Source organism: Peromyscus eremicus, chromosome 1 (genome assembly GCF_949786415.1).
Source record: "Peromyscus eremicus chromosome 1, PerEre_H2_v1, whole genome shotgun sequence".
In the NCBI taxonomy this organism is placed as follows: domain Eukaryota; kingdom Metazoa; phylum Chordata; class Mammalia; order Rodentia; family Cricetidae; genus Peromyscus; species Peromyscus eremicus.
In genome coordinates, this window is record NC_081416.1 from 112,138,411 (window position 1) to 112,190,487 (window position 52,077).

Genomic DNA, 52,077 nt, shown 5'->3' on the forward strand with positions numbered 1-52,077 from the left:
AAGCATGGTGGGGACTTTCTAAGCAATTTTGTTGAGATGCCTGATAGCGGAACAAGTGAAAGAAAAAAAGTTGTTAATTAAACAGAAGAAGCTGGATTTCACCTGCAACTAAATGGGAAAGAATTAGAAAAGGACACATGTGACTACAAGTAATACACAACAAAAACTCCCCAGGGTAAAGGAGTCCTGTGTTAATCTCCTTTTGGCTCTAACAGAAGAAAAGCAAAAAAGGACTAAACCTCCTGAATGAGATCCTGTGAAAGCTTCCAGATCTCAGCGGGAGACAGTCTCCATGGAAACTTCCCTTTCCCTGCACCCACACACTGCTCCTTCTACCTGCAAAGGCTGTCCTGAATCTCAAGAGAATACTATGAAGGAGTCAACACTTCTTAAGTACTGAGATAAACCCTGGGGAGAAGCGAAGAAGCAGAGCAGACTGACATTCCAGCATCATCGGAAAGTGGTGGTTTTCTCTAGATCTCCTCAGCTCCAGCGTTCAGACAAAATGGTTTCCTCAGAACTGCACTTCCTTCTCTTTGTTCCCTTAATTCAGAGAACCGCCCAGCTTTTAATGTGATGTAGCACTGGGAAGGGATCCTCAGAGGGACATGTGTCACTTGACCATTCTCTTTCTTCTTCAGTTCGTGTAATAGTGCTCACTATTTAGTTCAAAACATCCAGTCAGTCCATTGCTAACTTCCAGAGTTTATGGGTGAAAGAATAAAATGGAGAGAGAAAAAAAGAGAGTTTGAGTATGTGTGTGTGTGTGTGTGTGTGTGTGTGTGTGTGTGTGTGTGTGTTTGAACTAGAAAACTTCCCATATTGAAGCAATTCACCAAAGTAACAAAGTAAGCTACATTTGTAATAGTCAGAAAATGTGTCAAGATAATTAAGGAAAAGTCAGAGGCAAGTATTTTAGTCTGATTATTTTTATAAAATAATAAACAGCAGTAGTCAGATATAAGCATTAATCTATGAGTTCTGAAGAAAAATCTCTTTGCAAAGTGAATTCTATGAATGTTGCTATCTACTTACTGTCCCTGAAAACAACAGCCTTGTGTTCACAATCCAGATGTTTCTTGATTTTATTCACAGGAGACAATTTAGTCTTGATATAATTTCCATTTGCAAATTCCACTCATTGTTAATTTTGTATCAATTAGAATAAAATACCTTCCTTTGACTTAAATCTACCTCATTGTAGGCTCTGTGCAAACTCCAAGGAAAAGTTAGTCATGTGCTTTCCAGAAGATCAAAGCTTAGGGTAAAGACTGAGAGCATTTGATGTAAGAAGGGGGAGTGGTCATATAGGTCTTAGTCAGGACATGTGATAGTCACTGAAGGAGTTGCTGAAAAAAGAAGTCTGTGTCTCTCGTTAACCCATTTAAGCAGATCGTGTACCATCTAAAGGGGAAAATGTTCCTGGCTATTTTGTGTTGCCTTCTGTGGAGTTTCCAGCTCTCTTCTGGCCACTTCCCTCGAGCCTGTGCCTCCTCGGAGAACTTGATGGCAAAAGAGTGCTGTCCTCCATGGACGGGCGATGGGAGTCCCTGCGGCCAGCTTTCAGGCAGAGGTTCCTGCCAGGACATCCTTCTGTCCAATGCACCGTCTGGACCTCAATTCCCCTTCAAAGGGGTGGATGATCGTGAGTCCTGGCCCTCTGTATTTTATAATAGAACCTGTCAGTGCTCTGGCAACTTCATGGGATTCAACTGTGGCAACTGTAAGTTTGGATTTGGGGGCCCCAACTGCACGGAGAAACGACTCTTAGTTAGAAGAAATATCTATGATTTGAGTGTGGCAGAAAAGAATAAGTTCTTTGCTTACCTAACTTTAGCGAAACATACTATCAGTCCAGTCTATGTCATCCCCACAGCCACATATGGTCAAATGAACAATGGGTCAACACCCATGTTTAATGATATCAACATCTATGACCTCTTTGTATGGATGCATTACTATGTGTCAAGAGACACCCTGCTTGGAGGTTCTGAAATCTGGAGGGATGTTGATTTTGCCCATGAAGCACCAGGTTTTCTGCCTTGGCACCGACTTTTCTTGCTACTGTGGGAACAAGAAATACAGGAGCTAACAGGGGATGAGAACTTCACCATTCCATACTGGGATTGGCGGGATGCAGAAAACTGTGACATTTGTACAGATGAGTACTTGGGAGGTCGCCACCCTGAAAACCCTAATCTACTCAGCCCAGCATCCTTCTTCTCCTCCTGGCAGGTAAGGTGCACTTCACATGCAGAGTCAGAGAGGAATGGTACCTCAGCAGCCACATCTTCATGCAGGTCTCTGTGAACACCTCTGCTGATGTCTCAGTGTAGAAAATGTGCCTAACTAAAAGATTCTTATGCTTCTTGACTTTTTATTTTTTTAGAACACTTCAAAATCACAATTAATGATTATTCATCTAATATCTAAGAGTTTAATTAGATTTCTAATCTGCTCTGAACAAAGAATGCTTGGTTCGCCACTGTATTGCTAGAACCAAGGATGGTATGTGGCATAAACAATATTTCAGAGTTATTTAGGAATGGATGAGTAACCAAATTATCTTAGTCCATGATTCTGAATAAAAAAATTTAATATTACCAATAAAACTAGTAGGATATACTACTTAAAAATAAAAATTCCTGGTTCTAACCTGAACCAATTAACTAGAATCTTCAAGGGATAGTGCTGGCATAATTTACTAAGTATCAATGATGACCTTTATTACATGAATGCTTGACAAACACTACTGGATACAAAATCTTCAGTTGTTTTAATTTAAAAAGAAACTAAAAGCTGTTGAGTATTTAGAATATGTGAATCTCTATTGAAAGTATTTATATACATTACCTGATTTAATATGAACCTACCCTCCTTTAAAGTCATAAGATATACATAATTTGTTAAAACTATATAACAGAACTGTTTGTAAATAGCAAAGATGGTATTTGTTCATGGGTACAATGGCTGTCTGACTAACCCCTTCATTTTCAGAGACAAGACTGACCTTTTGAAAGGATCCAGCTCTTCTAAGCTTTTTCATTAGGATGAAGAAGAAATTAGCCTTCTTCCTACTTTACAAATGTTAGAAATAGAGTTAAGAGATAGCTAGTTTGAGATTAGATTCTCATTTCTCCTATTGTTTTTCTTCACTCAGCATTAGAGGCAAAAGGTAAAAAGAAATGTTAAGGTGTTTTTCTTTAAATAAACATAAGTGTGAGAGATTTTCTTTTACTTATCTTCTAAAATTTCCTATTGCACCTATTCTGACTACCAATTCAAACACTATGAAAAGAACACTGCACAGGCTGCTTCACAATTGAGAATTTTGAAATACAATTTTCACTTTATCCCTGATGCTCACACACTTCCAAAATGGAGCCCCTTAAAGTGCCATTGTAAAAGACAGCTGCTAATTCCTGGTGTCAATGATGCCAACTGTTTACTAAACCTAATGAGTACTTTATATGGAGGGACTTAACTGGAAAATTTGATTGCTGTACATTTTCAACTATTCTACCATAATCAATGAGCTTCAAACTCCTCATCTAGCTTTATACTTCTCTGGTTACTGCTTTAAATCATGTCAGTCTTTGATGTGGGAGTCTTAGATATACAACACTTTGATTTACTACATAGCCTCACTTGATGCAGAAAGGCTGAAGGATCATCTAAATTATCAAAAATTGTAATATACACACTGAGTTCAGTAAGGAGATATAAATTAATATTTAATTACAAGAAGAGTCTACTTCTAGATGATACCCAGATTTAATGTTTCTAATCACATTTTGAGTATTGAATTCATCTTATGATTATGGGCAACTGTATAACTTTCTTAAAAACAAAACAAATAAAAATGTACAACCACATAGATTGATCTGGCTTAGTAAGCCATGAACTACAACTGCTACAATACTGTCTACAAACTTGTACTGCAATTATAGTTCTGTGGAGGAAAAGAGCTCTTTACATAGAATTAGAAAAGTGAAAGAATAAAATCACTGAAGAAAAAACAAGCAAAATTAAAAATAAAAAGAATTAGCAAAACAAAACAACAAAAAACTTAGCAAGCAAACAACATTTTAAAAAATGAAGTCTAATACATAAATAAATATTTGCTCTATCTCCCAAGCTGTGCACTGTCCAGGGACAAACAGTTGCAGACATGACAGATAAACTAATTCAAGTTGTCTGTTTTCTTCATTCATACAATCTCTCTTGTTAATGTACTTCGAAAATTAGAGTTTTTTTCTCATTGCCCCTTCCCATTAGGAGAAGGAAGGGGTAGAAGGCTTGTGGGAGGAATATGGTCAAAACACATTATTATATGCTTCGATGAAAATGTCTTTATGAATCCCCTGTTCAATGAATATGCACCAAAGAAAAAGAAATATCACTTCAAAAGAAAACTGAATAATGATTTAGAAGGGAAATCAAAGCAAATTAGGGTTGTTTGTGTCTGGAAAGATGGCTCAATTCCCAGCACCAGAATGGGAAGTTCCAACCATCTGTAACTTCGTTCCTAGGGCTCTGACATCCTTTTCTGGCTTCCCTAGGTACCTGGTCCATACATGATGCAAGACATACATGCATATAAGGCACCCATAGACATAAAATTTTAAATAAATAAATAAATGTTTATTTACATTGCTTTAATTCAATCACTGTCAGATTTACAATTATCTACAGTTTTTTTCATTGCTCTGTTTTTGCTTGAACATCGGTGATCTAACTACTTGCTGGAAACACCGAATCAATTGGTCTATTGTACAGCTCCAGTGTGTATTTTTTGTTTATTTGGAGAAGAGGTCCTACTGTATCCTTAGGCTGACCTGGAACTCACTCTACAGCCTAGTTGGCCCTCTAAAACACAGTAATGCTCCTGCCTCAGCCTCCCAAGGGTGCTTATACTTTTAAACCTCTTTATGTGGCTCTAATTTGCAGCCAGCACTATGATTCACAGATTTAATTAATATGGAGATTGTTTAGTTATCTCTTTACTTTCCTTTATGAAAACACAGTTTCTGTAATGAGCACACCATTAATTTGAATGCTTTTGTCTAAATTAAACATTCAAATTAAAAACTAGACTGTTTTGTGTTAGATGAGATCAAATAGCTTCCAAGTTAAAATGAGCTCATTAATACCTTCCAAATTAGCTAGGCTGATAGCCCATTTCATATGGGCTTCTACTCATTGCTTGACTTAAGATATCTTTTTACTTTACAAAAGGAGATGTTAGAGATTTGATAGTATTTACCCATTCCAACCTGAGAGATCTTTTGTAGTATCTCACAGAGTACTCACATTTTATAATAATAGACCCGAAACAGTAGGAGAATTTGTGTAAAAAAAAAAGAAAGAAAGAAAGAAAGAAAGAAAGAAAGAAAGAAAGAAAGAAAGACAGAAAGAAAAGAAAAGAAAGGAAAAAACACCCAAGGACAGAACCCAAGTGGCTATGTCTCCATTTCTATTAAAGTAAACCGTGTTGACTTATGTTTAAAGCAGATCTAATAACAAACTAATTTATGGATGTATAATTTGAGAGGTGGTTATATTTTCTTTCTGAAGTTCTCTTGCAGTTGACTAGGTTTGATCCTAATACCCATAGGATGGTTCACAACTATCTGTAACTCCATTCCCAACCCCAGGAGATCTGACATCTTCTGACACCAGACACACACACACACACCACGGACATGCATTAGGAAAAACACCCATACATATAAAAAGTAAAACTATTAAATTCCCATGCACCCAACCTGAGAAAGACAGACACTTCTATTTATTTCAGATAAAATTGATTTCCTTCCCTTTGTTACACACTTTCTGCAGATTTATCTTACATCTTCTCTAATATTTCAGAACATGTGAATGTTTTTTCAAGCCTATCTCTGTCTACTACTGTCAGATTCTCCAAAGTAGAAACTATTTATAAATATATTTTTAACCATATATAGGGACCATGATATACAGACAGAATTTCCTTCATAAATACATGATGAATTAAAGAAAAATGAAAATCAGAGAGAAATTTAATTCTTATTCTAGATGGATTTCTGAGATCTCAGCCCATATTTTACAGTACTGAATTCTCAGTGTGAAAGACATAAAATGCCAACAGACAGCACTTGCTTCACATCTAAGATAAGGCATTTTGTACAGTGTTTGTTGGTTTACCTGATTGTGAGTATTAGTGTGTGTGTGTGTGTGTGTGTGTGTGTATGTAAACGTGTACATAAAAATATATGGTATAGCTCATAATACATTTAAACATTATTTGAGATGAAAAAATTACCTCACAAGCTTTCTTTGACAGGAGATAATACACAAAGTCAAATAATTAAGGTTAATTTTCTTAGAAATAAGGTTTAATGTGCAATCAGTCTTTTCCTAGCTTGTTATTCATTAATTTGTATGATTATTCTCAAAAAAATCTTCAAATAGAAGCATATCTGTCTCCATTAAAATAGTCAGTAAGTTTTAGAAAAAGGAAGGTACTCAATGACATTTACGTATAAAATTCCTGTGCTCAACACCATTAGATATAATGTTATGCAAACAAGAGAAGCGAACCTAAGAAGAAAAGGTGTGTCAAAGAGAGCTGTCCCATGGATCACCATGGAGAGGAAAACAGCTCCTGATGATAGATGTGAGTGAACTGCAGCCAGGGAATCCACTCAGCAGGTGGAAAGCATATCACATGGAAGCCACAGGGGGAAGAAAAACAAAGTCACATTTCACCAGAAAGTCATGGGTTTAGGTAACCATGACAACAGCTCCGTGCAATAGCAGCTTCTCTTTTTCTTTATGAAAGATTTTGTGGAATGTCATATGGTTTAGTGTTTTCCTTTCTTTCTTTCTTTCTTTTTTTTTTTTCAGGAAAAACTCAAATACCATAATAAAATCTTTGCTGCCGAAGGCTTTTAAGAGCAGGTAGTTTATTGCTACTTCCTACAATTTAATAGAACACTATCATGTTTCATCTTCCATACTAATACACCTGTGTCTACTGTTTCCCTCTCTTTGCTTCTTTGAACTTGAATATTTGATTATACTGCCCTTAGCATATGCTACACATCATTGTGGTTGGAAGGAAAAAGAACCAAACTTTTACCAGATGAGCTGGGCTCAGTCCAACTTTTGCCATTTGCCAAACACTGCTAAACAAGCCATTTAGAATTCACAACCTTTAGAATTCACATTTTTCAACAAGAAAATAGTGTTATTATAATATATGCTTGTTTTCTATGCTAATGAGAGAACCAAATGGATTAGAAAGCAATGTATTATACTGTGAAAGCCATTGTCCTTTGACACACATAATCATAAATTTGTATAGACTTCTCTAACTTATCTACCGGACCCCTAGGAAGTTATTAAGATATTTTGGAGATATTGTTGTTCCTAAAAGATATGATAGATCAATATAACATCAATTTAAACAATTTAAAATAATTAGTTCATGTAAAATTACTTGCTAAGACTGCCATATTGTTCTAATTTCAATGCGTGGGAAATACTGTGTTTTAAATGATACACCGGGATCAGTTATTATAATAATGAACATTCAACACTCATATACTTAGTGATAAAAATAACGTAGATGTCTAATTAATAGAATAAATGGTTTTATTCTAAAAGTAATTCAATTTTTGGCATTATTAGTGGTGAGGTAATCTGGAGGTAGAACCCAGGCCTTATACATGCTAAGCAAGTACCCTAGGACTGAAGAGCATGACAGCCATAATTATTGGATCCTTTACACAGGTGCCAGAGAGTACTGCATCATGCCCTTTAAATATGCTAGACTACCTGATCCTGAATAAAGAGTCATTGCATTCTCCATTTAAAGATGAAAAGCCTTGACAAAGAGTCTGGGTGACCTGTCTGAAGCTATGGGCTTACTAGAATCAATATTAGACCCTATATTTCTGAGCACAATCTCCAGGACAGGTAACCACAATGCTAACAAATTCTCCATCCTTGTCCTTGCCTCTGAATCAAACATAAACAATTTGGAGTTAAGTTTTCTACATTATTTCTGTAACCATGCTATCTTTCCTCTGAATTACTAATGCCTCCATCACCCAGCCACTTAGTCACATAGCAGTTGGCATTCAGCAAAAATAGTTCCATCCAACCTCTCTAATTTAACTGAGTCTGCTGTAGGAGTCTTTTCTGCAAAAAGACCTTTTGGAAATATCCTGAGGATTATTAGTCAAAGAGGAATGAAATGACTTCCTCTGCGTCCCTGACGTGGTGTCTAGTCAATTGACATTGTAAAGACTTCCAAACTGCTACGTCCAGAGCAGAAGTTGGACTAGTTTTATGAAACCATTCAGGAGTCATTAATATGAAAAAAATAAATGAAGTAGACAAATCTTTAGAATCAACAATGCTGAATTTATAAATTTTCAAATATCTTCATGTGTAAAGAAATGGTTATTTTAAAGACACATATAGTTTAAAGATAATTTTATGCAATATTTAGCACATTTAACATTATCCCTGCCTTTGTCATAGAGTTTCAACATTCTGGATTTTGAATTTTTGGATTGGGATTCTCAAGCTGCATAAGCGAAGAGGCAGTGTGGCCTCAGCAGCAGGATGACATGGGATGAAAGCATGTGGGGAACACTAGCCAGGTTAAAGACAGGTTTTGGAGGGTTGAATTGAAAATAATGTTTGACAGATTCAACGTGAAAGAAAATAGAGGGTAACATACAAAAGGGAATCCATTGCTTCCTGGCTTTAACAGCAGGCTGGTTGGTGTGAAAGTACAGAGAAAGGAATGTTTTTTTTTTTTTAATGTAAATAATATATTTGCAGCGTATGAAAACAATGTTTGAATTTTAAGTATGAATATATTTAGAATATGAGAATTTTCATTAATGTACTTGATGGGTAAAGCCATCAAACTCACCTATACATATGGTCAAAGAATATAAATAGAAATATAGAATGTATAGAGCTGAGTTCTACATCAAGCACAGGTTTATGGCTATATTGGTTAGTTTTTGTTAACATTACACAGACTTTGACATACCTGAGAAGAGGGATCTCAATTAAGTACGTGCTTTCCAACAGATTAGCATGTCGGTTTCCTAACAGAGAACTTTTTTGATTCCTGGTTGATGTGGAAAGAGCCAAGTCACTCTGGGTAGTTCCATCTTTGGATGAGTAGGCCTGGGCTGTAGAAGAAGGATAATTGAGCAAGTCAGAGCAAGTCAAAGGAAGCAAGCCAGTAAGCACCATTCCTCCATTGTCTCTGCTACATTTCCTGCCTCCAGATTTCTATTATGGCCTTTCCCTATGATAAACTTTATCTTGTGATTCAAATAAACCCTTTCTGTCTAAGTTGGCTTTAGTCATTTTGTATCACAGCAACAAGATGCAAACCAGGACAATGAGCCATACACAGTGCTCAGAAATGGACCTACATTTTGAAGATTAATTAACTTGTAATTTTTACCTTGAAATTCTGAATAATTTTTGCTGTGAATTTGTGTTTCACAGTGAAGCCATAAAGACATGAAGCATACTACAGGAGCTCAACGTGATTTTACTCTCGTGGTATCCTATTTTCTCTGGGGAAATATCTTTACCTTTCTGGGATGTTAGATGTCATTCCCTACCCTGTAGCACCAGCTCCATCTAGTCCACAGTCTTTGGGGGCTACTGGCCGGAACATCAAGAGCCACCTACCATTATCATTCTGGTTGAGGAGAATTTGGGAAGAATGAAGCCCCTGAACATTTTGTTACAAGTTGGAACAGATGTGTTTGGGGGCTGACAGAATGATAACTAAATGAGCAGAAGATTAATTATCATAGGCTAGTTCTTACCAAAATTACTCCACGAACTCAAAGTGTGTCCTTCAAATTCATGTGCTGAAGCCATGCAACTAACTGTGTTTTCAGATAGGACTTTCAAAGAGGTAATTGAAGTTCAATGAAGGAAGAACCAAGACCACAATTTTAGGCATTTATCTTTATTGTAGCTGGCATTTACTAGCCTAATTTGTGTCCAGAAAGTTCCCAACTATATCTTGAACTATCGACAGTCGTAATTCATAAAATGGAGTCTTATTTCTTTTTTGTGACTTTGGGTGGCTTATCAGCACTGAATCTGGCTCCCTGAAGTATTCCAAAGCAACCCTTCAGTCCAGTCTTACTTTCTTCCCTCTAAGTACAATAATTAAACTTTCTTAATAATTTGTTTAATTTTATTTTATGTGCATTGGTATGAAGGTGTCAGATGCCCTGGAACTGGAGTTACAGACAACTGTGAGCTGCCATGTGGGTGCTGGGAATCGAACCTGGCTCCTCTGGAAGAGCAAACAGTGCTCTTAACCACTGAGCTATCTTTCCAGCCCACAATAATTAATCTTATAAGGATCCCCCTGCTCAAATAAACAAGTTTCATCTCACAGTGTTGTATCTTGATTGCCACAATCATATGCAAATTAGGTGACGAACTGGAACTTTGTTGTTCGTTTTAACATAGACGTGCTTTAAAATCATTGGCTGTTGAACTCCTGTGCGTGAGTTACAAATGCATAGAGAGGGAAAGAGGCAATGGCTCAGTGAGTAAAAAACTTGCAATACAAGCGTCAGAACTGGAGTTCAGATAACCAGCACCCTCTTAAATCCTGAGTGGGAGTAGTGGCTTCCTATTAGTATTGATTGCTTGCCAAATGGAAATGTGAAATTGCCAGAGAAATCTTACCAGCCAAACTAGCCAAATGAATGAGTGCTATTCCAGGGAAAGAGCACATCTTAATGTATGCCACAATGAAGAACTGAGGAAGACACTCAACATCAACCTGTGGCCTCCACAGGCATACACAAACATGTATATGTGCATGTGCACACACACACACACACACACACACACACACACACACATGCAAGCACACACTTGTGCACATGCCACATATGTATATGCACACACAAATATAAGTAAATGAACAAATAACCGCTCAATGTCCAGTAAAGATGGAGCTGAAAAGCTTGGTTTGTGATGGAAGCACTGTCTTTTTATCTTCAAACTGTTACTTATCTTCTCTATCCTCAGTTTACTTGTTAATATGGTAAGTATAACCATGTGACCTAAATGAAATAGTTCATGCTTCATGGCTCCTTAAAACATTTCCTATAAAAATGTGAAGAATTATGATTCTTTTAAAAATAATTGTCTGCCAGAGAGTAACATAGGAATTAAGAAAACTGATGTGCTTTGAAAGTTCCCTATGAGCAAGACTATGTTGTATATCAAGCCAGACATTAAAAATGGATGTTATGACAAAAACAAAAAGCGTGAAGTGGAATGATTAGCAGTATTTGCTATTACTGGCTATTTTTAGTAAATGTTTCTGTTGAGTGTTTACTATTTCTCATGTGATAGGATTTTGACTTCACATGGATCAGTAACTACCTTTCCTGTCATAACCCAAGACTAATATGATTAATATATAGTAGAGGTTTCACAAATTACTTGTATCTCAACTATTTACATAAAGTACTCATTTTGATCACAATTTAGTGTGAGAGACTTAGGAAACCAAAGTCATCGTGGTACATGCTAGATGTGGTACTACTATATGTAGGACTATTAACTCCACCATGGGTTTGACATTCCATCATTTGTCCTACAAACTCCACTGCATTCTTTGACATTTTCATCTAATTGTTAGGACGCTGCATGAAGGTAGTTATGAGTAATTTCAACATTCCTTCCTTCTCCACTTGCCTCATTTAACACAAAGTGTTTTCATAGATCATCTGTAGCCGATCAGAGGAGTATAATAACCGTCAGGCTTTATGTGACGGGACACCTGAGGGACCACTGACACGCAATCCTGGAAACCATGACAAAGCCAAAACCCCGAGGCTCCCATCTTCAGCAGATGTGGAATTTTGTCTGAGTTTGATCCAGTATGAGACTGGCTCCATGGATAGAACTGCCAATTTCAGCTTTAGAAACACAGTGGAAGGTAATATCCTTGTTTTCACTAATTATGATTTTTTCTCCTTTTTACTGTCTCTTCTCAGAGATTTTGGACTCATGTATATTTAGAATTTATAATTTTGTTAGTTGCGTAATGCTATGTTTTGCATATACTCATACTGACAGTAAACCTAGGCAGCTTAGAACATCATACCTAATATTCCAGCAGTTAAGTGATACAAAAGAAAGTTGTGTATTCTACCCACCTTGGGAAAAAGTGGGAACAATAGGCAATTTTCCACAAAAGAAATAGCTTTTATCTCAAGTTAATAAAAGAGATAGATTCTCTGAAGCAAAAAGTGAGTGAACATGACCCAAGAACATCGTATCAGGTTCCTCCAATACTGTTTTCTAACAGGGTAAGAGTTCTATGAAGCTTTACAGTAATAGAACAAAGAAAATAATGGGGAAACATCAGGTAGGCGACTTACAGAAGAACAGAGTTATCTAAGCTGTAGACACCAGATGTTATCTGACCCTATTCTTAGACTTTTCATGTTCAAAAGTGGGAGTCTGTATATTACAAACTATTTACCCAATGATCACAAAGACGTTAGGTTCCACACAAGAAAAGCATTAATGACTATTCGTGGGCTAAAGACTGCCCAAGATAGTTAGGTTCTGAACTTGCAACATTCCAACCTGTTCTGTCAACAAGACTTTGTAGTCCCATGGTCTTTTCAGGAATTCTCATTCACAGAGCCAATAGTGAATCAAATGAAGGTGTTTCAATAAAGGTATGCTAGTACAAAGCAAAATCATTTAATGACTGAAGCTGTTTGTACTGTGGAATTAGAGATACAGATCTATGGGAAGACAGTGTTTTCTCGTGATCTAAATGGGCTTCTTTCTCTTTAATTTAAAATACCTAGACACAGGCTGGAGAGATGGCTCAGAGGTTAAGAGCACTGCTTGCTCTTCCAAAGATCCTGAGTTCAATTCCCAGCAACCACATGGTGGCTCACAACCATCTGTAATGAGATCTGGTGCTCTCTTCTGGCCTGCAGAGATACATGCAGACAGAACACTGTATACATAATAAATAAATAAATAAATAAATATTTTTAAAAAATTTAAAGACATATTTATGGGGCTGGAGAGATGGCTCAGAGGTTAAGAACACTGACTGCTCTTCCAGAGGTCCTGAGTTCAATGCCCAGCACCCACATGGTGGCTCACAACCATCTGTAATGAGATCTGGCGCCCTCTTCTGTGTACATAATAAATAAATAAATCTTAAAAAATAAATAAAATACCTAGACACTAGGTTATCTGAGGCCATTTTGTTTTGTTAACTGTAATATAGACACAATTCATGTCAATTCAAGCCTGTTTCCTTATATCCCAACATCTGCACTTCACCAGAGGTGGTTTCTCACATCCTTTTTTACTCTCTGATTCAGCATATCTGTCCATCTGCTCACATCTTCCTTTCAATATCAGTTCATTATCGTGTGATCAGAACAGATGCTTTCATATGTGTATCACACTTCAGCTAGCACTAAGGAGACAAACCTATCAATAAACAGAGTTTAAGGGGCAACAAAAATTAAAGAACTCAAGTCACAGATTCCACACATGAGCAAGCAGGGCTAACCTCCAACAAAGATCACAGAAATTACCACCAGCTACCGCCTTCCAAAACTCCTTTGCAATCTACCATGTAGACAACCTTGACCTCCTCCATAGAGAGAATCTTATTAACCTTTCCCCTTGTCTTTAGTGTGTTGCATTCACCCTAACTTCTTTTGTTCTACTTTATGGAGAGAGTTTACTGTCTCTTTTGAAAGGTCAGCAAAATAGCAAGACTGATGATAACAAGAAAATAAAGGACCTGCTGGCAGTGCAGATCTTTACTTGGAGAAAATCTACAGGGGAGGTTCTCTTCCAAATCAAAACCTACAGTCCAGTAGCAAGTTGTAATATTTATAGGACAGAAGAGAAGAATGAGGTTAAAATGTTTACTTTTTGGCCCAAAGTTTGACATTTCTAGGAATAACCACTGAGTAGTCAGTGAAAGAATGTTAATCGATTGATAAACTTCCTGGATGGTCATTCCCTGGGTAGGGCAGGCAAGAAATGAGAGAATCAACTTACTTAGCTATGTATCTAGGAAAATTGTCACAGTTCAACCACGAACAATGCAGCCCTAGCTACCATTTCCCCTCTTCTTCTTGCATTCCAAGCCATAATCCTAAAACCTTATACCCATAAGTAATGTAGGAAAGGAAAGCCACATCTTAAAGATAAACTTTGGTGACTGCTGTTAAAAGTTGTTTAATGTTTATTCTCTTACAGCAGTAAAATGATACTCCAAAAAAACAGTTATTGCTGTGTGCATAGTATCTTGTCAGCCACTCTGTATAACGTTGTTTATAAGACATTTTATAAATATTTTCTGTGGATTACATCATTATGCTCAGTTAAAAGAGGGATGACAGGTTCGACAAAATTAAATGATAAGGCTATCCTTGGCCACCGAGTGAGTGGCAGCCCCAAACCTGCACTTAATTTGTTAAAGGACAACATTCAGAATGCAAATATGTTGTATTCTGATGACCCATATGATTCATGAGTTCCCTGAGGGTGGACAATATTGTGGTACATACAATATCAGTAGAGACAGTGGTTTGGAGGGATCCTCTGGAGGGTTCCAGGTTCTTGAATCTCTAAACAGGAAAGGGAGAGAGAAGCACAGTTTTTTTTTTGTTTGTTTGTTTGTTTTTAAGAAGAGAAAGACTTCTATCAGAAATGGTCCCAAGTAGAGCAAAGTCTTGGAAGCTCAACAGCAATGCTAGACAATGAAGAACAATTCATGGGTTTTCTGGCCCACTTGTAGAGCATTGGCTTTTTTGCAACATTGCTTTATTGGTTACATGTTGGCCTTGGGCAAAGGTGACCAGTCTTGCTCTTGGCCAACAGCCTTTTCTCCCTTCCTAATTTGTAACCTTTGGAAAAGGACTTACAGACCTCACTGTCTGCTCTAATCCTTTGTCTTGGAAAAGAAAATGGAAATATAAGCAGTCATAAAGAAAAGCAAAATCATGACATTTACAGAAAAAAAATGGATGAAATTAGAAATCATTAACTAAAATAAGTCAGACTCACCAAGATAACAATATCATTTTTCCTCATACACAGAGCATAAATTTAAAATCATGTATTTGTGTATATTTACAGATGTGTATATTTATAGTTGTAGATGTGCATGTGTAGGTCATGAAGCTGGAAAACGGGATCATGATGGAAAAGAAGAGTTATTAAGGTGTGATGATATTTTATTTGTGCTGAAATGTGATATTTTATTTGTATGTTAAAAAATAAAGTTTGCCTAGAGATCAGAGGTCATAGTGAGCCAAGAATAGCAGTCAAGCGGTGGTAGCACATGCCCTTAATCCAATCACATGGCAGGCAGAGTCTCTTCATGGTCAAAGACACAGGCAAACATGGTGACACAAGCCTTTAATCCCAGTACCAAGCATAGAGACCTGGAGGTCTGTATAGACAGGCAGTGACAAGAAAGTCATGTGGCTGAGTTTAGAGCCAATGAGAAGGCAGAACAGGAAGGCAATAAAAACACAGGTTAAATGGGAAGAGGCTCTCTCTTTGTGGAAGCTACTGCTGGTGGTAAGCTAAAGCTTGTCATGGCTAATGCTCTGATATCTTTGACTATTACCTCTGTATTTGGCTCTATGTTTCTTATTTAATAAGACTGTTTAAAAATTTGTCTGCACAAGTAATACAAGAAATACTGGGTTGACTAGAGGAAACAAAGGAAGCAGCTATAAGAGTGCAGTGAAGGCACAGAAAGAGACCAAAGCATTTATGATACATATATAAAGAGTCCATAATAAAACCATTACTTTGTATGCTCACTTAAAACTTCTGATTAAAAAAAATGGACAGTATCAATTTAGTTTTTTAATTTAGGAAGACAACTCCTGGTGCCATGACACCTCAGAGCTGTGGGCAGAAATGAAGGTACACAGTTTGGTACTTACTGTCTGAGGGGACTGCATGTTTCCCTGGACTGCCAGGATTAACAAAAGGTCTCCAAATGCTAACATTAGTAACATTGCAAAACAGACTGTGTCCTTGATGAAACTTGAGTACTTCGTGTTTTTTTATTTTTATTTTATTTTTGGTTTTTCATTTGTTTTGTTTTTTTGACAAAATTTTCAACCATCAGTAATATTTTTAATTTAATTATGTTAATTATTTATTGGATATAGTGTAGGCATAGAAATGGAGCAAAGGCATTTCATTTCTTTACAGCCTGAAGTAAAAGAAAAGTGAGGAGGCTGGGTCAGGTATCATAGATATACACAGAGAATAAGTGACTGTGAGATTGTCCAGCCCTATTGGTACATCTACAATGCAGCCCTACACAGACACAAGGAATATCATTAAAGAGACAGAACATAATAGCTAGTAGAGCAGAACACCTGCTGCTAGATGGTGTCTTCTAGACATGGCAGGGATGTTGTACCTGAGGTATCTCAACAATATGTTGACCTAAAAAATACATTGTTGTCTGATCCTAAGTGGTCATCCCTAAAAACATGTATATTCGAGAAACACTAATTGGACTCAGGAGATTGTGTGTGTGTGTGTGTGTGTGTGTGTGTGTGTGTGTGTGTGTGTGTAGAAATAATTATAGAAGAGGTCATTTATTCAAAAGTAAATTGGGGGGGTAGGAGAGTTGGGAGAGAATGGTGGAAATTTTGTAAATACAGTACTCATGTATGAAATTTTCAAAATTTTAAAATTTAAATTAGAAATATTTCTTATTAATTACCTTACTGGTGAGATGTAACTCAGAGGTCTCAGGATTTCAAGCGATAAACAGAAGCAGCAAAGAGGGGGCTCTAGAGGGTGATCTACTTCCTGATCTCAAACCCAGGGCTACCAATAGCTGTGCTATTTCCTTAGTTAATGAAATTAGATTCCAGCCACTCAGACTGGGGTTGTTTAGTTCACTGCCTGATCTGAGCTTCTTGCAGACTGAATTTTCAACATCTCATTAACATCTAGCCTTCCTGTGCTCTGCAACTTCCTTCCAAGGCTGTACCTCACTCTGGTGTTGTAGTAGGTTAAATCAAGTTCCCTGACTTGTGTTTGCTCCCTCTTCTAAGGTCTTAAGATAGTTTGGTTTTAAACATTATATTCCCTCTCAGGATAATACCTGGCCACTGCTCTTCAAGTCATATAGAGGGATAAAATGGGATTCCTCTCTGTTATTGACTTGTTCACCAGACGAATCATCATTTCATCAGAGCTGAATCTCCTGTACTGTAGTCAAGGCTTATGAAGGTCCTGGGCTTGTCCTGAGGGTGAGACTGTTTCTTTTCACCTGGATAACCTAGTTTATTTTTAGGATGAGGTTTCTCCTGCTGCTCTTTTGCCTAGGGATGTGCATTGATGAGCAGTGTTTCGTCAGATTTCCTTCTGGTATGTTACCCACCATGTTTCCAGGTGTACAGATTTCTAAAGAAAAGCTTCCATATTTTTGTCATTCAAATATAGTATATTTTTTATACTGACTCTTCTTATTTGGGTAATGAGACATGCTTTCAACAAAAAAAGCCATACATGTTTTATGAAAAGAAATAAATGTATTTGCATATTCAAAATAGAATCATAGAAAATGAATTACTTTCAAGAGATTTTCAATAGAAACTAGGAATAAGTATTGAATATAACATGGATGCTTTTCTCTTAAAATACAGTTAACAACTAGAGCATGATGAAGTAATCATACCCAAAAAATTTAAAAATAAAAAGCTTCCTTTAAATAGTAGTGCTATTGCTTAGTAAAGGTTCCTAATCAAGGGTTAACTGTCAGAAGTTGTCCTGTGACAAGAACCTTGAAAACTTCATCCAGATGCAGAACTCATCATTAGAGGGCCTTCCCTATACTCAGAGAAGAGTTTGAAAAGAAGGGCTTCAGGTTTTCATACCAATGAATATGATAACTATTAAGAAAAATATAACTTGAGCAGGAAATTTGTTGCCAATTTTAGTTTTTAGTGAAAATAATAGCTTCACATGAATAAGAGAATATAATAAAGATCAGAGATCTGATGCCTGGCATATAATCAACTCAAATTCCTACTCTGTCACAGCTAAAGTATCTGGTACAAAGCATCGAGCTTCTTTGAGTTTTTATTCTATAAACTGAAACCTCATTAAACAATATCCTCATTATAGACTTGCTATAAGGAATTAGTTCCATAAGAACATACAGAAACATTGTATACTACCTACTGTGTAGAAGGATAAAGTACAATAATAGCAGTATTTTTTATCATAGTATGGTTAAAAAAAGTAGAAATTGTTTAATGAGAGAAGAAATATATCTCAGTAGTAGAGTGCTTGCCTGTCATATGAGGTGCTAGACAATTTTAATTCCTCAAAATTTTATTTAACTCCTCAAAAAGTATGAAATACATTTAAGGATAAAATTCTGGCATAGTCATTTTAAAGACACAGAAAACGTGATATTTCACTATGATTCCAGAGCTTCAGTCTTCATTTGCACAGTTAGCGTGAAATTTAATCTACCCAAGTCACAGTGAGAGAATGTCTAATGTTATGCAGGCAGCTGAATCAGTCCTGGTGAGAGAGCCAACTGGTAGTCAGAACCTTGCAAATCTATCCACCTTTGTCTCCTGAGACTGGTGTTTCCCAAAGTGAGGATTAAGCATCAAATACATAATTTTCAGATTTCAGTAAAAGATGAAAATATGGATTACCATCTTAGTTGCTTTTCTATTGCAGTGAAGACAACATTACCAAAATAATTTAGCGAAGAGTTTACTGGGGCTTCCAATTAAAGAAGGTGGGTCCATAACCATCATAGCCAGGAGCATGGCAGCAGGCAGTTACACATGGTACTAGAATAGTAGGTGAGAGCTTACATTCATATCCACAAGCACAAGCCAGAGAGAGACAGACAGAGACACACAGAGAGATAGGGACAGAGACACAGACAGAGAGACAGAGACACACAGAAACTTAGAGTTAGCTGGGAATGCTATAAGCTTATGCAATCTTGAAGCTCATACCCAGTGATAGACCTCCTTCCAAAAATCCACACTTCTTAATCCTTTCCAAACAGTTCCATCAATTTAGGACTAAGCATTCAAATATATGAGCCTATGAGAAACATTCTCATTCAAACTAAATAAATCACCTTGTTCAAAAATTATTCATTAAATCAAGTATGGAAAGTTCTAGGAGGGAAGTACTCAGGTGTCTCTGTATGAAGCCATCTGTATCAAGGACACAGGATTTTAAATGCTAAAACAAGAATTACCTTGGGCAAAGTGCTGTGGAATGGTTGATTCCTCACCTTTATTTCAAAAATAATTAGCATTATCATCAATAAATTATGAGTTTTAATACAATATGTAAACTATGTTAAATGGACTAGGTACCATTAATTGAATCATAATTGAAGAGCAGGAAGGAGAAGGCAACATAAGTAAAACTTCATTAAGACATTGTGGGACTTTTTGTTTTGTTTTGTTTGTAATTGACTGCTGTAAAATCCAGTATGTCTGAGGCTCTTCAAACACAAAAATAATCTTAAAATAATCAATAATCTTATTGAAAATAGATTCTTCTCTCATACAATACATCCCAATCACAGTTCCCCTCCCTCCAATCCTTCAAGCTCTACCACCACCACCCCTCACCCCCAGATCCACTCCCCTTCCCTTTCCTCTTTAAAAAAGAGCAGGTCTCCAAGAGATGACAGCCAGACAGGACCAAATAAGATACAATAAGACCAAATGAAAGCCCTCATATCGAGGCTGGACAAGGCGACCCAATAAGAGGACAAGAGCCTTAAAAGCCAGCAAAAGAGTCAGAGATACAACAACTCCCATTGTCAGGAGTCTCACAAGAATACCAAGCTACACAACTGTAACATATATGCAGAGGACCTGGTGCATTCCTATGCAGGCCTGTGCTTGCTGTTTCAGTCTCTATGAGCTCTTGTGAGCCCTGCTTGGTTGATTTGGTGGGCCATGTTTTCCAGGTGTCCTCCATCACCTCTGACTTCCTATAGTCTTTCCTCCTCCTCTTCTGTGGTATTCCAAACAGAAAGCATTAAACTATTAAAATAATTTTCAGAAAACATTTTGAAAGAATACATTGTATATTACCTTTGCAGTATAAAATTGAATTATGGATATGCTGATAGTCTGATAACAAAGTGACTAGGCAATACAAAGTTATGTGAATATTGTGTATTGATAACATCCCCATATAGAAAATGAAAGTACACTGGATTTACAAAGTTACCAAGAAACTAGTCCGATGCTTATGGTAATAACTTAAAATTACGGTTGAGCAATTATACTGGATAACTTATTTGAACTTATAGAGATTACTATGGCTGACAATGTCCAGAATTAGAAGAAACCATCTCAAGCCTGACTATGCATTAAAGTCACCTGTAGCACTTGCTGCCACACTTGCCAAGCTCCATCCTTTTCTGACTATGTCTCTCTCAATGAGATCCAGAGCATCTGAATCTGACAGGCAATGCTGCTGGATCTGTGACTACTCTCTCGAAATCTAAAAATATCATGGATTTCACTTACATAATATTTACATGGTGAGAAACATTCCCCAATAACTATGCTATAATGAGTGGCCCCAGAATTTGTTTCCTGCAATTGCACAGTTGTCTGAAATCAAATAAAAATGTTTCTAGAGCAGAGGAAATGACTCATTGCAAAAGGTACTTACAGCACAAACATTAGAAACTAAGTTCAAATGCCCCAAATCCACAAAGTGCCAGAAGTTATATGTCTGTATTCTCAGGACTCCTATAAAGAGATGAGAGAACACTAGGAAGTTCATGGATCATCTGCCTTCCACACAGCAAGAAACAAAATACCCTGTCTCAAACAAGTTGTAGGGTGAGGCTCTGTAGCTGGAGTTTTCTCCAGTCCTGCCCAGTCCCACAGACCCCACAACTGCTTATAAAAAAAAAATCACTCAGAAGCTCATATTAATTAAACTGTTTGGCCATTAGCTCAGGCCTACCACTGTCTAGCTCTTACACTTAAACTCAGCCCATTTCTATTAACCTACACCTTGCCACGTGGCTTGTGGCTTACCAGTAACTTACATCTTGCTACTCATCTCGGTGGCTGGCAGCATCTCTCTGCCTCAGCCTTCCCTTTCCCAGGCTTCTCCTCTCTCTTTCTCCTGCTTATACTTCCTGCCTAGCTACTGGCTAATCAGTGTTTTATTTATCAATCAATCATCCACAGCAAGGCTCAACACATCAACTTGTCCTCTGACCTCTACTGAGGTGCCCATTCTCACACAACACACATATAATGATTTTTAAAAGTAGCTCTAAGAAACAAAAATGATAATTCCATTTATGGCTTTAAGATCACATCTTCTTTGAGCAAACTGGAAGTTAGATTACTTCCAAAATACCTACAGACTTACTTAAAAACTGTGTTTTCTGGGGCGGGGTGGTGGTGGCCCACGCCTTTAATCCCAGCACTCGGGAGACAGAGGCAGGCTGATCTCTGTGAGTTCATAGCAAGTTCCAGGAAAAGCTCAAAACTACACAGAGAAACCCTGTCTCGAAAAACCTAAATAAATAAATAAATAAATAAATAAATAAATAAATAAATAAACAACTAAATAAATATTTAAAAAACAGTGTTTTCTGATCTGCATTCCATATGCCTGCTGTAAATTGTGTTAATTATGATTCCTATAAAAGTACCTAGCCATTAAGCACAATCTCCCCAAATCATTGTGTCATCTGGAAATTGTGATGGTCATAATCCTCTACTAAGTCTCTCCTTAGGAGAATAAATTAGGGGTATCAAGAACGTGATGGGGAAACCTACAGGGACAACCAAAACCAAACTCATGGGAACTCACGAACTATAGACCAACATTATGCAGTCTCCATGGGACTGGACTAGGCCCTCTGCATAAGCAAGACAGTTGTATGGCTTGATCTGTTTAAAGGAACCTCAGGCAGCAGGATTAGGATCCATCCCTGATGTATGAGCTGGCTTTTTGGAGTCCATTACCTATGGTGCACAGTCCATTACCTTGCACAGCCTTGATGCAGGGGGAGGGGCTTGGACCTGCCTTTACTGAATGTACCAGGCTCTGTTGACTCCCCATAGGAGACCTTGCCTTACTGGAGGAGGGAATATGGAGTGGGTTTGGGGAAGAAGGTGGGAGGGGCAGGAGGAGGGAAGAGATGGGGATCTGTGATTGGCATGTAAAATGAATAAAAAAAATTTTAAGAAAAAAAAAGGAAGTCAGTCTAAGGGTCTAAGAGTCATTGAGCTCTTCACATGCACTAAAATGAATTTGATGTCTTGTTTTCTTTCTTCATTTCTATTTCCAAATCACTTTGAAATATTAGTATAATTCAAATATTAATTTCAGATTAAATTCAACCAAATAACATTAATATGATTTGTTCTAGTGAAAATTTAGTTACCTGTCTTTTCATACTTCAAAACTTAAGAGGCATAATAAAGTAAGTTCAACATCACCTGTGATCTTACATCATGGAAAGAAAGGTGTCTGGTTAAATAAGAAAACATATATGAAAATGCCTTTGCATTACCTTCCATATAGTAGCTAACTGATTTTCAAAAAAATATGGAGCAGCTACTTCTAAGAAAATATTTTACAGTGTAAGTTTGCAGTGAGATTTTAAAGGTAGAATTATTGTTGTTTCTCTTTTTTTAATGTCAAAATATAGAAGAGAAAAAGTTCATGTGAGGGAAATAATATGATCAGAGGTAAATATTTTGAAGCATAGTTTAGGTTTAGAGAACAAAGAACAATTTAGTCGAAATCAGTACATTTCAACCCTGATTGCACATTAGAATCACTTAGGGGCTTTTAAGACACTAAGAGACTGAGTTCAATTCTAAAACAATTAAATCCAAATCTCCAGGTATCAGAGATAAACATCAATGTCTAAAACAAACAAATAAGCCAACCCTCTCCAGAGGAGAACTGGGGGAGAAATAAAAGAGGAAAGGAGATGGGTTGACAAATTGAAACTCCCCATTGTCATTCATCTAAAACGGCCCCTAAATTTCCCATAGGAACAACACACATGAACTTAAAGGCATACCTCTCAATATGTTGAGCTATTGGTGCTGCCCTTTGTAAAGAGTGTTGAGCCATTTTGGCAACTAGGGTTGCTACCATGTTCCCTACTGGCTTGCTGGATGTTCTCTGTCCATGGGGGGAATCCCAGAACAAGCAAATGCAATACCATTCTCACATCTTGTACTTTCCCTAATGCAACTGACTTTGAAAGTGACAAGTTTATAAACTCAGTCCAAGACCATAGCACAAAGAGTTTGCAAGTTCACATGTAACTTCACAGGCTTTATGGAGATAACTTTCTCATTCTCAATTTCTGTCAGACATTTTCCTTTTAAATACAGAAATATTTGAGATTCTGATTTGGATTACAAAAAGTCAAAATAAATTATTTGATCTCACTTTTGTGACATTTTTGATCTATTTGAAGAAACTTAACTGGCTATTTGGAAAGATTACAGGTTTGGAAGTCAATTACAGTTATGTTTCACTGGTTTGTTCTTCAAATACTAGTTTGACTTTAGATGTGTTACATAAATTTATAAACAGCTGTTTTCTCATCAGTAATATTGGGACAACAACAATATTGTCCAGTGTCAAGAAATCCTGTAGCTCAAATAAGACTATGTCCATGAATGATATGTGAATGTTTGGCTTTATGGAAGTAATAGAATTTTTCTTTCAGAAAAGAGCAAAATGCAATGAGAAACGCAATAGACAGGTAATCATTTCTATTTTATAAAGATAATTTCAGTAGCCATAATGTTCCTTTACATCTCCAAATGAACTGTGGAGAAGTGAAATAGAAAATGATTTATTTCCATTTTAGTATCATTTAAATCTCTAATAGTTTGTCCCACATTAGGAATCTTTAAAATTCCTTTGTGTGTTTTGTGGAGAAAACTATCTTACTGCCAACCTCTGCTGGCCACACACAGGAAAGGAATGTTTTTGTTAGCAGCTTCAACAATGAGTTCTCCTTTATCAACTAAACCAGACCACAGAGAGGGCAATTACTCAGGAAGGTTCTGCTGGTGTCAGATCGATGCTCAGTGCTTTCACACCAGCTATCAGAATTCATTTTCACATCCTAAGAAATGTGTTTAGTTTTCCTCTATTACATCAATGACAAAAGTGAGGCAAAAAGATACCTAAATTGACAAATGCTGTACATCTTTCTAGCAAAAAACCTGGAAGTTAAAGCTGGGTCTGTTTGACCCATTACATCACTGTCTCCAAACAGGGCTAGACAGTGCATCAGGCTCTCAGAAGAACACAAAGCACAGAGAATTTGAAGGGAATTTATTTTTCAGTCCATATTCTACTATAATTTTCTAAAACACATGTAGCTGAGAGATTATGAAGTTCTCCTGACAATATTGCACCTTTAAAAATCCTCTTGTTTTTCCATATGAAGTTGAGTATTGTTCTTTCCATGTCTGTGAAGAATTGTATTGGGATTTTGATGGGGATTGCATTGAATCTGTAGATTGCTTTTGGTAAGATTGCCATTTTTACTATGTTAATCCTGCCTATCCATGAGCATGGGAGATCTTTCCATTTTCTGACATCTTCTTCAATTTATTTTTTCAGGGACTTAAAGTTCTTGTCATACAGGTCCTTCACTTGCTTAGTTAGAGTTACCCCAAGGTATTTTATATCATTTGTGGCTATTGTAAAGGGTGATGTATCTTTGATTTCCTTCTCAGCCTGTTTGTCAATTGTATATAGGAGGGTTACTGATTTTTTTTTTAGTTAATCTTGTATCCTGCTACATTGCTGAAGGTGTTTATAAGCTATATCAGTCCCTTGGTCAAATTTTTGGGGTCACTTATGTATACTGTCATGTCATCTGCAAATAGCAAAAGTTTGACTTCTTCCTTTCCAATTTGTATCCCCTTGATCTCCTTATGTTGTCTTATTGCTCTGGCTAGAACTTCAAGTACTATATTGAATAAGGATGGGGAGAGCGGACAGCCTTGTCTTGTTCCTGATTTTAGTGGGATTGCTTTGAGTTTCTCTCTATTTACTTTGATGTTGGCTGTTGGCTTGCTGTAAATTGCCTTTATTATGTTTAGGTATGTTCCCTGTATTCCTGATCGCTCCAAGACCTTTATCATGAAGAGGTGTTGGATTTTGTCAAATGCTTTTTCTGCATCTAGTGAAATGATCATGTGGTTTTTTTCTTTCAGATTGTTTATATAGTGTATTACATTGACAGACTTTCGTATGTTGAACCACCCTTGCATCTCTGGGATGAAGCCTACTTGATCATGGTGGATAATTGTTTTGATGTGTTCTTAGAGTCTGTTTGCCAGTATTTTATTGAGTATTTTTGCATCAATGTTCGTGGGGGAGATTGGTCTGTAGTTCTCCTTAGTGCATGAGCTGGCATTTTGGAACCTAAGGCCTATGCTGGGACACTTTGCTCAGCCTAGGTGAAGGGAGGAGGGGACTAGACCTGTCTCAACTGAATCTACCAGGCTGAGCTGACTCTCCAAGGGAGTCCTTGCCTTGGAGGAGGTGGGAATAGGGGGTGGATGGGGTGGGGTGGAGGTGGGGTGGGAGGAGGGAGGACAGGGGAATCCTTGGCTGATATGTAAAATTAAATTAATTATAAATTTTGTAAAAAGATTTTAAAAAATCCTCTTGTATAATTATTTTTTGAAATAAATAATTTTGATTCTACTTTTAATATAGTATTTTCCAGAGGTGGTAAAATTATCTATGTTGTAAAAAAAATATGTTACAAATATTGGTACTAATGTTACCAAAGTGGGTGATGTTAGTGATTAAGTTACAGAAAGGTATATTAAGTTAACTTATTTTTACTTTTATTTTAATTGACAAATAAAATCATTTGTATTTATGGTACAGGATATGGATACACACATTATAGAATAACTAAATCAAACTAGACATCACATATGCTACCTCATATACTTACTATTCCTCAGTGTGAATATTTGTTCTCTATTTTGTTACCAATTCCTAAGTGTATCATGCTCTGTGATGAACTCTTGCTGCCATGATATCAGTCACTCTCCCAGCCTTATTCTTCCTCTCTAACATAAATTTGATTTGATCAGTATATCCCTGAACTTCACCGACCTTAAAAATACCTCCACCATAAAATTTGTAACATTTGGGATAATTATTCTGTAGGTAATAAACTCTTAAGCAAGCACATAAAAGAAACTATAAAATATTAAGAAATATGAATTCATTTTGGTGTTTAGATATGGATGTCAGTATTAACCATTAAGGATGCTAACTTTTAAAAGCTACATGACTTTTAATTTTTTTTTACTCTGTGTAATATTTCTGAGTTATTTCTCTGAAATCACTTAATTTCTGGTAAAAATAATTAGGATGTACTTAAAAATCTCGGAGATCATATATTTAATGAAGTTCTAAAGTTTTCATTTCAAGTTATGATTATGATTAAAGATAAAAACTTGAAGCCTATTCATATATAGACTATGTTCCTCAATGATGTATGATCTGTTGCTACATAGGAAAGACAGTAAAACATTGCATTTGAGAGCTAAACTCTGTACTTAAACAGGTTTATCTTCCAACCCCTGTTCCAGTCTGTAAGTATATGCAGTTCCTTATTGTGCTAAGCCCCATTTTCAAATCTATGATAATGCAAAGAACTAATTTATATGATGATTCTTAATTGTATGAAATTAATAATGCCAAGTTCTTAGAAAAATGCCCCCTACACACTTGTAGATGACAAAGTACAGTGGAGAGTATTGTATGTTCTTATAATGACCTTACAGAGAAAGGAGGACTTAATTTTGTTTTTGAGAATGAGTTCTAATTAGCTGTGAAATGAATGTTCTACAAAAATAAAAAAAAAAAGTATGACCTGATGTTCCTAAGACAATTACAGATGAATGACAATAAGGTTGACGACAATTTTTACACTTCTTCTGGAACGAGGATCTAAAATTAAAATATTTGTTAGAACCAGAAAGCAAGAGGTTACAAAGACACTGTAAAGGATATCTGCAGGGGTTGTTATCTATTTAAATAACAGTGAACACTGATTATTATTAGAAAGGTTCTTAGGGCATGGTAGTATTCAAAGGACTTAACAGAAATGCACCATGAGGGATTCCATATTGGCCCTCCTATCTCACCAATTAATCCAACACATAGTGTACTCAAGTTAATACCTTTCAATTCTGCAAAGATCTCAATGGATATTCAGAATGAAATATCAAACGTGTTTACTTACTGATTTTGTTTATGTAGAATTAGGCTTTCCTCTATAGCTATAATGAGGTGAGATAATCACTTAGATTTTCAATCATTTAAGTAAACTAATTTTTAAAAAATTTTCTTTATGTCAACAGGATTTGCCAGTCCACTTACAGGGATAGCAGATTCTTCTCAAAGCAGCATGCACAATGCTTTGCATATCTATATGAATGGAACAATGTCCCAAGTCCAGGGATCAGCCAATGATCCCATTTTTCTTCTTCATCATGCTTTTGTGGACAGGTTGGTTGACATTTCTTCATAAATTATGAGTTCATTGGATTTAAATGGATTATCAGTTTTACTATCATTCTGACTGTAGATATCATACCAAACTTTATAAATTATGGTGGTTCGTTATCTTGAAAGACCCTAAACTAAGGCTAAAAGTGCAAATGCTTCATAGAAGTAATATTTAGTTTAGAGAAATCAGCAAAGGGTAAGGCATGATAAGGAAGAGGAAAAATTCAAGTTAGGCTACAGTATCGGTTGAAGAGTTGATACAGTATCAGTTGAGGGATAGTGTAGGCTACTCTTTATTTGACATTAGATTAGGACAAGGGAATAAATTTGGAATCTAATGCTAAAGCATCAACAGCTACAGGTTGACTTTAGATAGCTATTGCCAAACTCCCAAGTACTATCATGATTCCTCATAGGGTAGGATTTGAAAGCTTGTAGACATTGTGATCAAGAGTAAAATTATGAATACAGGTAATCAACTGTGTATATATGGACAAAAATGAGTTTTCATGGAAGAGATAAAGACACATTATTGTTTTATAGAAATTTTTATGGTTTGGAACTCATTTGGCTTGTTACTATTTTTAAAATAAACAGATACGTGGGTGTGAGAAAACTTGGGTAAAGGTGTTAGTCATTTGGACTTTAGAGAATCAGCTGTAATCTGTCTTGATGTCTGACATTTCAGGATTTTAACAGAAACAACAATGTGTTGGGAATGGTTACTACCACATGGGTCACTGGATGTAAAGCATTTTTAATATTTAGAATTCATCAATGAATATCACTGGGAGTTTAGGCAAATCATGGAGCTATTCTGTTTTCCTTTTCTTATCTCTAAATATAGTTTTTAGGAGAAGTTACAAAGAATGCAGAGGTTGTAAGAGGCAAACAAGTTATGAAACTAACTAAACAGATGTGTGTGAATAGTAGGCAGTACAGCTAATATATGGCTGATTTGCTGACAAACAGAACCTCTGGGGTGCATACATAATAGGAATAATATAATAATATCACTTTGGTCACAATGCTGAATGGTAGAAATTAACTTAATGATACTCTATAGTAGTGAGCTATAACATTCTTATTCCCCAGAAATTTGAATAATCATTCTTCAACAGGTATATTACTTTCAAAAAGTTTGAATATAGTAAATGGTACCAAGAATGGTACTATAAAGAAACATATGTTACTGAGGTGTAGAATCTTGCAAACTAATTTAGTTTTACTCGGTAACAATATTTTAGAAGATCTCTTTATTTTTATGTAGTCATTCAATGTTATTCAAGAAATAAAATAAGTTGGGCACTCACTATATACTCTTCATAACTGAGACTGTTAGTAAGCATAAAGCAATGGACTGTACCAATATATCAAAGTCAAGGGATATTTTAGGTACATTCCTCTCTATACCACTCTTCATTTCTCTGGGGGAACTTATTGAATTATTTTAAGTTCAGAGATTTTTTATCTTATTCTTTCTATAGAGCTTAATTCATAGTATTATAATCATCTAAGTGCTAATTTATTTAAAGAGATCTTCAATTATTAAAGTCTCATTTGATCAGTCACAACCTGGATGTTTGCTCTATACGCAACATGACACCAAGTAATCTGTAGTTGAGGGAATAAATGAAGAATTTCAATGCATAACAAAAATATGCTAATTAGAAAAATGAGTAGGATAACTGGCTTAATGCATTTCCTATTGTCTTTCCACAAAATAAACTGTAGTGAGTTCTTGTATGCTAATGGGAAATTTAGTGAGCACTAAAATAATGTCAATGTATTTATAATTGATGGACTTTACAGTGTTATTTATATTATAAAATGAAGAATGAAGGCTACATGGTATTCAACTACTTCAACTGCATATGTGTCTTAATATGTATTAATCTCCCTACTAATAAATGAGAATAAAACATAAATGTTAATGAACTATCCTTGGTTTTGAGATTATATACAAATTTATTAGTTTTTTAATTTGTTAATATTTAGAAATGGATAGCCTGGCGGTGGTGGTGCATGCCTTTAATCCCAACACTCGGGAGGCAGAGCCAGGTGGATCTCTGTGAGTTTGAGGCCAGCCTGGGCTACAGAGTGAGTCCCAGGAAAGGCACCAAAACCACTCATAGAAACCCTGTCTCCAAAAAAAAGAGAAAGAAATGGATAAATATGCTTCTTTAATAGTACCAATGATAGAGTCAATTCTGAAAACTCAAAAGAATGAAAGGAAATGGGCATTTGTTTTCCTACAACCCTCAAAATGTTATAGAAATGTTTGTTTCTATCTTACCAGTTTTTATTAAAGTGATTTCTGATGATACATACTGATTTTGAAGCCTATGCTTCATAGATTGGTTTAATGAAGACTTCTAGATGGTTCAGCTCAATGTACTGCATATTCCTGTTATATATCAGATGATATCTGTCTAATCTCAGCTTCTGAAGTGCCTTCCCATCTTAGCAAATTCAGTCATGGTGAAGGTTCTACTTGTAAACGTTCCTATCAACTTTCTGTATAGGCTGGTCTTCAAATTCCCCTTTGGAAATTCTTTGTCTGTGTTAAGGCTTAAAAATCCATGTTTAAATTTGATGTAATTTAGTTTGGTAGAAATGTTTCCATTTTCAATCTTTGAGAAAATGATGCCTTCCTCAGGAAATAATGGATTGTTGGTGGGTAACACAGATAAATGGGAGCAGAAAGTAGCTTCATGAAGACATTGTTTTGCTTTTCTCTTAAAAACTCAAGGCATTATATGTTCCAAATTAAGCACATTACTGCACACATACATCCAATTATCTGTATATTCAGCAAACATAAGTATTTTATATTCCATATATGCCATAATAAGACTTAAGCAGGCAACAGTCACTACTTATTTCACATCTTCACCTGGTTCCACCCAATCTATATAATGTCAAGTAAGTAACATACAGTGAAATGCAGCTTCTGTGGTAATTGTGACTTAATACGCAAGGACATTTGGGAATGAAGAAAAGAATACCATGGAAGTGAAGACACATGGGGATCCTGTACAGTCCTGTTCAGAGCACTAACACTGTGACTGTCACAAAGCAAATATTCACTATTTATGAAATATATTTATGACTGGAGACTCCTTGAAACGTGCCTATGATTTTGGTTAGTGGCTTTGGGAGTAAAAGTATTCTGCCCATAGTTAACATAATATGTAAGGAAGTATGCAGTTAAATAAGGTTTATATTCGCTCCAATTATTATAAAAACTACTAAAATGTTAAGAGCACAAGTAACATTTATAAAAAAATTAACTATATACCCAGTTCTAGTTTGTTGTATAAATGAACTCATTTAATACCTACAGATCCTGCCATCATATCTGTTAAATGTCATGTCATTACATTATAGATAAATAGAAATGTTACAGAGAGTTTAATTCCCTTCTACTGATCTTCTTCATAAAATAATCAACAGAAGGTGTATGTATGTCTTTATAGGTGAAGGAAGTATACTCTCCCACCAATGGGAAAGCTAGAATTACATCACAGTGGTTGTTTTTAACCAGAAGTCAAGCAATGTGGTTGCTACAGAATGACACCATCCAAGTATAATGAATTACAAACTGACAGTCTGAAACCAGATTGGCCAAGATGGGTCTGTTGCCAGTTAGAGTTCCAAGTGTAGACCAGACATTTTAACTGCTTCTTACACCTTCTTCTGATGTTATTTGGCACAGCAGTGAGACTGCAAGGACAGACATACAGAACAACCAAGTGAGACAGAGGAAGAATGAACAGGATAAGATGCTCACTTGTAGTTTCATGTTTAAAATCCTAGATTCTAAAGATAAAGTGACATCATGTGACAGAGAAAACATTAGCTCTGTTGTAAAAGCCTGCAAAGAACCTCTGGTGCTGCTCAGTGATTCTTAAGTGAGATTGAAAGAGCTAGTGGACCTCTCTAGGGCCTGTCTCCTCACATATAAAATGATGGTAGTGATACTGCCTTCTTCAGAATAATGTGCCTCAACTTTATATATTACAACTCAGTATACAAAGACTAGCTCTCATAAGGAGTAAGAGGGATGTTTAAAAGTCACTGCATATTCTCTATTTGCTCTTTTCTCGGCGCTTTCTATTATCGGTAACACTACTTCAGCAATTCTCTGAAGCCTGCATTTTGAGTGTAGGACAATCCTACATAAACTAGTGCATTCTAGGAATAGTGAACCTGCCTCTATCCTCAGCTACAGATTAATTATCACTCCTGCAGTGATTTCTTGGCTGTATTTGCCAATGAGGCTGTCCTTCTACTCTACTCACCACGTGTCCCCTGGCTAAGAAGGCTACCCCAAACAATATGCCCTCAAATCAGATGCTGTACCAAATTGGCAGCACAGAAGTCCAAGCGAACGGGTGGCAGCAAGACAAATCCTGGGACTTCAGGAATGAACAGCAGATTGCTTCCCGGCTGGTGACTGGAGGTTGAAGCTTGCTCAGAAAGGCAGAAATACCAGGGATATGGAATGAAGTAATCTCAGAAATCAGAGAAATATCTTCAGTTCTGCTCTTGCCATCAGATTGGATGTCAGAGGGGAACCTGTCTCTGCATTTGTTTCTTTTCTTACTATTGGACCATAAACAGGTTTAAAATGCTTCCTTGCTTTCTTCTCTGAATTAGAATTAATTCTCTATAATAAATTGTCATTGTGCCATTATAACAATATTTGACCATATTCCCAAAGCTTTTTATCTTGTTATATTTAGCTCTTAAAACAGTTTGTCTTTGTTAGATTGATTCTGTCAGCTCTCTGCTGACAGAGTCTATATATTGATCACCTCTGGAATCTAGCAATGTCCATTACACATAGAAGCCATCCACTAAGACTTCCTAAAGTGTCATGTAGTTGATAATTTTGAGACAGGCAGCCACCATAGGTTATCAATAACATTTGTTGTGGGATAAAATATATCATCTAAGGACATTGAATTGTACTCTATCTTGTGATAAATCAGTTGCTATGACAAGTAACCTAAAACATGTCCTGTAATGAATATCTCTTAACTCTTTGTAGGACCAATGTGCTTCAGAAGTAGGGGAATTATAATATTGTTAACCTAAATATTTCATTGACAGCAATAAATAGAAAAAATAGGTCTTCATCATTATCACTGAGCTGTTAAATCTGAAAAGAATCTTTAAACTTTTTAAAGGCACAGGCAGGATAATTTCCTCACAGAGAGTTTGCTGCTAAGTGTAGGGTGGAAGACAAACTATCAGTTCCCAGAAGTAGTACAGAATATTTAACATGACAACAGGATATTTAATCAAGACAAGCAAAAGCAGTAGGACTGTGGAAAGTCTCCCCATCTTCCTTACCTGAGAACAAAGATCAGAACTTCTGTAACAACACCAAATCACAGATCCAAGAAACCTGCTCAGTGAATCAAAGGGCCAGAAAAGAGGATCCCTGCAGATAATAATTCATATGATTAAAATTATAGACTTTAGTACTTGGCAATCCTGATTTTAAATCATCCATCTGTATGATCTTTACTATAATGCTTGTGATTATCTAAACCAGAAAATGGTTTAAATATTAGTAACTGTATGAAGTTATAGCTTTCATGTTTTGGTGTGATTTTGTGTGATACTGATGGAATCCACGGCCTTGTACAATTCAAGTGCTTTTTTACTGAGGTACACATCAACCCCAAAAGATTTTATTTTCACTGTCATACTTTTATAAGTAATGATCTTGTTACAAACAAAATCTTTGCCATTAAGATATTTACTGACTTACTTACATACTTACTTACTTTCTTACTTACTTACTTTATTTATTTGTTTGTTCATTATTATTGTTTTTTTTTCTTTTGAGACAGGTTCTCACTATGTAGCTGTAGCTGTCCTGGGACTCACGATGTAGACTAGGCTGACCTCAAATTCACAGAAATCTGCCTGTCTCTGCCTCCTGCATGCTGGGATTAAAGGCACAACTTTTTCTATTGAGGCAGCACTCATTCAATCCCTCCAAAATTAGTTCAACATTATGATGTGATACAGAAAATTAAATTAACAAAGGACTACTTAGGTGAACATCCCAGCTGAGTACAATAATGTAGCCACCCTCTCCTATGAATTGGGCTATCACTTGACATTTATATCACAAAAAAGCAGTCAGCTGTAGATCATCATTGGATGCATGTGTTTGAGGAAATAGAACCCCCACATTCAAAAGGCCTAGGATGAAAGATTTTACACAAAGGTAGGAAAAAAGATTAGAGACACTAAAGATGATTAATGTGGGAGTCTAGTGAAAGACAAGGTTGGGATTAACAGAGAAGTTAAAGTGCAATATGAAGATTTCAATGTTTCTTATTCTGCTATGTTACTCATCAATTTTCAAGAGAAGGTTAGTTTCAGCTAACAGTTTTTGTGTCTTCCAATTTGTGATTAGTGGAAGCTGTTGCTTTTACTTCTGTGGTGAGACAGCAGATCATAGTCAGAGTGTGTGATACAGATAATTTACTGAACTCATGACTAGGAAGACAACATGAAGAAAACAAAGGTCTTAGGATCCCCAGATACCCTTTAAGAACATGATATTTATGACCTAATAACCTCCTCTGAGGACCTTCTTTGTAAAGGTTCCACCATTTGCCAATAATGTTGTTGGCTGGGGAACAATCCTTTGACATTATTGACTTCTCTAATAATACCTAGGTGTAGGCAGATTTTTTTGTCAGGATTGTTGGCTCCATAATAATGACATGGAGACTTATTATTTATTATGAAAGTTCAGTCAATAGATTAGGCTTGTTTCTATCTAGCTTTTATAACTTAAAACAACCTATTCCTATTAATTTACTTCTTGTCTCATAGCTTTGTTAACTCACCTCCATATTACCCATGCTGCTGGCTCAGCATCTCCTGGTATCTCTGCCTTCTTCCCACCTAAAAATCCTGCCAGGCTATTGGCAGTTTAGAGTTTTATAAACCAAACACAGTGACACATCTTTACAGTGTACAAAAATATTATTCAACAGTGTTTCCCCCTTTTGTCTAAATAAAAAGGAAAGATTTGAATTCTAACATAGTAAAATTATATACATTAAGAACAATTACCAGGGAGTATCTAAATACAAAGTAATTGTATTAACTTTAGCAAATGAAACTATATATAATAAAAACAATTATGAAATAGAATTACATTTACAATGTCCAGTCCATTTGTTTTTGCCATATTTGGAGAAAATACTCTATTATCTATCTTATGTTGATGAATTTAAAATATTAAATCTAAATCATTTTTTATTATAACTTGTATTACCATTTCAAAACTATTGTTTTAGAACTCAGAGCTTGTTTTAGACAATTTAAGCTTTTATGTCACTCAACCTTATAAACTTTACATCTATTACGTATGTTTCTTTTCTGAATTTGGTACCAAGGATAACTGTAAAACTATAATTATCTAGTCTTCATAGTCTTCAATATCCACCAGAGACTCAAGAAGAATAAAATAATATTACTTGCATAAACAAGAAGTGCAGAGCAAACACCTTCCAAAAATATAGAAATGACAGAAACAGCTGACTGCCTGGACAGTCACCCAAGGTTGCTCTGTAATGTTGGGGAAGCCACCTATAGGGTTTTTTTGTTTTACTCTTTGGCTCTTTGAGGGGTCTACGAACAGAGCTTATTCTTACTTTTAAATGACCAGGCTTAAACTGGCTTGTTTATAGGAAGCTTTTTTTTAATTTAAATTATCCCATCTACCTTATGCCTCTGGGATTTTACCTTTTTCTATTTCCATATACCTTTCTTTACTTCTTACTCTATGGCTTGCAGTGTAGCTGGGTGGCTGGGCCCTGATTTCCTCCTTCCCTTCCCCTTTTTCTTGTTCCTCAATCTCTTCTTCCCAGATTTCTCCTCCTATTTATTCTCTCTGCCTGCTAGCCCCAACTATTTTTTTCTCCTGCCTTGTTATTGGCTGTTCAGCTTTTTATTAGACCAATCAGGTGTTTTAGACAGGCAAAGTAAACACAGCTTCACAAAGTTAAACAAATGCAACATAAAAGAATGCAACACATCTTTGCATCATTAAACAAGTGTTACATAGCATAAATGAAGGTAACATATCTTAAAATAAATTTCCACAACATCCATCTTTGACATCCAGCCTATCTGACTAACTTTTCTGTAAAACAGGATTTTTGAAGGACTGTCCTACCTTGTATTGGAAAAGTTCAGCAGTCACTTTCATTTGTGTCCTCCTTGTCCAGTTTGTACAACATACTGTCAACAGTTGATATAAGGACAGTTTCTTTGAGCAGTGGTTAGCTTTTGCCACAAAGAGAAAATTTCATGTGGAAGTTCTTTGATGCCCATCATTCCTTTTTGAAGTTAATTGGTACTATCAGGAGCAGATGTGTCTCACTGTCATGAAAAGCCTTATGTTATTAAAACATTTTAAATGCCATATTATGTAGGTTTTTGAAGTGTTTGAAGATTATGTATCTATCTAAAATATATCCTTGCATGATCTTGAAAATATATGTAACATGAATATAAGTTTAAACTGTGTTTCTTTATTATCCTAAGTAGCTTTCAAGGACTAAAACTTTATATTTTTTTAATTACATGCAGAGGTCCAATATCTTAAGAATAGAAACATAAATACAATATAACAAAAAATAATCTTAAATTTGCATCAATGTACAAAAATCCATATCAATATAAAATATTTGTGACTAGTAGTTGTTCTTAAGTAGACTCAACAATCTACTCTTACCCCATTGTTTCTATACTATATCTTCCCTTTTTCTCTTGAGAAAGAGATATGTGAATCTCTTCTCCTTTGTTCAGTTTTTTTTCTGACCATGACCAATAACAATTTGTAATCAACAATCCTAAACAATGATAAACATCCATAACCCAACAGATGACCAGAAACCATCCACTCTATATCTTGGGAATGTGGGTGTTATGTTCTCTAGACTTCTTACTGTTGTCTAGGGACACTGGCACCATTAGAGAATCCTGAGAAAATTGGGAAAATGTTCAAGTCCTGGGAGGGCTAGCTGTATCATTTGTTGTATAGGTTCTTTGTAATGAGAAAGTGCAAGGCTTTTCTGAAATCCTAACTGGAGTAGTCTGTGAGGTTGAGCCATCTCAGCTAGCATCTTTGAAGCTGTTCTGAATGTAACTTTAAGGAAACTGCAACAGAGTTACTCTGAGAGCCCTGGATCACTTGGAGCACCCATTTTCATTGGTATCTTGGCTCCTTTTTCATACAGAACTATGAAATGTGCAACGTGCACAAGTCAGTTAAAGATGATTTTTTTTGTTCTGTGTTTGAACAGGTAAAAAGCATCTATCAATTTTATAAGTGTGTTCGGACTACATAACCAAACTGTAATATGAATCTCTATCCATGACATATGAAAAGATGGCCTGTGATAATAATACAGAGTCATGAGGACTCTATAGTCAACAAGATTTGTTGTGTCTCATCTCGTCTCCTAGCTGTTCCCATACAGAGGTATCAGCTTACAGGTCACCTGTCCTGCAATTTTTCTTGGCTCCCCCCCCCCCATGTCTGTAACCAAGGTACTCAGGAGGTCTCCCCTGCTAAATTCTGATCTCCATTGATCTGGAAGGAATCCACAGACTTTCATTTCCTATGGAAACAAAAGCATAACCCCTTCCCCAATGTAATTCATTTTTTTAACTTTCATTTAAAGTTAAGGCATTCCTAAAGCATATATGTTTGTTTAATTCACCAGTCCCTGCCACAATCCAATGTCTTTCAGCATTTGTCTGTTCATTAGCATTTAAAAAAATTCAAAATTAAGAAACCATATAAGGGTCCAACTCCCTGTGTTATATCCTTATGTGGCTTACTCTTTTCTTTTAAATTACTTCTCTTTTTACAGACTTTAGTATTTTAAAACTCTTATTTTTTATGACTGTCTATACTTTTTTTCCTTAAGCCTACACACATTGTTAAACACATTGTAACCTGTATAGAATTTTTTTCCATCTGAACCTGCTTTACTGTGTATCTATAACCTTTTCTGTTTGTATGAGCAAAACCTTGAACAATGCATCTCTTAGTTTATGGCATGCTAGTAACTCAAGCCCACAGGCAGTGGTCAGGACATGCCTCTCTGTACTGCAGCCCATATGAGATACTTCATGATTAGGTAGTCACATTTGGCTCCATTTTTGTGTGTTTGGAATTTTTTTTAAAACTTTTTCAGGTCTTAAGTTGAAATATGTACCCCACTTTGGACGCCATTTATAAGCAGATTTTTCTTTGGGACTGTCACCTCACTAATAATGACGAGGAGACTTATTATTAAATATGAAAGCTTGGCCAATAGCTTAGGCATGTTTATAACTAGCTTTTATATCTTAAATTAACCACTTTATATTAATTTACTTTCTGTCTCTTGGCTTTATTACCTCATCTCCATATTGTCCATCCTGCTTGCTCTGCATTTCCTGGCGTCTCTGCCTCCTTCTACCCAGCATCCTCTCTACCCCCAAAATCCTGCTAAGCAATTGGTCATTTAGCTTTTTATTAAACCAATCAGCATGACACATCTTTTGTACATCACAGTGTACAAAAAGGGATTATTCCACAACATCGAGGTTTTGACAAACTTGAAATGATTGGATTAACGTTAAGTTACCTTGCTTGCTGAGACAAATGAATTGTTGGAAGAGAACTTCAGTTTAGAATGAGATCATTCTGTGGCATTAATTCAGTTGAGAAACAATGTTATCAATCAGAGGAGACAGGAGGTTTGATGGAAAGAAAACAGTCTGTGTGTATTTCAGAGCTAAAACAAACAGAACATATGATGCAATAGATGATGATACCGATTTAACTAGAAGTAATTTAAAAAGTAAGGTGGCTCCAAGGATACCTCAGGATTAGGGAAAGAAATAATGCTATAAAGAGATGCCAGTAGACACAACTAATAAATTCAGTGAAAAATAAATCATTGCTAACTTATCAATATATGAGTCATTTGCAGATATCACAATTAGATATTCAATAGAGGATTTTAGTTGTTAAGTTGTATCATGCCATGTGGTACTCAAAAATCAGAATAAATTTGAAAACATACATTTGGTAATATTTAGCACATAGAAAATGCTTAAAACTGTCAAAAAGTTAAAATTACCCAGGCACTTAGTACCATAGAAGAAATGGACCAAATGTTTTAACCCATCCCATTATTTAAGAGGATGAGCAGATACAGATTAGGAAGCAGTAAGTCTCAGGAGGATTGACTGGAGACAAAGGAGATATACCAGGATATGAAGTCCTAAAATCCACACAAGAACATAAGAATATCAAGAAAGGAAATCAACAAATATGTCTACTTCTCTGAAAACAGCAATAAAATGATTCTAATGGACCTGGTAGTGACTGGTGCAACAGCAGACTTGGTAGCTGCTCCAAGTACAGGGAGCCAGAATGGAAAAGTTTTAGAACAATGCTTTGCAAAGATATCTAACAAGAAGTGGGACAGAGAAATGGGATAGGGTTTATTAAAGAATCTGTACTAGTAGGAAATTCAGTTGTAAGGAGAGATACAGTGGAAAAGTGGAAAACCACCTTAGTGTTTTGGTTGACTGTCGTAGTTACTATTCTAATGCTGTGAAGAGACACCAAGGCAACTCTTATACAAGAAAGCATTTAATTTGAAGCTTATGGTTCCAAAGAAGGGTAGAATCTATGATCATCGTGTTGGGATGTAGACAGGCATGACACTGGAGCAGTAGCTGAGAGCTGTATATCTTGATCTGTGAGCTGCATGTCAGGGAGTCGGGGCCTGACATGGACTTTCGAAATTTCAAAGCCCCTTCTCAGTGATTACGTCTCCTCCAACAAATCTGTGCTGCTATAACAAGGCCAAACCTTTTACAACAAGGCTATACCTCCTAATTCTACCCAAATACTTCCACTAACTGGAAAATTTCTACACATAGTGCAATTCTTTACAACCTGCTTGATACTATGCAGTACAGCTCCATACATACCACCCATTATGATCTGTTCAAAGTTTGTATTATAACTTTTATTAAATGTCTGAAAACTCAGATTCAGAAATATTGAAGCATTTATACAAAATTTCTGAGCTAATAGTTAACTGGCAGGATTTCAGCTGACCTCTGTTATTTAGAAATATCATCTCCTGGGTTTGCCATTGTATCAGTTAAACATGAGAAATACAGCCTCCTAAAGGGAGAATTCAATTTTTTTTTTATTGTACCACAGTTTAGTGTCTTAAAAGAAGACATTCATACTAATCTAGTTCAAAGAATAAATGCTCAAAATCAATGTCAAGAGAGTTGAATTCTTCTGAAGTTTTCTGTCCTTGGCTTATACATAGCCATCCTTCCTGTGTCCTCATGGAGAATTCTTCCTGTGTGCATCTGTGTCCTGTATCTATTTCTTTTATAGATACTGGTCATATCTGATTGCAGCTCCCACTAATTACTTACTTAATAGCCAGTCTCTGACTCTGTCTTTAAATCCAGGCACACCATGAGATTCTGAGGATTAGTACTTCAATATATTGATTTGGGTGTGGGGGCCCATTTAACCTTTTAAGATGTTACAGGAATAAAAATCAAACTCTAGTTGAAGGTAGATGGAATAGAAATAGGAAATGCTGAATTAGAGAGATTATTTTAATAATGTGATAGCAAGAGTCTGAAGAAAAATAATTTTTAGAATAGATTTTTAATTTAATAATAAATGGCAGGTCACTGAGGTTATAATTTATGGGAATTATGCCAAAGGAATGGTAGGAAAATATTAGAAGTGGAGAACATTGATCTGCTTTAAAACTTAAATTATGAAAAATTACATGGCTTCAACTTGAAATCTGTTTTTAAAATAAAAACTTCCCATGTTGTTCTTTAACAACATTTTTAAAGCAAATAATAACCAATAAAGTGCAAAATATCTACAGGGAATGTTAATTTTCCACTTTATTTCTGATATTTTTTAAATTAATTATTTTTATTTTATAATTAACTTGATTTCACATATCAGCCATGGATTCCCCCGACCTCCCTCCTCCCACCCCCAGCCCTTCCCCCTAATCCACCCCCATTCCCACCTCCTCCAAAGCAAGGTCTCCCCTGGGGTATTTCTGATATTTTTAATTTCATGAATTTAATATAATTCTGATTCCTTGTGTGTTTCTCTAAGTAGCAAAGCAAAATTTCTTTGTGTACTTTTGGCAAAACAGAGGATGCATAATACAATGTTATTTTCATCCCTAGCATCAAGCCAAGATACATTTGTGGAGTACAAGCTGTCACATAATCTAGACTAACAAAGGGGATAAAAGACATATTACTATGCCCAGCAAGTTTGAGTGAAATGCCAGTCAAATAGTTTTCTTTAACTGCATCTTTATTCATCAGAGAAAGATGTATATATTGATCAGAAGAATAAGGTTGGTGAAAATGTCATTTTTCTCATAAAAAAGAAGCAGTAAAACTCCCTTAATCTTTGAGAGAAGAGAGACAAGAAATAGAACAAAATTCAAGATTGGCATTGCCACGTTTATCTTAACAAACCAGGAGTAAAATCTTTTAGGGAAGGGAAATCATTCAGAATCCCTTAACCACAGTGATCCCTCTTCAGTGAGGTCTTCAGAAAGAAGGCTATCAAAGCCCTTGCTCATACCACTGAACTGTAAACAACAATGTGTTAATGAACAGTGTGAAGGGAGCCAACAGAGAGCAGAGCACTCCTTAAAATCCACCTGCTGACCCTCAGTATGCTCCTTTTTCCTGCTCTTCTTCTAATTCCCAGTGTTGCCTCATTTTCTCCTGTGCTACAAGGAAGGGAAGACATTTCATTTCTTTTAATAAAATGTTCTTTATAATTATCTATCTATATTTTGTGTAATTATAAGGTAGATAAGTCCCTCTGTTTTAGGAAGATACTAAATTATCAGATGTCCCACCTCTAACTGAAGACATTGACAACTGACATCTTGGAGAAGGGGAATTACTTTTTATTAAGGAAGTTGTCCCTGGTAAGTTGACCACACTACAGTGGAAAGGTAGAAATCCAAGGGTTATAGGCATCAAATTGGATTTGATGTGTTTTTTTTTTTTTATTAGGAGTGACACAAATTGGGTGGGTAGGAAAGGAGCTTGGCAAAGCTATGGAAGAAGAGTATGTACAAATTACTGAAAGAAAAGGAGTACAAAGCTAAAAACAAATGGAATAGAAAAAAGAAAGTAGTTCCAAAGGATATTAAACTGAGAAAATGAGGAATTCTCTTTAGCTAAGCAGATAAAGTTTTAACACATGCAATCTTAAAGATTATTTTCCATTTTACACACATGTATAGCTGTTTCTCTAAACACTAAGCTCAAACACGTTCTGGACAGAGAGAGAAACTGAAAATAGCATTATCTTTAAAAGCTGGCTTGTTCTTATACTTGACTATTAGAATGTTAGTCTCTATAACTTTGTGGCTTACTTTTGACAGAAATGAAGGGCTTGGGCTCATGGCTAGGACTGGAATCCCTTCCTAAATCTGAGGCTCCTGGAAATCTGTGCCATAAGCGAATGAGTGTTGTATAAAACAAAATTTAATAAATCAATGAAGCTGTGTTTCCCAGATATGGTAAATGACTAATACCTTTGTAGCTGGAGTTTTCTCCAGTCCTGCCCAGGCCTGCAGCTACTCAGACCCAAATAAATACACAGATGCTTATATTCATTAAAACTTTGGCTTAATGGCTCAGGCTTCTTGCTAGCTAGATCTTACACTTAGATTAACCCATAATTCTTATTTATGTTTAGCCACATGGCTTGGTACCTTTTCCTAGTTCTGCCTTCACATCTTGCTTACTCTGTGTCTGGCTGGCAACTCTCAACTCAGGCTTCCTGTTCCCAGAATTCTCCTTTCGCTTTGTCCTGCCTATACTTCCTGCCTGGCTACTGGCCAATCAGCACTTTATTTATTAACCAATCAGAGCAACACATTCACAGCATACAGAGTGATATTCACAGCATACCTTGAAGAACTTGAAACCTTAGATTTGTCCATCATGTAATTTTGTGGTTTGTAATTAAACATAGAACTCAAAAGTAAGTGAAAATAAGTCTCTGATACTGAAACAAACTAACTTCATACAATAGATACGTTTGATTTAGTGGGAGATGACACACTAAGGAACTGCCAAAGGAAAAGAAGAAGAGATATCAGGTACAAGGACAGTGCAAGGAATTTAAAACAAATTCAGAAGGAAGGCAGTACTTTAGACCTCTCCCTTTGTTTCTCATTTATTATTAGTATCAAAATTACAATAATTTATTTTAAATAATAAAACAATGAGGTTTTTGAAGAATTGACACTGAGTTTCAAAGTCCACAAGTGATTAAGTGATTAGGAGGAGGATTTAATGAGAATCCTCTGACCACCAACCCAGGGTTCTTTCTTCTGACTAGTGTGGCTTTTTTGTTCCTCGTGTGGCCAAGCAATCAATCATGCCAACTCCATTGTAAGCAGAGTTTCATTTCAGTTGTCTGTATTAGAATTTCTCTGAAATAAAATTGAAATGATAAAAGATAACTTATTGGCAATAGAACCAAGCAGAAATTAATAGCATCAATACCACAAAGAATAAAATTTCTTAAACATTTCTATTTGTTTATTTACTTTCCAGCAACAAATCCTTTCTTCTCTTCTTCTCTCCTTCCTTCTTTCCTTCTTCCCTGCCTTTCTCCTTTCCTTCCTTCCTTCCTTCCTTCCTTCCTTCCTTCCTTCCTCCTTCCCTCTTTCCTTCCTTCAGAGCAGCATTAATATCTGTTAAAATATAAAATTTGTATGTAAGCATTATATGCAGGTAGCAAAGTCTGTCAATTTGAAATATAATTTCTTAAGAACAATATTTAATCTCTGTTTTATAATATTTATTTGATTGCTATGTTATTTTGCATAATGCATTTCCACTTTATGCTGAGTCCTTCCACATGTTGGTATTGAAGTATATCGGCTGCACAAAATGAATGTTCCTCTTTTATTTTCAGAGAGCATTTATATCCAACTGCTGATATTGCTTTTAAATATATGAAAGAATTTATCAGTAAGACAAAATAAAAATTTCCTTGTAGTGTGTCTTTCAAAAATGCTTTCAGTTGTTCAAATGAATATAACATTATTCAACTCCTTTCTCTTTGATAAATTTAGTAGCTTGTGATTTTCATGGAATTTCCCATTTTCCTCAGGTTATCAGGTTGAAAGATATTTTAATTTTTAGTTTTTTTTATCCTTTAATGTTTATGTGTTCTGTAGTAACACCCCACAGCCATTTTTGATAGTATAATTTCTGCTCTAATATTTTTTACAACCCAGCTAATCAGAGTTTATCAGCATCATTGATTTTCATTATAAGCCACAGCCTTAGGCTTGATTGGTTTGTATATTGTTTTTGCCTTCAGTTTCAGGATTTTTATATTTTGTTTCTTTCCTTCACTTTGAATTTTTCTTTTCCTACATATATCCACTAATAAAGAACATTAAACCCACTTACTTCAGCCCTTTGTTCTAATAAAATTGTTTCAATACTATAATTTATTTCTAAGCACTGTTCTATCTTCATACAATAAATTTGATTTTTAAATGTTATACATTCAAAATATTTGTGAATGTCTCTTTTGATTTCATCTCTGTTCATGGGTTATCTTTAAGTGTCTTGTCTCATTTATAAATACTTAATATTTCTGTGAGTTTTCTATTATTAATTTCCAGTTTCATTCTATTGCTGATAAATAATATACTTTTTTCATTTCAATCCTCATTTATTTTGAAATCCAAATAATGACTTCTTGTACTGACTATTTCCTTTGAATATAAAAATCCATGTTTTCTAATGTCAGTTGTAAGTAATTCAATACTGATATTCTATTCACATGTAATACGTTTTTTGTCTACTTATGCCATTTTTATAGAAAAGGGTGTTTTTTTCTAACAATCATGTTATATGTTGTCAAGTGCCATTGCTAGATTTAGACATCTAATCCCCAATTAGATCTTCTAGACAAGTTTTTTTTTTTAAAATTTGTGATTCCTATTATTTTTGGTTCAAATCAACATTAATATGATTTTTAGCTAAACTTGTTCTCTTTAGAGTCTTGCTTATTTGGGTAGATCTTATTTTCTTACTCTCAAGTAGATCATATGTTTTCTCTGTCTCTCTCTCTTTCAGCTCTCTATGCAGATTCTCTGATCTTTGAAGGGTGGAATTAGATCGAGATAGCTCTTTAGAGCAGTGTATTGCAAGGACTCTCTCTCTCTCTCTGTAGTAACTGACCATGGTTGACAAAATATTTTCTGATGATTCTCTTACCCCTACATTCAGCCTTGTTCTAACAATCATTCTTCTTTTATTATATTTTTTCTTTATTTTGTTTCTCAATCTTTTTTTCCTTCTCTACAATTTTGAGAATTTTTTTAGTGTGTTGTGTTATCTCTGCTTATGTTTAGAAAAAAATAATTAGACTGTTTCTTCAAGAATCCAGTTGGTTTCCCTCTATTTCTTTTTTATGCAACTTCTCTTCTGTGGTCACATTACACCTCCCATCATTCCCTTTTTCCTTCCTTCTTTCTTTTCTCATCCTCTTCTTACACCTCCTCCTGTTCTTCTTGCTTCTTCTTCTTCCCTCCTTTTATCTTTCTTATTTCCCCATATTTTTGAATTCCAATAATACAGTAATGAATGAACTTTAAGTTTTAGCCATATAAAATGTTTCTGTGATTACTTTCTTTGGTGTAGTGTATCATATAATATCCTCATTAAATATTTCATTCATCTCTGATATGACATATTTTTCTTTAGTTTTTCAGATAATTCACTTTATACTTGTTTATGTAAAGGGAAAATTCCCCTCTGATCATATATGCTGTTTCGATGTCTTTTATCCTCATAGTTGTTTATTTAAAATAATTTAATAGATTCAATCTTAGAAGATCAACATCTGTGCTTTCTCTGTCTTTGAATTTTAGTTGTTTTGTTTGTTTGTTTTTAATATTTTAACAAGGTGGTGTGTGTGTGTGTGTGTGTGATTGTGTGTGTATGTATGAACTGTAATTATTTTTGTAGTGTTTTGCAAGTAATATATGACTAATAGACATAGATATAAAATAACAACCATTATTTAGGTAAATCACATTTATTGCCAGACAATAACACAGGTCTTCCTATGTTAAGACATTATTGTACAGCATGTAATTAATCTTCCTGGTCAGTTTTGTATTTCATAGATTCTATGGTTGCCTCTGATGAATCATAGATTTTAAATCTCTCAAATTATGAATTAACATTGATTTCTGTTGAATTTGAGATATGGATTGCTATAGTATTATTAAAATACCTTTGCTATAGTCAAAGTTTTAAGCAGGTCATACATAATACAGAAGGAACCTCCAACCTCTGTCCTTCTCATATTTGCAAATTTCAGAAGCCAAGGAGATTTTCTGTTCTGTGCTGGCATAAGTTTTACATGGTTTTTGTGCATATCAGTGTCAGGGATTAAGTACTTTTAGCACTTCTGCATCTGTCCCAGTGGCAACAATCTTTGCCACTTTGTACAATGATTAGAAGGCTAATGGTTTTCCAATTCCTCTCATACATGAAACTGAAATTGTTTTTGCTGAAGAGTTTGAGAGCATGTTCTGCTTCTTCTCTATCAGAGGAAAGATTTAGCTTTGTGTTAATGTAAGATTTTGGAACTGAGCATAGGTGCCACTGTGGCCAGTGTAAGATGCTTTAATCTCATTTCATTTTAACATGGAGTCTGTGAACAAAGTTCTAAGTTTATTACAAAGACTCAGCTATTCCTTGCTGGTAACAAGGCAGGAAACCTTCTCACGTTTCCCAGAAGATGATTTCTTTGCTCTATATCACAGAAAGACCTATAATAAGAGGCAGTCTTATACCTACCCATCACCAGTTCCTCATTTACACCATGTTCTGAAGCTGCCAAGAGCATATCAGATTCTGCAGAAACTCCTGATACTTCTTAAGATAAGGACAGATCAGCATATCTTTGCATTGCTTCTAGGGCTTTCTCAGTAATTGTTTGCAGAAAAGCACCAGCAAATGGTTGTGTGCTTTCCTGGGATTGCTTTCTTAGGAATACTAACTATTCCATAGCTTCCAGTCTAATTGGTTTGTTGAGATTTAACTAATTTGTATATAAAATTAAGTTCTGTCCTTGTTCAGCTCGTGATTATTTATTCATGTTTGAGAGTTATGAGTGTAGCTTCCAATAATACTCATACAACACAATCATATAGCGAACACCCTTACTCTTTGATCCTTTTCTTCTGTAATCATCCCTGAGGACAGCAAAAATTGGCCCTCTCAAATTGACAGACAGGGTAGGACAGCCCAGGAGGCCTCAACTAAAGAACTACAGGCAAATAATGAGAGCTGAGTGCAGAAGAAATAGTCTTCCCTAGGAAAAAGCACATCAGTTGCTTATCCAACATCAAGTGGTCAGTCCTGAAAACATACACACAAATTACATTATAGAGACTGTACAGGTTATATTTATGTATTTAAAAATGTGTGTATATTTATGTATTTAGAAATGTGTGTATATGTGTGTATGTGAATGTGCATATGTGTATGTTTAACAACAATTAATGAAAAAATAAGCTGTGAATTTAATAGAGGGCAAGGAGGCACATATAGAAGGATTTGGAGGGAAGACAAGGAAGGGAGAAATAATGTAATTACTTCAAAAATAAAAGAAATAATTTTAAAAGTCATGTTGATTTAGTAAGGCAATTTCTAGAGAATTTATGTGTACCACAACAAAATTTCACATTACTGGGTTATATGAAGAACATAAAAGTTTTTTTCATAGTTATTCAATGCTTTTCCCAGATTTGTTTAGCTTGAGATAGCTAATGCATTCAACTCAACATCTGTCTCATTTTTATAGCAATCTATTGCTAAAGTATCACATATTGCTTGCTGTGTAGATAAATTTAATAAGCACTATGTGCAAACTCACACATAGTGATGCTGAAGTAGCATGTATGGAAGTATTGGCATCAGTATTTTTTTTTAATTTTTATTTTGCAATACAATTAAGTTCTACATACAGGCACAGATTCCCTTGTTCTCCCCCCTCCCGCCTCCCTCACCTTCCCCTCAGCCCGCCCCCCATTCCAATCTCCTCCAGGGCAAAGCCTTCCCCACAGACTGAGATCAACCTGGTGGACTCAGTCCAGGTAGGTCCAGTCCCCTCCTCCCAGGCCGAGCCAAGCGACCCTGCATAGGCCCCAGGTTTCAAACAGCCAACTCATGCAATGAGCACAGGACCCAGTGCCACTGCCTGGATGCCTCCCAAACAGATCAGGCCAATCAACTGTCTCACCCACTCAGAGGGCCTGATCCAGTTGGTGACCCCTCAGCCATTGGTTCATATTTCATGTGTTTCCGTTTGTTTGGCTATTTGTCTCTGTGCTTTATCCGACCTTGGTCTCAACAATTCTCTCTCATATAAACCCTCCTCATTCTCGCTAATTGGACTCCTAGAGATCCACCTGGGGCATAGTCATGGATCTCTGCATCCAGATCCCTCAGTAGTTGGATGAGGTTTCTAGCACGACAATTAGGGTGTTTGGCCATCCCATCACCAGAGTAGGTCAATTCGGACTGTCTCTCGACCATTGCCAGCAGTCTGTTGTGGGGGTATCTTTGTGGATTTCTGTGGGCCTCTCTAGCACTTTGTTTCTTCCTATTCTCATGTGGTCTTCATTTACCATGGTCTCCTATTCCTTGTTCTCCCTCTCTGTTGTTGATCCAGCTGGGATCTCCCACTCACCCAAGCTCTCTTTCCCTCGACCCTCGCCCTTCACTACCCCCACTCATGTCCAGGCTGTTCATGTAGATCTCATTCCATTTCTCTGTCATTGGGCGATCCCTGTGTCTTTCTTGGGGTCCTGTTTTCCAGGTAGCCTGCCTGGTGATGTGAGTAGCAGTCCAGTCATCCTTGTTCCACATCTAGTATCCTGTTATGAGTGAGTACATACCATGTTTGTCTTTCTGAGTCTGGGATACCTCACTCAGGATGATTTTTTCTAGGTCCATCCATTTGTCTGCAAACCTCATGATGTCATTGTTTTTCTCTGCTGAGTAGTATTCCATTGTGTATATGTACCACATTTTGTTTATCCATTCTTCAGTTGAAGGGCATCTAGGTTGTTTCCATGTTCTGGCTATTACAAACAATGCTGATATGAACATAGCTGAACAAGTGCTCTTGTGGTGTGGTTGAGCATTCCTTGGGTATATGCCCAAGAGTGGTATAGCTGGATCTTGGGGGAGATGGATTCCCAATTTTCTAAGAAAGCGCCATATTGATTTCCAAAGTGGTTGTACAAGCTTGCATTCCCACCAGCAGTGGAGGAGAGTTCCCCTAGCTCCACATCCTCTCCAGCATAAGGTGTCTTCAGTGTTTTTGATCTTGGCCATTCTGACAGGCGTAAGGTGGTATCTCAGAGTTGTTTTGATTTGCATTTCCCTGATGATTAGGGATGTTGAGCAATTCCTTAAATGTCTTTCAGCCATTTGAGTTTCCTCTGTTGAGAATTCTCTGTTTAGTTCTATAGCCCATTTCTTAATTGGACTGTTGGGCATTTTGATATCTAATTTCTTGAGTTCCTTATATATTCTGGATATCAGTCCTCTGTCAGATGTGAGATTGGTGAATATCTTTTCCCATTCTGTAGGCTGTCGCTTTGCTTTGTTGACCGTATCCTTTGCCCTACAAAAGCTTCTCAGTTTCAAGAGGTCCCATTGATTGATTGTTTCTCTCAGTGTCTGTGCTACTGGTGTTCTATTTAGAAAGTGGTCTCCTATGCCAATGCGTTCAAGACTACTTCCTACTTTCTCTTCTAGCAGGTTCAGAGTAGCTGGGTTTATGTTGAGGTCCTTGATCCACTTGGACTTAAGTTTTGTGCACGGTGATAGATATGGATCTATTTGTAGCCTTCTACATGTTGATATCCAGTTTTGCCAGCACCATTTGTTGAAGATGCTTTCTTTTTTCCATTGTGCACTTTTGGCTTCTTTGTCAAAAATTATTTGTTCATAGGTGTGCGGATTAATGTCAGGGTCTTCAATTCGATTCCATTGGTCCACATGTCGGTTTTTATGCCAGTACCAAGCTGTTTTTATTACTGTAGCTCTATATTACAGCTTGAAGTCAGGGATCGTGATGCCTCCAGAGGTTGTTTTACTGTACAGGATTCTTTTGGCTATCCTGGGTTTTTTGTTTTTCCATATGAAGTTGAGTATTATTCTTTCCAGGTCTGTGAAGAATTGTGTTGGTATTTTGATGGGGATTACATTGAATCTGTAGATTGCTTTTGGTAAGATTGCCATTTTTACTATGTTAGTTCTGCCTATCCATGAGCATGGGAGATCTTTCCATTTTCTGACATCTTCTTCAATTTCTTTTTTCAGGGACTTAAAGTTCTTGTCATATAGGTCCTTCACTTGCTTGGTTAGTGTTACCCCAAGGTATTTTATGTCATTTGTGGCTATAGTAAAGGGTGATGTATCTCTGATTTCCTTCTCCGCTTTTTTGTCCATTGTATATAGGAGGGCTACTGATTTTTTTGAGTTGATCTTGTATCCTGCTATGTTGCTGAAGGTGTTTATAAGTTGTATCAGTTCCTTGGTGGAATCTTTGGGGTTGCTCAAGTATACTATCATGTCATCTGCAAATAGGGAAAGCTTGACTTCTTCCTTTCCAATTTGTATCCCCTTAATCTCCTTATGTTGTCTTATTGCTCTGGCTAGAACTTCAAGTACTATATTGAATAAGTATGGGGAGAGCAGACAGCCTTGCCTCGTTCCTGATTTTAGTGGAATTGCTTTGAGTTTCTCTCCATTTAATTTGATGTTGGCTGTTGGTTTGCTGTAAATTGCCTTTATTATGTTTAGGTATGTTCCCTGTATTCCTGATTGCTCCAAGACCTTTATCATGAAGGGGTGTTGGATTTTGTCAAATGCCTTTTCAGCATCTAGTGAGATGATCATGTGGTTTTTTTTTCTTTGAGTTTGTTTATATGGTGTATCACATTGACAGACTTTCGTATGTTGAACCATCCTTGCATCCCTGGAATGAATCCTACTTGATCATGGTGGATAATTGTTTTGATGTGGTCTTGGAGTCTGTTTGCCAGTATTTTATTGAGTATTTTTGCATCAATGTTCATGAGGGAGATCGGTCTGTAGTTCTCTTTCTTGGTTGTATCCTTGTTTGGTTTGGGAATTAGGGTAATTGTAGCCTCATAGAAGGAGTTTGGTAATGTTCCTTCTGTTTCTATTGTATGGAACAATTTAGAGAGTATTGGTATTAACTCTTCTTTGAAGATCTGGTAGAATTCTGCACTGAAACCATCTGGTCCTGGGCTTTTTTTGGTTGGGAGACTTTTAATGACTGTTTCTATTTCGTTAGGGGTTATTGGACTATTTAAATAGTTTATCTGGTCTTGATTTAATTTAGGTATGTGGTACCTATCCAGAAAATTATCCATTTCTTTTAGGTTTTCCAGTTTTGTGGAATAGAGGTTTTTGAAGTATGACCTGATGATTCTCTGGATTTCCTCAATGTCTGTTGTTATGTCCCCCTTTTCATTTCTGATTTTGTTGATTTGGATGCTCTCTCTCTGTCTTTTGGTTAGTTTGGATAAGGGCTTGTCTATCTTGTTGATTTTCTCAAAGAACCAACTCTTTGTTTCATTAATTTTTTGTATTGTTCTCTTTGTTTCTATTTTATTGATTTCAGCTCTCACTTTGATAATTTCCTGGCATCTATTTTTCCTGGGAGACTTTGCTTCTTCCTGTTCTAGAACTTTCAGGTGTGCTGTTAAGTCACTAGTGTGAGATTTCTCCAGCTTATTTATGTGGGCGTTTAGTGCTATGAATTTCCCTCTTAGTACTGCTTTCATAGTGTCCCATAGGTTTGGATATGTGGTGTCTTCATTTTCGTTGATCTCTAGGAAGTCTTTAATTTCTTTCTTTATTTCTTCCTTAACCCATTGGTGATTCAGGTGGGTATTGTTCAGTTTCCATGAGATTGTAGGTTTTCTGTAATTTTTGTTGTTGTTGAAATCCAACTTTAGACCATGGTGGTCTGATAGAACACAGGAGGTTATTCCAATTGTTTTGTATCTGTTTAGATTTGTTTTGTGACCAAGTATGTGGTCGATTTTAGAGAAGGTTCCATGGGGTGCTGAGAAGAAGGTATATTCTTTTTTGTTAGGATGGAATGTTCTGTAGATGTCGATTAAGTCCATTTGAGTCATGACATCAATTAAGTCCTTTATTTCTCTGTTAAGTTTCGATTTGGGG

General features: G+C 36.1%; 1 protein-coding gene across 1 annotated transcript; it reads left to right on the plus strand.

Annotated features, from left to right (window-relative positions):
• The first annotated feature begins 1,416 nt into the window (after positions 1-1,416).
• Positions 1,417-27,679, plus strand: Tyr (tyrosinase). Its single transcript, XM_059267388.1, has 3 exons — positions 1,417-2,235; positions 11,788-12,004; positions 27,510-27,679. The coding sequence occupies exons 1-3, from the start codon at positions 1,417-1,419 to the stop codon at positions 27,677-27,679; spliced, it is 1,206 nt and encodes a 401-aa protein (XP_059123371.1).
• Positions 27,680-52,077: the final 24,398 nt, after the last annotated feature.

What these genes read in the sequence shown, in the direction of transcription:
- Tyr (XM_059267388.1), top strand. Translation starts at nt 1,417, where the DNA reads ATGTTCCTGGCTATTTTGTGTTGCCTTCTGTGGAGTTTCCAGCTCTCT. An exon ending in CCTTCTTCTCCTCCTGGCAG is followed by an intron (nt 2,236 to 11,787) that starts GTAAGGTGCACT and finishes GTGTTTTCATAG; the next exon opens with ATCATCTGTAGCCGATCAGA. An exon ending in CTTTAGAAACACAGTGGAAG is followed by an intron (nt 12,005 to 27,509) that starts GTAATATCCTTG and finishes TTATGTCAACAG; the next exon opens with GATTTGCCAGTCCACTTACA.